Raw genomic sequence first — 70,969 nt, 5'->3', positions numbered from 1 at the left:
GCGGACAGCGGGCCCGGGAACCCGCCCCCACAGCTCCGCCTCCGCGTTGCCCATTGCGCCGTCTGCCCGTCACTCAGCTCAGCCTCTGCTGTAATTGGACAGCTTTCAACGAGTGGCTCTGTGGTAGCCGCCCATTCTCCGCCCCTGTCACCCGGCCACACGCGCACACATTCCGGGCCGTGATTGGTGTGGGTCTGATTGGTGCACTTTGGGATCAATCAACCACACCTCTTCGCTATCTCGTCGTGTCATTGGTAAAAGGAACAGAGGGCGGCAACTCCACGCGCCCTTTGATTTTATTGGTTGGTCTGTGGGGCTCAGACCCCAGTCGGGGGACAACTATTTTAGTCCAATCTCCGGTTTGAGAACGTGGGACGTACTGGCCACTGCCCGAATCCCGGGAGAACCTTCTGGAACCCGTGCAACGTCAAAGGCAGCCTTAAAGGAAAACTGCGCCCACCAGTTGGCGGTGACTCTGGGCATTCTTTCCTATCTTCATTTAGGAGGGTAGGGGAGAGAACAGTGCACTCTGGGAGGTGTGGTCCCTGGACCGGGGTGAAAAGGTTACCATTCTTACCTGTCTTCCATTGAACCGTGAACTGTCCTAGCCCTGACCTGATTTAGCGTTACCTTACCGTGACCCGGAGTTGACCTGATATGACCTAACTGAATCTCAAAACAGACCCCGGTAGATGAGCATAGTTTAAGTACCCTTCTGCCCTCTCCTTTGTAACCTAGCAGTTCTCCACGGTTTTAGCACCTCCAAGATTCCCTTTATGAGTCCCCTTTTCATCCTCTGTATAATCCCCTCATCCCTGCTCCCTCATGAGCAGCCCCTTCTCAACAATCCCCACAATCCTCATTAAAGTTCTCCCTATAATCTTTCATCCTACTTCCCTTTTGAGTTCCCACATTTTATCCCCCTTTTACTCCCCCCCATTCCTGGCCCCATATGATCTCCTGTCTTTCCCCCATGAGCTTCTGTCTTATCCTATTCTTAATCCTTATCTACACCCATGTGCTCCCCTATCCTAGCCCCCCGCCCCTTAACCCTTCGTCTCAGCTCCACATGATCTCCTTTCTTAACACCCTCAGAATCTCCCATTTCAGTACCCCCACCCCCACCCCCATTAATTCTCAGCCCCAGTGTCCCCGATGTTCAGAGCAGGCAGGGCTGCGTAGGCGGTTGCCAGCGGAAGCCGACGCTTGAGCAGACACGGTGCCTGGCGCCCACGTCACTGTCTCCCAGGCCCATCTGTGCTAGAGGGAGCGGGGGTAGGGAGGGGGTAATCCAGGGGTGAAGAGGGGGAAGGAGTTCTTGGGGGTTTTGAGGACAAAGGAAGGGCCAGAGCAGAAGCTCTCACTTCTCTTTCCTTGCAGTTTCCCTGAGGCAATGTATGGACACCCATGAGGTCATGCAAACTAGACAGAGCTGGAAACAGGCTTGGAGAGCATCAATACCTAGGCCACAGAGCAGAACAGGAGAGCAGTCTAGGGATCCTGAGGTTAAGTCTGCCTATTCTCCACTATATGCCTTCTTTCTGGTTATCACGATGGGGATCCCAGGTATAAAGGGGTGTGAGGTGTGAGGCAAGGAAAGGAAATGTGGTAAGAGGAGGCAGGGTGATGGGGATAAGGAGAGGAGGGAGGGAAGATGGGGTAAGGGAGATGGGGAGGGGAAGAGTGGTGAGGGGAGGGAGAGAGGGAGAGGAGAGAGGGAAGATGGGGTAAGGGAGTGGAGGGAGAGGAGATGGGGTGAGGGGGATAGGGAGGGGAGGGAGGGGAGATGGGATGAGTAGCAAAAGGATGGGACAGAGAGATGAGGTGAGAAGAAATGTGGAAGGGAGGGGAGGTGGGGTGATGAGGGAATGGAATAGTGTGACATGGAGATGGGAAAGGGAGGGTGAGGGGGCCCAGGAATGGTACTGGCTCCTTATATCTGAGGGCTCTCACTCCCCCGCCTCCAGATTCATGGGGGCCTGGGCTGTGGGCGGCTCTGCTTCTTCCTATGCCAGGTTTGTCTATTTTACCTCCTCCAGCCTTGCCTGTGCCAACACGGAGGCAGAGTTTAGTCACCGGCCTTTACCTGGTCCCTGCTAATGCTGAAGTGTAGGCTTAGACCTTCAAGGGTGCAGGGCTGTGCCTTCAGGTATTGGTGGCACAGATTCCGTTGTTTGCTGAGTTTTCAGTTGCTGTCCTGTGTCCCATTGCCCTGGGTATCAGGAATATGTGAGAGGAACCAGGGGTGCCTCAGGGTGTGGCATAGGGTATGAGAATGTAGGCTCTGAAGGCAGGCTATTGACCTTGTGAGGTTACTTGCCACATTGGTGCCTCATTTCCTCCTCTGTAAAATGGGGACAGCAGTACCTCATAGGGTCGTTGAGAGGGTTAATTAAGGTAACACATGTAATGCACTTAGTTCTGAGCTCGGCCTGTAGTTAGCGCTCAAGAAAGTTAACTTATGCTATATGTTCACGGATATCTCGGTATGTGAGTGCATCTGTAAATGTTTGAGCCTGGGAATTATTTGTCTTGTATCTATCATGCAATTTGTAAGTGAGTGTATCTGTGTAATTATTTTTGTGCGGTAGTGTGCCTGATTCTGTTATTTGCTGTAGGTATGTGATTTTGTGTTACTGTACATATGTGATTAAATGACTAAGTAGGCCTGTGTCTACATGACAAAGAGTGGATGAACTGTGGCTTCATGGCTGTTGATATGCTGACACCATGTCTGCCGGTGTATGCATGCATCTGTGATCATGTCAGTTCCAAACACCCCCACTCACCCTCCCTCCCTCTGGAGATGTCACAACCCTAGATGTCCCTCATTTCCTCACCCTGAGGGAACCAGAACTCGGGGGCAGGGGCGGGGGTGGGTGCCAGTGAGGAGGTGTTTAGACAGGAGCACATGTTCCCTCCCAGACTGTGTATGGGAGGGGGAGCCCTATCTTGCACGTATCCTGAAGCCTCCACAGGAAGTGCTCCCCCCCCCAACTTGTTCTCAGTTCCCTGTCTTGTCACCATGGCAACAGTTGCCAGGGGCTCCCAGGGTTGCTAAGATCTGGGTGTGGGAGGCTGCCAAGCCTTGTTGCCAGTAGACACAGAGAATCCTGGGGGAAAGGAAGACTACCCCCACAGTGCTGGCTTTCTGCAGTGACAGGACTGGTCCTTGGACCTCTCCTGTCCCCAAATTGTTCCTATAATTTGTATATGGCAGTACTAGGGTTAGTGGGGGGCTTTAACAGGAAGCTGGAACTAGAATACTGAGATTCACATTCTGAGAAGAAAGGGGCACTCTAGCTTGGCTATTTCTATCTTTAAGGTTGGGAGGTCCTTGGAAATTAGTGACTTGCTTATTCTGTCCCCCATCTCTTATACTTCTTCTCTGGCAATATGTCTGCTTGAGTTCTCCAATGGCTGGTGCTTATTATCTACCTGATGTTTCCACCTGGTATAGGAATACTGCATTGACCCCATTACCCTGGATGCAGACTGACTCCTTCCTGTGGTCAGACTCTTAGCATATCACCTGGATACACACTTCATGCTGACACTTGAGCCCAGAGTTCAGTCCCACAATGAGCCCTAACTTTGGCCTCAGCCTGAGACACTGACCTTGGTGTTAGTCCTAGACCAGAAAGTTCCCTACACCCAGCCTCAGTATAAGCCCTCCTCCTAGACACAGATGAGCCCTAATCTTGATACTGATACTTGAACCATCCACAGATTCAGTTATGATCCTGTACGTTGACTGAACACTGACCAGTGATCTTACTCCCTGGTACTTGCCTCGGGTCTCCCCGACTGTTCTGAACCTACACTGACTAGTACCATAAAGGTTCAAATGGGTTTTTTCTTTGGGGTGAGAGGACAGCACTGGGAATGACCAGCAGAGGGCGTGCAACATCAGGTTCTAAAGGCATGCTTCCCAGAGCCCACCTGGAAAGGGGATTAATAGCTATATTGGGATCTTGGATCTTTTCTGTCAGGTCAGGACTCAGAGCTGGAAGCACAGCAGTTGGTTTAAGAGGTTGAACTAAAAAAAGGTTCCCAACCCAGTGATGCTGATGCTTTGGGGTCACTTGGGTCTGTATAAGCATGGATTTCCCTACAGCTCAGCAGGCCTCAGGGCTGGGGATGCACCAGAAGGTGCTTAATCATATACTGGCATCGCAGGTCTCAAGAGGACTGGACACCTGGGAAGACATTTCACCCCCAACTCCACATTTCTGTCATATGCTCATACAGCTTCACTACCTTCCCTGGTATTCAGTTATCTTTTGGTCCTATTGAGCAGAAATCTGTCTCTCTTCCACCTTTGATCTTAGCTCTGTGCTTGAGGTCACATTGACTTCATTGGTCCCATCTACCAGACATCAGCCATCTGCATCCCTTGAGTCTGCTCCTTGACAGGGTGAACACCTCTCAGGCCTTCACGGGTTCTTCCTCTGCCTTGTATCAATTCCAGGCACTAAGACCATGTTCCCCTGGCTGGGTTTCAGTTTATGATGCCTGGCTCTGGTTAGGTTTTTCCAGGAGTGCTGGTGCAGCATACTAGCCAGCCCGCATCCCTCCTCTGACCCTGAACTTCTTTCCATGTAGCCTCAGGTTACATCAGCTTTTTAGTAGTTCACTCACACCAGGTGAAGACTGCATCCTCTGTTCTCCTTGACCTGCTAAATCACATCTTGCCCGTTTTGTACCTGTTATAATTTTGAAAGGAGTGTTATTATTTATTTATTATTATTTTTAAAGACAAAGATACTTGAAATTAGTGAAATAAAAAACATTTTGGCACTACTTTCTGAGCTTTAGGGCAATCCTTGGGCTTGGAAGTCTCTGTATTTGATGCTTATTTAGATGGGACAAGGAGGGACTCAAGTGCTCACTTCAGCAGCACATATACTAAAACTGGAACATTACAGAGAAGATTAGCATGGCCTCTGCGCAAGGATGACATGCAAATTCATGAAGTGTTCCATGTTTTTGTTTTTGATGAATATTAAAATGTAATAATGTAAAATGAATGTATATATGGATAAATTAGTATATTGCCAAAAAAAAAAAAAAAAAAGAGGGACTGAAGATCCCCAGCTGGCTTGGCTGTGACTTCAGCACTGTGGACAGAGGCCAATGGAAGTTCCCCCGGCTATGCCTGGGACTGTGGGTGGGTGGAAGATGATACACACACAGCCTTCAGGTGGGGCCAGAAATTCTTGCTGCTCACTCAGTGCCTTACAGTGTACCAAGCTCTTTCCTCTCACCAAACGTATTCTGTCCTCACTCAACTATCAGCCCAGGAAGCAGACAAAATGAACTGTTTTCCAGATTTTTACAGATGAGGAAACTGAAGTTTTGCAAGGCCAAACTCCAAGCAACCCTATGAGTGGGATGGGAGAGAGAACACTAATTACTCCATATTTAGCAAATTTAGCAACCACTGCCCTGCTCTGGCTCAAGTGCACTCCTCTTTATCTCTAGGGAAAGTCAGGGTCGGTGGAAGTTTTTGTGGAACTGAGGTTCCAGCCAACCCTGGGAACAAGTGGCAGTTGGTAGCAGGAACAGTGCTGGGAGGCTCTGAAGTTCCAGTCAGGACTGCCCAAATGAGGGTGGGGAAACCTTGCTTGTCATTAAGGTTCACATAGGTCCAGCTTTTATGCCTCTTCCTCTGTCCCAATGCTTGGCTTCACTGAGCCTGGAGATAAGGAAAAGGGATGTGTAGGATGTTATTAAGGTGTTTCTGAGCCTGATGGACCTTCGTGGGAAATTTCCAGGAAGGGTGTGGGAGTCTTTGTGAAGGGGGTGAGTTGTGCAGGTGGTAAGAAATCCTCTGACATGGGCTACAGGTCTGGCTGTGTATGCCTATTCCCTGGGTGTGGAAACGGGAGGTGCTGGACCACACAGCAGCTTTCTTTGAGGTGTACTTTGACAGGCAGCACAATAAAGTAGTTAAGAGCATGGGCACTGAAGCCAGACTACCTGGTTCCCCTGCTTCCTAGCTGTGTGACTTGGAACCTTGAGAAATTCTCAGCCTCTCGGTTCCTCACTTCCTCATCTGTAATACAAATCACATAGGGTTGTTCTGAAGATTAATTCGTTTATGCAAAGCACTTAGAATTGCCCAGTGCATAGTAAGTGCTCAAAAATGTTAGTAATTACAGTTGGCTGTTGAACAATGTGGGAATTAGGAGTGCCAATGCACCCGCTGCAAAAATCCTCTTGTAGCTTTATAGCTGGGTCGCCGTATCTACAGTTCCACATCTGTGGATTCAGCCAACTGAGGACTGTGTGGTACTGTTGTACCTATTTATTGAAAAAAATCTGCATGTAAGTGGACACATGCAACTGAATGGCCTCTGGTCCCTCAGGGGTTAACCATATTTGTATTTGGGGCTACTGTGGTTTTGAGGTAGAATATCTGCCTCTGATCCACAGTCTAGAGATGCTTTCCTGTCTACAAGTACTGGCTCTGTTCTTACCAGGCAAAAGGGATGAATGGAGATTTCATAGTCCTCTGAAAGCTTCTCCAGACCTTAGTTTACCCAGCCCTATCATATCACATTAAAACAATTTGCAAAGATGGGGAGGAAACTCAGACCAAGGAGAGCCCAGAAGACCCGGAGAAACCAGCCAACTAGCTTTCCTACTTTGTAGCTCAGCAGAAACTGGGAAGGGAAAAATGTCTAAAGCTGGCCCTTGGTGTGTGTTTGGGGGCAATACATAGCAGATAGGCTTGGAGGGCTTACCTTTTCCTTAATTTCTTCAAAAACTTTGGCTCTTCTCTTCAGTGCCCTCGTCTCCTCTGTGTCCATGGTGGAGACCCTGCCTCCTCCCACCCCCACCTATCTTATGGGTTCCCTGGAGGCCACAGCTGCTCCTGTTTTAGACTCAGGAATTGGCCGATGATAGGAAACCAAACAGAAACTTGGTAGGTGCCCCAAACAACAGGAAACAAGAAGCCAAAATAGCATCACAATCTTTTTATTATGATTCCCACTGTGCCCAGCCTCTGGGAACATCAGCTCCTTCTGGAGTGAAGGCTGAGCCATGGGGAGGAGCATGCAGCTGGAGTGATGGGAAGACAGGGCTTGAGGATGTTCCCCTCAGCTTACTGTCAAGTTACCTTCCGCAGAAAAGCACATAGGAAGGGCATAAGGGACCAGAGGCCATTGGATCCTCCATTGTTACTTGAGTGCTCTCAGAGCCCTTCTCACAAGCCTGTGTTTGGTGGGGAGACAGATTGGAGGCCATCTCTTATAGGAGGCTAGGCTTGATGGCCTTCGTTTCACCATGGATATGGAAAGGCCTTGTTCCTTACACATTGATGTTCTTATCTGTGGTCATGCCAACCCATGCTATACAAACCGGAATGTGATTGGGCTTCTTAGTCACTGGCCTGAGCAGACCTGACACCCTCTCCATGATCTGGGTCATCGGGGCATTTGGCCCAGAGGGAAGAAAGTTTTTCCTTAGTGCTAGTGGGGTCTATTGAAGATTCTGTAACCTGTTCATTTTCTTTCCTTTCAAGGTTGCTAAAAGCAGTGGCAGCAGAAAAGCAACAGCAGAGAAAATGCCCAGTCCCACCCCACTCCAGCGTGGGCTGTCAGAGCAGGTAGGATGCATTAATACCCCCCAATCAAGAACTCTGTTGTATGGGCTTTAGCTAAGGGCCCAGAGAGAGATTCTGGGCAATTCAAACTAAGTGGCATGGAGAAAGCAGCAATTTTATTCCACTGTAAATAGAGGGGTAAAAAGGGGTTACGGTTACAGGTGCTGCCTGGATGTCCTGAAATTCTGGCATCAATGTTGTTTTGCCTTTTAAACTCCAAGTATGTATCTGCCTTTACTCTGCTGGTTTAAAGGGGACACGCCTGCAGGATCACTAGAGCCTGCCACCAGTCCTTTCTGAAAGTTACTCTTGGCTCTGCGGTGGTCATGGCTGGCCTGTGACCCTGCCATACAGCTTCTTCTGAGCTTCCCTCTTGCCTTTAGGGTTTCTTGCACCAGCTTTCCTGAAGCCACGAGACATGCAGTGGTTGAGGTTGAGGCTTAGAGGCCTAGGCACAATCCTGAGCCCACCCCCCAGAGAGGTGCCCTCTTCCCAGGTGGTTTGATTCTGTGCTTCCCATACTGTTGATAGGAATGGGGGACCCCTATATTTGGCCACTCTAACAAGGCCAGGGTGACATCCCATAGGGAGCACCAGGGCCAGAAAGGCCAGGGTCTGGCCTGCAGCCACAGCTGCTTAGGCTGAGGACAGAAAGAGACAATGTGCTCATAGCTTCAGCCGTGGCTGTCCTCAGAGGAAGAGCTCTTGAAAGGGGTCAGTACCTAGGAGTAAGGAAACTGCTCCATCCCTGGGATCAAAGGGGCCCATTGCTCAAAAGCGCAGAGGCTGAATCTATTGGGGAAGGCTGCTCTCAGGAGAGGAAGCCACGGAGCAGACCTAAAGAGGCTACATGGCCACAGGTATTGCCTCAGCTGACCGTGTCCCTGAAGCTCCATCGTGTCATCAAATGCCCCTGTCTTTAAATCTGAGCATGGAAAAGAGGACTTCTGGGTGAAAAACAGACTTAGGGCAAGTAATCTTCAGAGGAGCATCTGTGTAACCTCAGCCTCCCTTGGATGGGGGGTGGGGCGGGTGGTGCTTGGGAAAAGAACTGATATCTGCAATTTGGGGCAGCCAAGAAGAAAAGACTGAAACATTTTCTCATACTCTTATCAGAGTCAGTCGCTAATTTCTGTACTTGGCAGAATTTCAGACAGTCACAATGATGAAAGGGCTTGAAAAGGAAAGGAAATTGGCTTCACTAGGTTTATACAAGTTTGAACATTTCCATATGTACTGGAGGGGGGCTCCGTGGATTAGGACACTGCAAAGGGAGATCTCAGACGGGGGCTTGGGGTAGAGCTTCTGCAACTCTTGACTGAGGGAGCAATGGAACCTCTCCTTTGGTAAAAAGCTAGATGCCTATGGAGAAGAGGCTGGTTGCTTCTGTGTGCTTTTCTGCTTCCTAGGATTCTTGTGACTGGGCACTCTGTTTTTTGCTGAGGGCAACGTCCCCCGGACCCTTTGCAGCACGCCCCCACTAAGGAAGCTTGCCGCCCTGGAATAGGGAGAGGGTGATCCCAAATGGGCCAGATCCTGTTGTGGAAGAACTCTGGGGTCTGCTTTGCCAGGCCCTGGGATACAGCTGGCCTGATCCAGTGGCCCCCAGTCTTTACCACTCACCCACAGAAAGCTAGAAGCTGCAGCTCCAGAGAGGTAGGCATCGCCTTGGTCTGTGAAGCATCAGGGAACAAGAAGATGGACTGCCAATCCTTTTGATTGATGACGAGGCAGGAGAAAAAGCTACCGAGCTCTCAAAGCCCAGACTTTGTTTTTACTCAAAATGCCCTGTCCATGAGATCAAGCAGCCCAAGGCCATTGACACAGAAGGTGATTTGCCTGAGAGTAAGCAAAAGCCCTTGTGCTTAATGTGCTTTAATCTCAGTGCAAAACCCCAGGGCTGGCTGCTTCGGATGCAGTCCTTGGGCCCAAAAGTCATATGCTTTCTCTTTCTTTCTTTGTTTTTTTTTCTTTTTTTGGCTGGACTGAATAATGGCCCCTCCTACTGATTAGTCTTAGGAGTATGGCTATGGAGTATTTACAAAGAACTGGGGGTTTTGAAATGTTCAGAGCCATACACATGAACCCAGTTCATCTTCTGTATGCTTCCTTTCAGTCCTAAATAATCCAACCTCAGAAGCCTCTTACCTGGCTTCTAGGACTGACTCTAAGGGAGGAGACCATATAGTGCTCTTACCATGCCCCAGGTTACAGCTCTGTGCCTTCCTCTGAGCAGCACTGAGCTGTATGCTGCTGCTTCTATAGAAATGCCTTGAGCAATGGGGTTGTGTTAACTTCTGCATGACTGAGCCAACCCCCTCTCAAATAACTCTTGGTCGTCAGAACTGGCTAACCTAAGCCATTAGCTTGGAAACAGAAACTTGAACTCCAGGGCCTGTGCTTACCTGTAACATACACTGACTGGGGAATTTAATGAGAACTTAGGAAGGACAGCTGGGGCTGGGAGGCCAGGCTTGGTGGCCTTCTGGCAGCCTCTCCTTGCCCCCAAAGTCTTCCCATGCCAGGGCCAGGCCCTAAGCTGGTAGGGAAGGACATGTAGTGAGCAATGGGGAAAAGCAGCAACTCAGGCCATATCTCAGTAACAGGGAGAAGGCAACACCTCTTCCTTCTGTGAGGCTTTGCTGGGACTTTCTCTGTTCAGGAGAGTTGAGATGCAAATCCTCTTCTTAGCTCCAGTGTCTTATCCTCATTGTCAGGTGGTTTGAAAGGAATCCCTTTTGAGGGCTTCTGTGGAGTTGCTCTTTCCTGGGCTATGAAAAAGGCTGGCTCTGTACTCCATACCATGGCACACTTTTCTAGGTCTGCAGTTGAGCTGAGCTGGAAGAATAGAAAAGCATGAGCCTTCTTCTCTCCTCTTCCATCCAGGCCTTGTCCTCACTGGAGCGCAGGCTTTGGGTCTCTGTGGTAGCTGACTTGGGTGAAGCACTTAACCCAGAGGGCTGAGACTCTTGCCATCATACCCGTTCCATTCAGGCCCCTGGGCTCTGGGCCATGAGCACCCACCTAAAAAACAGGGGCCAGGATGGCTCACCTTGGTTTTGGACTGTTCTGTTAAATAAAGACTTTTGGACTTGAAATGACCTGGTTGAGAGGTTCCTAGAATTCTGGGTCCCTGGGAGGGGCTGCCTTCCCTTTTCTAATTAGGACCCCACAGACTAGTTGCCTTCTCTGTCACCAGGAATTGAATTTAAATAAATAATAAATAAATAATAAGTTTAGTGGTGGTTTTCAACCATTTCCCCATCCCACCTGTGGGACATAGTACACACCTACCAGAACAGTGGCTCACCACAGAAGGGATTTGCAGTGTGGGAAGAGGGAGCCTGTCAGCATCTCTAGGAGAGTACGTGAGTCTGATATGCCCCCTTATTAAGAATCACTTGGCCAGAGACTGATCTATTGTGAATCAGAACTGGCCAATAGAAGGGCTGAGTAGAGACCCCCTCGTTTATACCAAGGGCTTCACGAAAGAACTTTGGTCCTTCTTCAACCAAAAAGAACCAGGTCTCTGCAGGCATGGCCAGCTAGGCATGTGTGTATGTGTGCATGTGTGTGCACACATATACGTGTGCAGTGGCAAGTCCAGTCTACGCTGTGAGGGCAGGGGGTGGTCCAGGAGCAGATACTGACACAGCTCCCAGGGCTTCTCCCTGTGGCAATGCATTTACTGTCTCTGTTGTGATGGGAATGGTGATTTCAGTGCCATAAAGTTTAGTGACAAACTGAGATGTGGCCAGTGCTCCATCCCCATAAGTCTCAGTACCAGAGGTTGGTGGGGGGAAGGGAGAAAGTAAAGGAGGGAGAGAACGCCACTGTCCCCAAACTGAGCTTTTCTGCTCCATGCTATCCTGGGGGTTTCAGGTGAATGGCTGCACTGTTGGGGCGAGCAGCCAAGATGTAGACGACATTCTCCTGCAGGAAGGTAGGCCAGTCCACAAATCTGGAGTGGAAGCAAAGAACAGGTTTGTGAGGCCGGTTGCTGAGCCTGGAGGCTCATGAGACCTGCTCCCAGTGGCAGCATGGCTTGAGGTGGGCAAAACTCAGGGAAGCCCTGGCTTGTGCGTGACATGGTGATGGCAGGCTGTGCTTCCAGGGTGACAGACCAGCTCACTGGCCCTATGGATCTGGGGTCAAATGTGTACTCTTGAAGTCTGGTTTCTGGGGTGGGCATTTGCTGTTTTGGGGTGATGGTGGGGGTGTGTTTGTGTGTTTGTAGGGGTCAGGGGTGTAGACAGCCCGGTGAGGAGGTGTCACTCACCTGGACTCAGGCTCTGTGGGCAGCGGGGCCTTGTCCTGACTCTTGCTGCTGCTGCTGGCTGGGCTGCTGTCTGCTATGGGACCCACATGGCTGACGCTGTTGGGCACAAGGACATGTGGTTAGGAGTGGGCCACTGAAAGTCCCGGCCCCTTCCACATTCTGGTGAACCCAAAGCTCTGGATGTGCTTGTCCAGGCTTTTCTGACATGGGGCGATGGAGTTTGGAGTAGAGGCTGCTCTATGCCGTGGCCAGTAGGAGTCACTGTCCACTGTCTAATGCACAGGAGGATCTTCTGGCTGTTTGAGGAAACTGGCAGGAGAAACAGGGAGGTAGGTACCTTTCATACCAAGGGCCATTTGGCATGGAAAAAGGAGGAGGGTATGTGAGTGGGGGCAGGGATTGGTAGGGAGCAGACCTGACACTGCAGGAAGAAGCATCTGGGGGGCGTTTGTAGAACCAAGAGTGCTGGGCACGGCGGCACTCTGCCTCACTGATAGTGCTCCCGCTGCCCCGGGCCAGGAAAGTGGCCCGGGCTCGCTCCCGCTCCTTGACTGTCAGAAGCCTTAACAGAGAGTTCTGGGGAAGAAGAGATATATTAAGACCTGGAGGTGAAAATATTTTGTAAACTGTCAAGCCACAGAGAATCCTACCTCCACCATCACCTCTGCACCCTCCCTTTGAAGCAGCCCAGAGCATTTCTGGTAACACCAACATTTGCAGTGGGGTCCAGCACTAACCAATCTTCCTTGGGTAGTTTCCCCAGCCTAGGCACTGGATCACCTGTCACTGGATAGAACCTGAGCCCTTTCCTGGTACTGGTTCCTGCTCAGAGAGTACCCAGTGCTCCTCCAACCTGCCTGGCATGTTTCCCTGGTCTCTCACCCAATACCCCACAGACGTTTACCCCCAGCTGTCCCTTACCTGGGGGCGTATTTGCTGTAGAAGTAGGAGGGACTCATGGGACAAGAATTCAGGCCACTCTATGTGTCCTCGGTGTTCAGGGTCCAGGGCTGCAAACTGGCGGGCTGCCTGCTCCTCTTGCTCCACACTTTGAGCCCTGTCACTGTCCCCTCGCTTCGCTGTTTGGTGGCGGTAGCGCAGGAAATCATCCAGCGTCAGGGAGCAGTCTGTGGGAAGGCACCCCGTGCTAGCCAGGCCCACCCTTTCCGCAGCCTCTGGTGTACCTGCACTCACCTCTAGGGTACCCTCCAGAGCCCCACCACCCACAGCTCTCATCCAGTCTTTGTCTCCATAGCCAGGATAACTCAGGCTGTGGCCAGTGGTGGGCCAGCAGCTTGCGAACACGATCCCATTTATGCCCTTGCCCCACAAATTCCGGAATACTCCTTTCATGGTTCATCCTAGAAAGTATGAAGAAGAAATCTGCCTGGCTCTCTCCATTGGCAGTACCATCCAGCCTTACCGGGGATAACTTTACACTGCTGAAAGGTCTCTGTGAGGCTGTACATTTCTTCCTCAGTTAGCAGCAAGTTGAGGTTGTTCTGAAAAAGAGGAAGAGCTAAGTCAGTGGCCATGTTGGCCAGTAAGAAAGAAAGGCCAAGGATCAAGAAGGATGGAAATAGTATACCAGCTGGAAGGCAATTATTGGATCATCTAATCCCAGCCTCTCATTCACAGTCAAGTAGACTGAGGCCCCAGAAAGGGGAAAGGACTTTCTCAGAGCTGTCCAGCTCTGGGCAGGATCTTTCCCAGAACCCAGATATCCTGGCTCCAGCCCTGAGTCCCTTTTACTAAAATAGTGGTTTTTGAATTATTCTCTGAGATAGCTTAGGGGTTCCCTGGAGGTGCCTTAGGAAGCTGTTGCAAGGGAGAAGGGGGCAAGTGGGCAGGGTTCTGAATCCCTAGCTCCATCAACCAGAGCAGCTCCATCTTTATCCATTTTATGTATCTGGCTTCTGTGTTAGGCTGTGTTCAAAGAGTGTTTTAGTTAAAAAAGTTTAATTCTAACTCCAGTTTCCATATTTCTAAAAATTATTTAATCCTAAAGTTGTATCACTTTAACTCCAGAATGGTTTTGAAAGAGATGCCATCATGAAAAAGTTCCTAAAACCAAGTGAATTTTTTTGTGGTGCCAGGGAAGTTTTAATTCCAAAAGAGCACTGATATGTTATTTTGTTAGCATTAATTTACAGTCTTACAGCCTTTAAACTACCAAATATTCTTTATAGTAGATCATTTTCTCTCTAAAGTACCAGTAAAGAACAGGAGCAGACATTTCATGACTATTCATTTGTGGATTTCATGAAGAACTCAAACCATTCTTTCAATAAACACTTTTTGAGCACCTAGTATATGCTTGGCACAATGGTGCTTAACACTGTGTGATGTTTAGTATGGCTGGAATGTAGAGAGTGTGTGTGTGTGTGTGTGTGTGTGTGTGTGTGTGTCTTGGGAGAGGGTAGGGAGGGGATAAAAGATAAGGGAGGGGAGGTAGGCAGAAGCCTGACTGTGAAGTGCTTCAAATGCCCTTTATTGAGCCCCTCAAATTGGGCCTTTTTTTCTGAGAGCAAATGGGAGTCACGGAAGGGTTTTTAAGTGTGGAGTGCCATAGTCAGCTCTTTGTCTGCTGTGTGGAGAATGGATTAGATGGGCAAAGTCTGGAGGCATGGAGGGCAGTTAAGTAATTGTTGCAATAAAGAAAAGATTAGTGGCTAAACTAAGACATGAGAATGAAGAAAAGGGGAGAGATTTGAGAGAGATTAGGAGGTAGAGTCTATAGGCCCTGCTGACTCACTGGACGTGAGGGGTGAGGGAGAGAAATGAGTTGGGATTGGTAACTGCGGGGTGGTGGTGGTATTACTATTCACAGAGACAAGGAAGGGAGGGAGAATGGGTTTGGGGAAAAAGATGAGTTCACTTGGGGGCATGTTGAAGTACCTGTGAGACATCAAGCTGGATATAAGTCCAAGAGACAGGAAATTTAGGTCTGGATCCACAGATTTGGGAATGATTGGTATTTAGATGGTGGAGTAGCCACCGAAGTGGATGAAGACCCAGAGAGAGAGAGTATAGTGGGAAAAGAACCCTGAGAAACACCAGCATTTAGGACTGGGACAAGAAACTAAGGGCACTTAGAAAGAATGGTCGGGACTTCCCTGGTGGTCCAGTGGTTAAGACTTTGTCTCCCATTGCAGGGGGTTGTGGGTTCCATCCCTGGTCGTGGAGCTAAGACCCCACATGCCTCGTGGCCAAAAAACCAAAACATAAAAAAGAAGCAGTATTGTAACAAATTTAATAAAGACTTTAAAAAATGGTCCACATCAAAAAAAAAAAAATCTAAAAAAAAAGAAAGAATGGTCAGAGAAGAACCTGGGAAGAGGATCAGTAGAGGGTACTGGAAGCCAAGAGAAGAGAGTTGTACAATGTAGGAGGTAATGTTAACAGTGGTTATACGAGTCAGGTGGAATTTTATTGATTTTCTATTTTCTCTGGTTTCTGTATTTTGTGTAATAATTCTCACAAAAATACTCATACCCTAAGAAAAGAGGGGGCAGTAAGGAAGTGCTAAATATATCAGAGAGATCAAGTAAAAGATTCCTGAGAAAAGGTCACCGGCCTTGACAGTTAGGTCACTGGCGACCTTAGAAGACCTAATTCAGCAAAATGATGGATGAAGAAGCCGAATTACAAGTGGTTGGGGAACCACAAGGAGATAATGAAGTCCTTTCAAGAAGCTTGGCTGTGAAGGGAAGGAAAGAAAAGCGAGGAGCTTGGAAGAAGTCTTTGTAAAAGGTCTCGTGGAGAGTGGTGGTAATGAAGGCAGGACTGTGACAGAAAGCCAGGAAGGGAGCCGTGTAATTCTGAGGGTTTAGGAAGGAGACACTCAGTCCTACATCAGCAGAACACTGCCAAGCAGAGTTGCTGTGAGTGAAAATGCTAGCATTTGGAGGAGTGGTGACTAGAGAAGATTGCCTGTAGAGCAGGCTGTGCTGTGGCATATTCCAGCTGGGGAGAAGGTATTTTAAGTGACTGGAAATAACTCTTCTATACTTCATTTTATGGACAAGCCATAGAGAAAGTGTTATTTGTTAGAAAGTGGCACATCTTTCCTTTCTCCTAGGCAGTAGGAAGAAGAGGGGATCAGCAGATACTCCTTACTCTGAAATCAGTGGATGAAGATATCTGCAGGGCAACAGATCAATAAAGCAAGACTTGAACTCTATTCAGGTGTGCTGAGAAAGGGATATGAATCTGGCTTTTAATCTTTTCAAAATTTGGAAGGCATTTATGTATAATTTGCAAAGTTCTGAATCAACAGGCCTTTGTTACTTAATTCACAAAATGATTGCTTCAGAGATGAAGAAAAATGCTCCTAAGACTTAGGTAGAAGACCAAGTGAGAATCTTAGGACTAAGATGTTTTCCTTGGATGGAATCCATCCCTATTGGAAGGAAGCCGGTTAGGATTTCAGGTTGGTTTTTCAGATGAATACAATGAATGACAACTATAGACTAACAGAGAGTAAGTACCGCTCCAAGCAGAATTAGTTGTGAATAATTAGGTCTCGTCCTACCCATTCAGTCCTCTAGCTCAGTGGTTCTCAACTGGAACGATTTCGTTCCCCCACAATACATTTGGTAATATCTGGAGATATTTTGGGTTGTCACAACTGGGGGTGGGTGTTACTAGCGTCTAATGGGTAGAGGCTAGGGATGCTGCTAAACATCCTACAGTGCACACAGCCCACTCAACAGAGAATTATCGTGCCCCAAACGTCAATAGTACTGAGGTAAGGAAAGTCTGTCCTAACTCTAGTGACCCGAATCTGAATACTCTTCAGGTTACTGCCTAGAAACCAGTGTTCTAAGACTGGGCCTCCAGGAAATGTGCCAAATCCCTGGCAGTGCAGGAGCCCACCATCCCTGCAGTCTAGGCTTACACAGTAGTGGCAGCTCCAGCCTGTTTCCGTGTTTGCTGTCTCAGTCACCTCCGCGGCACTGTCTCCTTGGATGTAGCCCACGCGGCGCAGGCAGCCATCATGGAAGACCCTGGTGCAGACCCTGCACGGAAAGAGGCTCTCGGCTGTCCAGACCTCACAGACATCACACATCTCATCATTAACAACCTGGGGAAAGATGGCAGGAATGTATAGGGATGTATAAACACAGCAGCAAGATCCTAGGCCACCAAGCACAGTGCTACTTGCCTGGGGCTGAGTGACCCTGGAGCAGCCTAAAGGAACAACTCCAACTGAAGCCAATGTTATGGCAATAGAGCTTTCTCTCTTGAAGACAAGAACCAGTAGGTTCTTCCAGCTGCTCAGGTCTCTGTGATCATGTTTCTGAGCAGGGATGCTACTAGCATTTTTGGAAAGAATAATCTGTTGTGAGAGATTGTCCCAGGCATTGCAGGACCCTTATCATCCCTGTTTTTCTTGGCACCAAATACCAGGAGCAACTCCCAGTTTTGTGACCTTCCTGAACTCCCCCTACCCCCACCCCAAATTTCCAAATGCCTCCTACAGGGGACAGTATTATCCCTTAGGTGGGAGGGCTGCCATGGTATAATTCCTTATCACCCATTTCCTCAAGTCTTTCACTAAGACAAATCCAGGATGTAACATTTTTACTCTTGGGGAAGAAATTCAAACACTCAGCTCCATCTTTCTGGTTTTGAGTCTCACTTCAACCATACCCAGGCCTCCCCGTCCTGCTCCCTGATCCCCAGAAGGTCTAAAACTGCGGGATTCTGCCCTTACTGGACACTCACAGGCTCTCTGGGCTCCAAGCGGATATCTGGAGGCTTGTCATCATCCAGCTTCCGGGTGGGGCGGATAAAGGCAGGGGGTGTGAAACGACTGGTCCTGTCAAACTCCTCCGGCTCCACTCCACGCCCATCCCGGAGCCTCTCCCAGGCGGCACGGTTGACACCGCTCTCTTCTTGGAGTGCTGGGGTGCTTGCCTCTGCTTCTTTCTCTTCCTCCACCTCCTGGACAGAGCCCTCTACCGTGCCACGGTGAGACCCCGAAAGTTCACCTGTGCGTCGGATGGAAGGCCTGTCCCGCAGCCCATCCTTGAAGGCAGACACAGCCAGGGTCACCTTCTGCACCTGCTCCACTGTCTGCCGCTTGGACATCAACACCCCCATGGCTCTGTGGACAGAAAGCAGAGGGGCTCAGACTCAGCCAATGGCTGACCATATTAGGGCAATTTGTTTCAACCATTCACCTAAGTGGCAAGCGCTATTAAATAGCTTCTCCCTTTTCTGGAACTCAGTAGCATGGCAGGGTGGACAGAGCACTTGTTAAGGAGTCAGAAGACCTTGGTTCTATTTCTGACTGGCCCTGTGACTTTGGTTTTCCTGTCTATAAAATGAGGGCGATCTGCTCAGCACACTTCACAGGGCTATCATGAGGATAACATCAGAAAAGGGGCTTAACAGTGCATGTAGACTAGAAAGCACTCTACAAATGTGAGATGGTATCTCTGTCTCCCTTCCTGTCCCAAAGCCAATTAGGTCTAGGGGTCCCAGGCCTCCGATACTTTGAGACAGTAGGAGACTCCAGAGCCCAAGTCTCTCCCAAAGATGACCCAAGGCATAAAGCAAGACTACAGCTACACATTTCAGAATTCTGACTGAAGGAATGCTCCTCTGACAAGTGCTGTGCACAAGAATCCATATCAAACGCCTACTTTTTGAGTCAGAGTGAATGAACTCCTATTTTTAGAGGACTCCTGAATTAGGCATCCAGGAAACTCTGCCGCCTCACCCATGTGGTCAAGGTCTCAAACACTTCTTTGCTCCTACTAAATAGTAGCTATGCCTGTTTATGGGTCTGTTTGTCTATCACAGACGACCTGCTCATCACAAGCTCTCAGGTGCTTCTCACACTTCTAAGGCTTCACTCATGTCACTGCCACATTTTCTGCTTTGATTCTCAGAACTGTTCAAGAAAGGTCCATATCCTTTACAAGTTAAAAAGGAATGTTATTCTTGCTCTTCTTCTGTAGTAGCAGGGCATTGGAAAGTGAGGGCATGACATGGCACACTGCAAAGCTGGTCTGCTATTTCCTAGCCTGAAGGGTCTTAGTGGAATTCAGTTGGGGAATGTTTGTTCTAAGTGGAGCAGAGAGTCCATTTTAGCCTTGCTATCAATCCATCATAATCAAGGCTTATTGAACAGTACTATATGCAAGGTACCGACTGCTCATCATTGGAAATAGAAGATGGGAGAACAGAGTCTCATCACTCAAGCTACTTAATATCAGAACTCAAAGAAGAGTAAGACAGAGTGCTGGAAGTGCCTAAAGGAAGGTGAGACCATATTACTGGGAGTCAGAATGGACCTTGAAGGATGGGTAGGAAGTTATCCTCAGTTTGTTTGGGGAAAAAGGTGACAGAGGGAAGGAGGAGAGATTCAGACCAACTAGAAGGCTACTATAATAGTCCAGGCAAGAGGTACAGGGTTTAAACTGAAATGGTGGCAGCAGGAATGATACTGAGTTGATTTGATACTATGGAAATAGAGAAATTTAGGAATAAATTGATAACTTGATTGGATCAAGTGCTACGTGGCTGCTTCCCACTAGCTATCTATTTCACATTTGGTAGTGTATATATGTCCATGCCACTCTCTCACTCCATCCCAGCTTACCCTTCCCCCTCCCCGTGTCCTCAAATCCATTCTCTAGTAGGTCTGCGTCTTTATTCCCGTCTTGCCCCTAGGTTCTTCATGACCATTTTTAAAAATTCCATATATACGTGTTAGCATATGGTATTTGTTTTCTCTTTCTGACTTACTTCACTCTGTATGACAGACTCTAGGTCCATCCACCTCACTACAAATAACTCAATTTCGTTTCTTTTTATGGCTGAGTAATATTCCGTGGTATATATGTGCCACATCTTCTTTATCCATTCATCTGTCGATGGTTGCTTCCATGTCCTGGCTACTGTAAACAGAGCTGCAATGAACACTGTGGTACATGACTCTTTTTGAATTACGATTTTCCCAGGGTATATGCCCAGTAGTGGGATGGCTGGGTCCTATGGTAGTTCTATTTTTAGCTTTTTAAGGAACCTCCATACTGTTCTCCATAGTGGCTGTATCAATTTATATTCCCACCAACAGTGCAAGAGGGTTTCCTTTTCTCCACACCCTCTCCATCATTTATTGTTTCTAGATTTTTTAATGATGGCCATTCTGACTGGTGTGAGGTGACACCTCACTGTAGTTGTGATTTGCATTTCTCTAATGATTAGTGATGTTGAGCATTCTTTCATGTGTTTGTTGGCAATCTGTATAACTCCTTTGGAGAACTGTCTATTTAGGACTTCTGCCCATTTTTGGATTGGGTTGTTTGTTTTTTTGATATTGAGCTGCATGAGCTGCTTATAAATTTTGGAGATTAATCCTTGGTCAGCTGCTTCATTTGCAAATATTTTCTCCTATTCTGAGGGTTGTCTTTATTCTTGTTTATGGTTTCCTTTGCTGCGCAAAAGCTTTTAAGTTTCATTGGGTCCCATTTGTTTATTTTTGTTTTTATTTCCATTTCTCTAGGAGGTGGGTCAAAAAGGATCTTGCTGTGATTTATGTCATAGAGTGTTCTGCCTATGTTTTCCTCTAAGAGTTTTATAGTGTCTGGCCTTACATTTAGGTCTTTAATCTATGTTGAGTTTATTTTTGTGTATGGTGTTAGGGAGTGTTCTAACTTCATTCTTTTACATGTAGCTGTCCAGTTTTCCCAGCACTACTTATTGAAGAGGCTGTCTTTTCTCCATTGTATATTCTTGCCTCCTTTATCAAAAATAAGGTGACCATATGTGCGTGGGTTTATCTCTGGGCTTTCTATCCTGTTCCATTGATCTATATTTCTGTTTTTGTGCCAGTACCATAGTGTCTTGATTACTGTGGCTTTGTAGTATAGTCTGAAGTCAGGGAGCCTGATTCCTCCAGCTCCGTTTTTCTTACTCAAGATTGCTTTGACTATTCGGGGTCTTTTGTGTTTCCATACAAATTGTGAAATTTTTTGTTCTAGTTCTGTAAAAAATTCCATTGGTAGTTTGATAGGGATTGCATTGAATCTGTAGATTGCTTTGGGTAGTACAGTCATTTTCACAATGTTGATTCTTCCAATCCAAGAACATGGTCTATCTCTCCATCAGTTTGTATCATCTTTAATTTCTTTCATCAGTGTCTTATAGTTTTCTGCATACAGGTCTTCTCTCTTCTTAGGTAGGTTTATTCCTAGGTATTTTATTCTTTTTGTTGCAATGGTAAATGGGAGTGTTTCCTTAATAATTTCTGTTTCAGCTTTTTCATCATTAGTGTATAGGAATGCAAGAGATTTCTGTGCATTAATTTTGTATCCTGCTACTTTACCAAATTCATTGATTAGCTCTAGTAGTTTTTTGGTAGCATCTTTAGGATTCTCTATGTATAGTATCATGTCATCTGCAAACAGTGACAGCTTTACTTCTTCTTTTCTGATTTGGACTCCTTTTATTTCTTTTTATTTCTTTTTCTCTGACTGTTGTGGCTAAAGCTTCCAAAACTATGTTGAATAATATTGGTGAGAGTGGACAACCTTATCTTGTTCCTGATCTTAGAGGAAATGGTTTCAGTTTTTCACCACTGAGAATGATGTTGGCTGTGGGTTTGTCATATATGGCCTTTATTATGCTGAGGTAAGTTCTCTCTATGCCTACTTTCTGGAGAGTTTTTTATCATAAATGGGTGTTGAATTTTGTCAAAAGCTTTTTCTGCATCTATTGAGACGATTATATGGTTTTTCTCCTTCAATTTGTTAACATGGTTTATCACATTGATTGATTTGTGTATATTGAAGAATCCTTGCATTCCTGGGATAAACCCCACTTGATCATGGTGTATGATTCTTTTAATGTGCTGTTGGATTCTGTTTGCTAGTATTTTGTTGAGGATTTTTGCATCTATGTTCATCAGTGATATTGGCCTGTAGTTTCCTTTCTTTGTGACATCTTTGTCTGGTTTTAGTATCAGGGTGATGGTGGCCTCGTAGAATGAGTTTGGGAGTGTTCCTCCCTCTGCTATATTTTGGAAGAGTTTGAGAAGGATAGGTGTTAGCTCTTCTCTAAATGTTTGATAGACTTCACCTGTGAAGCCATCCGGTCTTGGGCTCTTGTTTGTTGGAAGATTTTTAATCACAGTTTCAATTTCAGTGCTTGTGACTGGTCTGTTTATATTTTCTATTTCTTCATGGTTCAGTCTCAGAAGGTTGTGCTTTTCTAAGAATTTGTCCATTTCTTCCAGGTTTTCCATTTTATTGGCATATTGTTGCTTGTAGTAATCTCCAATGATTCTTTGTGTTTCTGCAGTGTCAGTTGTTACTTCTCCTTTTTCATTTCTAATTCTATTGATTTGAGTCTTCTCCCTTTTTTCTTGATGAGTCTGGCTAATGGTTTATCAATTTTGTTTATCTTCCAAAGAACCAACCTTTAGTTTTATTGATCTTTGCTATTGTTTCCTTCATTTATTTCTGATCTGATATTTATGATTTCTTTCCTTCTGCTAACTTTGGGGGTTTTTTGTTCTTCTTTCTCTAATTAGTTAGCACATCTTTTATCTCACACAATTACCATTTTGTTGTTGTTCTTATGGTGAGAACATTAAAGCTCTACTCTCACAGCATCTTTCTAGTACACAATATAGTATTTTTAACTATGGTCACATGCTGTACCTTAGATTCCTGGAAGTTTTTCATCTTATGAATGTTGGTACCCTTTGACCAACATCCCTCCATTTCCCTCACCCCTCAGCCTTTGGCAACCATCATTCTGCTCTCTGTTTCTGTGAGTTCAATGTTTTTAGATTTCACACACAAGTGAAGTCATACAGTATTTCATATTTCATACAGCCTATCTCCGCCTGACTTAGAGGGCAGTCTTAAATCGACTAACAAGAAGAAGGGTAGTACCATTTACAGAAATTGGGAAATAAGAAAGAGGAATAATGAAATTGGATTTTGTATGTATTGAATTAAAGATGTCTCTGGGACATTCAGCTGATATGTTATCTGCTGCTTAAAACATTTCAATGGCTTTCCAAAGCTTTCAGGATAAAGTCCTCCAAATTAGTTTCTTTATTATGGCCTGTGAGGCTCTCCTCGGTCTGGTGTCCCTTCTTTACTCTGTTCTAACCAAACTGGTCTTTCAGTCTTTGTTTGCCATGCTCCCTCTATTGTTACTATTATTATTATATTTTTTGCGGTACGCGGGCCTCTCACTGTTGTGGCCTCTCCCGTTGTGGAGCACAGGCTCCGGACGCGCAGGCTCAGCGCCCATGGCTCACGGGCCCAGCCGCTCTACGGCATGTGGGATCTTCCCAGACCGGGGCACGAACCTATGTCCCCTGCATCGGCAGGCGGACTCTCAACCACTGTGCCACCAGGGAAGCCCTATTTTTTATAAATTTATTTATTTTTGGTTGTGTTGGGTCTTTGTTGCTGCGTGCGTGCTTTCTCTAGTTGTGGCGAGTGGGGGCTACTCTTTGTTTTGGTGCACGGGCTTCTCATTGCGGTGGCTTCACTTGTTGCAGAGCACGGGCTCTAGGCGCATGGGCTTCAGTAGTTGTGGCAGTTGGGCTCAGTAGTTGTGGCTCGCGGGCTCTAGAGCACAGGCTCAGTAGTTGTGGTGCATGGGCTTAGTTGCTCTGTGGCATGTGGGATCTTCCCGGACCAGGTCTCAAACCTGTGTCCCCTGCATTGGCAGGCAGATTCTGTCCCCTGCGTCACAAGGGAAGTCTCCATGCTCCCTCTATTTTGGACCTGTGAACATTCCTTTCCCCTTATTAGAGCTCAGTTCAAATAGTGCTTCCTCATGGAAGTTACTGCTGTTTCCCCAAGCCAGGTAGGTGTGCTGACGGCACCATGCTCTTCTGCTCTAGAACACTCATCTTTGTTATTACATATTCAATAGGATGATTATCATCAGTGTCAGTTTCCTCTCTTAGATCATTTTACCATGTGTAGTACCTGTCTCCACTGCCTAGCAATATGTCTAAAATAGGAAAGGCATTTAATAATATTTCCCAATTAATTAATTGTGAATAAGTCTTTCTGATTTTTCAATAAAGTCTTAATACTCATAAAATCTGATGACAGCCACGTCTTCTTTCTAGAAACAACTATTTTCTGTGCCACAGTGGTGCAAATTCCTACACTGTCTGGGTGCTTGCCCTGCCATCACTTGTTATCAAATAAACCCAACCCATATTTTAAAATTTATAAACCTACTGATAAGAAAGGAAAGATCCCCTCTCCCCACTTGTAAAATTTGTTTGTAAAATTAAAATATATGACTAAAGAATATTTGCTTTGAATAAATGACTGTCATTTACAGGATGGTGGCAAAGGAGATTTATTGAGGAAAGATTTATTTATTTATTTACTTATTTATTTGGCTGCGTTGGGTCTTCATTGCTGTGTGTGGACTTTCTCTAGTTGCGGCGAGTGGGGGCTACTCTTCCTTGCGGTGTGCAGGCTTCTCATTGCAGTGGCTTCTCTTGGTGTGGGGCACGGGCTCTAGGCCCATGGGCTTCTGTAGTTGTGGCATGTGGGCTCAGTAGTTGTGGCTCGTGGGCTGTAGAGTGCAGGCTCAATAGCTGTGGTGCATGGGCTTAGTTGCTCTGCGGCATGTGGGATCTTCCCGGACCAGGGCTCAAACCCATGTTGCCTGCATTGGCAGGCGGATTCTTAACCACTGCGCCACCAGGGAAGTTCAAGGAAAGATTTACTGATCAAATTAGGAAACTGTTTAAGGTGATTAAAAACTCATTCTTTTCCTCAGTTGCAAACAAATATGGGACAATAGGGGAATGGTTAAATTATGGTACAATGGAAGAATGAACAATATGAAAAACATTAAGGTAAAAGTAAATTTATTAATGTGGAAAGATGTTCAAAATATATGAGCATATTTATGAAAAATGCAAGTTACAGAAATGCTCATGTTATGATCTAATTTTATAAGAATGCATGTTTTTTCATATTTTTGTTAATCTGTTTTTTTCTAATTTTCCTACCTTGTACATTAATTATATAATTTAAAAAGTCACAGAGGCAACCTGGTGACTTTAGTTCTGGATCTGCTGTGACCCAGGACACGTTATTTTACTGCTTTGGGCTTCAGTTCTCTATCTGTTAATGCGTATGCTTGGAATATGTAGTCAAGCATTTAGAATGCTTCTTTTCCATATTCTTTTAAAAGTCCATGTGACCTAATGAGGGTATCCAGCCTTGGGTGGCAATGGGGCTAGGGGTGGAGAAGGGAGTGTGTGTATGTTAGAGCTTTTGCTGAGGCTGTGGATCCAGGGGGTTCTTGAAGAGGCCAGGCCTGCGGTCTGCGGACACTGCCCACATGGCTTATGCATACTGGCTGTGCTCTACAGTTAGGTGGAAAAGCGGGTCCCCAACTTACAGCGAGAGGAACAGGCATACCACGTCAAGGAGAATGCAAAACTAACACCCAGCCCTTCACTGCAAACCTTCCTCATGATCAATTACTATTTCCAAGGCCACAGTGTTTTCCTCAGAAAACTTTCTGTGGTATGTTTTTCACATTTTTTGACTGTGACCCATAGTAAGAAGTATAGTTTATGATGTGACCCTGTACACACAAAATTATAAACACATGTTCATAGACCTATAACTGAACCCAAAGTTTTGTGAAAGAATCCTAATTTTACTACATGTGATGTTCCCAGATATTTTCTATCCTCTCTATCCTAGTTCATTAAAACAATCATGATAGTGACTCTCTAAAATGATTTGATGAGGGACTTCCCTGGTGGTCCATTTGTTAAGACTTTGCTTTCTAATGTGGGGGGTGTAGGTTTGATCCCTGGTTGGGGAGCTAAGATCCCACGTGTCACGGCCAAAAAACCAAAACATAAAACAGAAGCAATACTGTAACAAATTCAATAAAGACTTTAAAAATGGTCCACATCAGGGACTTCCCTGGTGGTCCACTGGTTAAGACTCTGCGCTCCCAAATGCAGGGAGCCCAGGTTTGATCCCTGGTCAGGGAACTAGATCCCACATGCCGCAACTAAGAGCCAGCATGCTGCAATGAAGATCTCACGTGCTGCAACTAAAAGATCCCACATGCAGCAACTAAGACCCAGTGCAGCCAAATAAATAAATATTAAAAAAAATCGTCCACATAAGAAAAAGATCATAAAAAAATGATTTGGTGACTTTGTAATGGGTCCGGACTGGCAATTTGAAAAACACAGCCTTAGAATCACTATACTTTTTTGATTAGAGAACTATGCTTTTGTCTTTTGATTTAAAGATAGTTACCTCTGAAAGACAAGGATAACACTGTGGGGTATAAGGTATGCTTTTCCCTTGACTGGAGTGACGCAAGAATTGAATTCTCAAGGCTGCCTTAAGAGTCTGTGTGGTTGGACGGTCTAGCAGATCTGGACTGATACAAATATACTTTTGAATGAAGAAAACCGTACTACATACAAGAGTTTGATCCTCTACCTGTGGGCATACTTAAAAGAATATTTATCAAAGCATTAAAAAAATTTTATTGTTTATTTATTTTTGGCTGAGTTGGGTCTTTGTTGCTGCATGCGGGCTTTCTCTAGTTGTGGCAAGTGGGGGCTACTCTTCGTTGCAGTGCGCAGACTTCTCATTGCAGTCGCTTCTCTTGTTGCAGAGCACGGGCTCTAGGCATGCAGGCTCAGTAGTTGTGGCTCGTGGGCTTAGTTGCTCCTCAGCATGTGGGATCTTCCTGGACCGGGGCTCGAACCCATGTCCCCTGCATTGGCAGACGGATTCTTAACCACTGCGCCACCAGGGAAGTCCCTATCAAAGCATTTTTCACAGTGATAAAAAGGTGGAAATAACCTTAGTAGGAGAATTATTGGATAACTTGTGATATATTCATGCTATAAAAATAAAGAGAAAAAACTGGTTTAATCCAGTACGAACATAAAGATCAGAGCAATGACTCACATTGGCTGGATCCTGGGGCATATAGGGGTTTATATATCAGAACTCCAGGAGGAGGGAAGAAATAGTGGATTGAAAAAGCATATAAATTATAATGTATTTGTATCTGGAAAGCAAATATCAAAAGCCATTACTTTTTTTTTCATAACATGGACAACAAAACAGCAGAGCTTGACAGTATCCTCCTGGTTCCTGGGGGAGATACAGAAGGTGCTAGCTTTCCAAATCGTTGGGGGCAGCCCCCTCCTAGAAGTTGTAGTAGAAGTTTTAGGGAGCAGTCATAAGACATTAATTAAAAAAAATGTTTTTAAATTTTATTTATTTTTTTGGCTGCTCTGGGCCTTTGTTGCTGCGCGCGGGCTCTCTCTAGCTGTGGCAAGTGGGGGCTACTCTTAGTCGCGGTGCGCGGGTTTCTCTTGTGCTCTAGGGCACGTGGGCTTCAGTAGTTGTGGCATGTGGGCTCAGTAGTTCTGGCTGGCGGGCTCCAGAGTGCAGGCTCAGCGGTTGTGGTGCACAGGCTTAGTTGCTCCGTGGCATGTGGGATCTTCGCGGGCCAGGGATTGGACCTGTGTCTCCTGCATTGGCAGGCGGATTCCTTACCACTGCACCACCAGGGAAGTCCCGACATTAATGTTTATCAGCTAGAAGGCATGGGTTAAAAAAAAGGTTGATAAACACTTATTTGGAGACCTGGAATAACCATACGAAATTCACTTTTTCAAGAATGATTCACTGGAGGAAAATCAATGGTATTCGTTTGGTTCTTATTGGCTTTTTCAGATAATGTAACAAGAGTTTTGAACAAAGGCCAGCCAATTAGGAGGGTTACTCTGTAAGTGACCTGACTCATTGTGTATTGGCAAACTAACCACAAGCATATCCCAACACACTGCAGTCCTGCACAACCACTACTCTCTGTAAGGATACCAAGAATCACTATTAAGCTACTCAACTGTTAATGATGTCACTGCAGTGGATTTGGAGTTTATCTTCAAAGGAATTTCAGTGAAGACTGAAGATAACATCCACCAGCAAAACAGACAAAAATAAAAAAACTACTTTCTAGCCCTGACCACAGGATCTTGGAGTACTGCTATTCCCCCTTCAGTTTTCTAGGCCATTTTATGCCCATAAGGGCAGCAAATGTAGAGCAGAGCCATTAAAAAGAAGGCATCAAAATCCAAACAAGACCCCAAGTCATTTTCATCACAAGGCTTTGATTTTGAGAGTAAATTGTGAGGACACAACAGAATTAGGCTTTAAGAGTGAGGCTAAAACCCCTTAATTCTTAATGGAGAGGATTGAAACTATATGCAAAAGACACCTTGATTAAAAGCAAGTATGCTGAAATATCCACGATGTGCACCTGGGGTGTTTGAAAAATTAACAAAATCAGTTCTAATTTCTAGAGAAACAAGTGGTCCTGATTAGTGAGGAGTTAAAAACAAATGCCTGATGAGAAAAACCTGGCCTCTGCTGTGCTGGAAGGAGTCCTAGGAAGAAGAGTGAGTTAAAAGGAAATCAAGTTGCAAAGATGCCACAAATTATATCTAATGATTACTCCTTTGGCTGATGGGTGGAACTGGGGTTTTCTGCCTCCCTAACAAGGATGAAAGAGGGATAAAAAGACATTGTCCCAAGAATGATGTGACTGTCAGAGGATTTGTAGAACCTAGGGAAGGCTTGGAAAAAAACCTCATGGGAGCAGGAGCAGGTGGTGGTGAATAAGAGGGACATGAGGTCGAACAGGGCTCTCTGACTCTACGATCTGGAGGAAATGAAAACAGATGACAACCAGAAACTTTCTTCAGGGAAGAGAAGTCTGTCTAGGTGAATCTGTCAGGCAGTAAGACATATGTGGGCAGCTTGAAATGTGTGCGTGCAAGACACACCCATTCTCTGCAGAGCACATGCTTACAACGCAGTGGGATGATTTATAAGGGCAAAGTGGTGGGAGTAAGAGGAGGAGGGGCTGCTCCACAGCAGGAGCTGGTGGCAAAATAAGGAAAAGGAAGGCAGCTAGGGAACCTCTTCCAAAGATCTCGATAAAGACTTCTGGCTGTGAGGAGCCTCTCAACAGGCAGGAGTCTCCTCACTGGGCATGCTAAATGTAAAGCACATTTACTTGCTTTCATCTGATTCTTGGAATGGCAGCTGTTTGAAAAAGGCTCAAAAGCAACTAAAAGTGATTGTTTGGAGGTTATGAAGGCTTCCCTAGGCAGGAACAAGGCAAAGAAAACCTCTGAGCTGGGAGACAGGGGAAAACAACCAGAGTGGGTTGAGCAGATGGAAAAAGGAATCCCAGTTTTTCACTGAGATTGAGAAGGAGAAAAGTCTAGATGGTTCCCACTGCCTTCCACAGAGTATGTGTTCTATAAATCTTGGTTCAACGAATGTTGCAGAGATAACTAGGCAACATAAAAAGTTTGAGATCATGGTGTCACTACCTTTTCTCTTCCTCAAAGTTGGCCAGAGAGACTGATCAGACCAAATCTTCAGAACACAATTCTAGAAACTATACAGTCACCTGCTCATCTCATCACATCTACTCTGCTTCCCCAGAGGGGACCCTATCTGCTGATTCAGGGCTAGCAGGGATAAGAACAGGTAACCATACAGTAGTTATGGGTGATTGACCACAGGAGAGAGCTACAGAATTTTAGAATTTGGCCAGTTTCCACAACCACAATTAGAAAAAAAGAGAGACTAATATTACCAAAGTCAACAGTCCCCTGCATTTATGCTGTGTCCTGGGGGCACTGTGAACTGGCCGACAGGAGGGCAGCTGCCCTGAGGGCACGTGCAGTAAACTTAAAAGTGTATCTCCTCCCTCCTGGGTTTGGGCTGGAGAAATTTAGCATGAGATGAGCAGCATCTGCAAATAAGGGTGAAAAATTTCAAGGTGGTTGACAATTGGCTCCAGGTATAGCATGTGCCTAAAAGGTTGTCTGAGAACCTCAAGAAAGCCATGTACCTAACACAGCAGGTGATTAGCCATAAGGGTATGGAAAACCAGCAGAACCAGGGTCTACAAAATACAGAATGCACAGCAGAGACCCTAAGTTCACTGTGCACATCAACATCAATCTAGAGACTTTAAACAAAAATTATCAAACAGTCTCCTTACCCTCTGCTCGTCTTTGAGGAATTCAAGCCCGAAATAGTCTGGCTGATTTCCAGTATCTTGGTCCTGCTTTAGGAATCCATTCCCTCACCACAGTGCTCCTGGAGCCTGTTTCTAGTCAGCCATTCTGTTGCCTGGCAGTAGCCTATGGGCTACTTTTAGTTTTCATGTCTAAAGGGGTCTAACTGATACCTCCCTGTCTTCTTCCAGTCTCCTCTGTTTATCCAGTGCAGTGGCACTGGCTTCAGTCAGCCCAGGAAGACACAGTCACCCCTGACTGCACAGGACTCTTCTGAGAATTCCAAGGAGCAGGAGGGCTGAAGACTGAGTAAAAATGTCTTCTTGGACTCAGCTCAAGAGAATGAGGCGTGAGGGAGGTGCTGTTGTTGTTTAATATTTACTGGAAGTCCAAAAGCTCTAATAAACATGAGGACAAAATTATGGCATGATCTTTAGCCTCTAGGGGCCTGGGATGGGTCTTCATGAGAAGCTACAGTGCAGGCTTCCCACAGAAGCAGAGCAACAGTTAAGGAATAGCACACCATCAGTGACTGGCTGGTGTGATTGCACTTAGCAAGCAGAGCTTTTCAGCAAGATGGAGGGACACTCCCTGTTCTCTGCTCTGGGGCCCTGAAGCACAGATTCAGCCCCATTTAATGCACTCATTACACCTTAATTATCATGACTTATTTGTTGATTCTACAAGTATTTGCTGAGTGCAGCCTACTATGTGTTGGGCACAAATTAGGCACTTAGTAACTGTTGGTAGATTGAACAAATGGAACCTCACTCAGCCTGTGAGAAAGCAGTGTGAGTATGTGCGTGTGTAGGGGGCATAAGTGTAGGATTAAAAAAAAAAAGTGTTGCTTGAGCTAAATTTTGAAATCTGAGTGGGAGTTACCCCAGTGGATAAGGAAAAAAAAAGGCATTCCAGGAAGAGATAAAAGCACATGCCAAGGCATGGAGCTATATGGAGACTCCATCATGGCTTAGATGGTATGAAGCCAGCCGGGTGTTAGATAGAAATAGGCAAAGAAACCTGCCTTCACATAAGAATTAGCCCAAAGAACTGGTTTGAGGTAGTATGCTTAAACTATTTGTCTAGAAGGGAATATGTATTTAGATTTCAGGGAGGAAAGAAAACACAGAGAATTGGATTTTCTAAGGCCAGGTAGCAGGACAGCCCTGATAAGTCCTAGGGTTGACCAGTGAGTGCATTGCTTGGCCTTTGGACCCAACAGGAAACTCCTCTTCATAGCCTAAGGGCTGGTAGGTAGAGGCTGTAGTAAATCATTGGGGCTTTCCCTCTGGAGACCCGTAACCCTGATTAGGAGGCTCAAAAAACAAAACAAAACAAAACAAAATGAAACAAAACAAAAAAAAGGAGAGAAAACCAGCCAGCCAACCAACAGGCTGTTGTTTTAGTAAGACCACAGTTAAGGTGAAACATTTCTGAAAACCAAATGAGATCATGTAAGAGGGCTTGTAAATTGTCACATATTATCCAAATATAAGGTACTGTCATTATTATCATAGAGAGCCAAGAGTGGCCAGTTCACTCAAAGTATATGGGCGGAAGTAATTCTGGCAGGGCATTGGCACGGGGGCTAAGGACGTGGCTGCCAGAGGAGGCACAGGACAGCAGTGGTGCTTCAGTGATGCCTGGGAAAAGGCATACTGTATGATGATTCCTACAGATACTCTGTAAAGCTGTACTTCTCTTTTTTCTTCTTACTTTTTATAGTAAATGATTAGAGAAATGCAGACTGATCCTATGTGAACACCTCAAGGACAAGGAACTCTCATATTTATCTAGCATAGTGCCCTGGCAAGTGGGTAGCACTTAGTAAATGTATATGGGTCTCTGGACCCCGCTGGAAGGGGAGGAAGGACCCCTTCTCCCGCTGGAAGGGGAGGAAGGACGAAGGGGGATGTTATAATAGAAAAAATAGTCATGTCTCCAGCTGGGCACTGATGGTCTTGGTTTCTTGGTCAAAAGCTGGTAAGCATTTCTGTCAGAACTTGGTCATTAAGATTGAGGGGTTGGAGTAGATAATGATATTCCCATTAGAAATGAATAAAGCAATTTGGGAAATGAAGATAGCAGAAACCAAGAGCACTGCTGGAGAAAAGCATGTGGGACTGGAAGATAATAGATTCTGTAGCTAAAAAGAAAGGAAACTTTTTGCATAAATATGATCCACTTAGGAACAGGTGTACTGGAAAAAATACAAGGAGTATGAGAAACGGGCAGGGGAAGGTCCTACTATTTATGTGTTTGAGGAAGAGGAAGCATTGTCTAAAGATGGCAAATGTAGGAGGAAGAAAACCATAAGAATGTGGTCAGAGATGATGAGGAAGATTAAAGGCTAAAAAATCCAGACTCATTTGTGTACACTCAAGTGAAATTGTGTGAGCCATGCTCTCCCCTTTTATTTCTCTTTAGAGAGAGCTTTTTTTAAAAAAGAAGATTAAGGCCACCTGGTGACATCCTTCATACCCACTGTGGAATGATTTGATTTGCAGACTCACGTTGTGATTAGAGGAGACAGTCAGTATTCTTAGGATTTTGTAACCTTAATGTTTACCCAATGCTGGACATCAAAGAAGTGATATCCAAGGTCCAATATTTGGGGAGCACCTGGAGCCATCTAGCAAGTTTTCCAGGGTCATGAGTGGGTGTGATACCAAGAGCCCTCAGTAAAAAAGACGAGTTTAGGAATAAAACCCAGTGACAAATCTCTGAATCGGTGCAAAGATCATATTTGCAGGCTTGCTCTGATTTTCTTTAAAAAGATATATATCCCAGTTTATTTTGGTGTGTTAAACTGATGAAAGGTGTTTGAACTGAAAGGGGATTATAAACAATTCTCTAATGGGCAGGTGCTTAACCAATATCAGCCTTTGTCAGAGTTTGTTCCACTGAGCTGTGCATGAGATGCCACACCCAGGTTGTTCTGTCTTCTCACAAGCCTGATCTCCCTTCTCACTATGTAACCCCAGGAGCCCAGGGAACCCACCTCTGTTAAAGGAGGATGTCACTAGGTTTGGCTATGTGGAAGGAGAAAGGAAGGGGAACAGGAAAACTCTTCCAGAATACTCTGGTGAATTCCACTGCTTAGCTCCCTCACCACTCCATTTTTGGACAAGAAACCAGAGTCTATCCTTGGCTCCAAATTCACACCCTTGGGATTCAGATGGAATGAAAGCTACTACAGCCCAGGGGGTGAGATGAGGGTGCATCGCTATGTCAGGCACAGACCCTTTGCATTCCCCAGACGATGGACTCCCAATAAACCTTTCTTGGCTCTGAGCCTTTCCTGCCCTCCTCCTCATCATGTAGAGGCACTGCTGGGCAAGTATCCTGAGTGGTATCTGTGGACCAATGTCTGCTAGTGCATGGAGTCAGACGGCCACAAAGACACTGTAGGTCATGCTTTCTAAAAGTGATCCTGTCTCTCTGTCCTCTCCCTCAAGGATTCTGCAAGCAGGGAGGGTAGTCTCAGAATACTCCATCCTCCGAAGGGTTCCACTAGATCCCCAGAGCAAGTCCTGTCAAAGACTACACCCAGAGGCCTCTCCCAGACCCAATTAAGTGCAGAGCCGCTCAGAGGCATAATTACAGTAGGGTTGCCAGTGAAGGAAGCCACACCCTGAAATTTGGGGATTCAGTGGAAATCAGTTCCTACAGCACACTCATCCCCAATTAAACTGTCTTCATCCACTTAATTAATCATCACATTTACTGAGCGTATACTATTGCAAAGCCCGGTGCTTGGTATCTTAATGCAATTTATTAACAAATAAACATTCTTGCTTCTGCCTCTCCTTGATACCCAAATAAACTTAGGAAAACAGATTTCATGATTCCATGCTTTGTGACCTTGGGCAAATTGCTAAACCTGAGTCTAAAGTGCCAAATGTTTAAAAGGGAATAATTTCATAAGGCTGTTGTAAGGATTCTATGAGATGTTAAACATCCCTGGTTTAGTATTTGGCACACTGGTGCTCAATAATCCTACATATCCTTTTTTCCTTCCGTCAAAGGATTTTCTTTACAGGACCTGGCTGAGTCAGTTATTCTACCTGATTTTACTGCTTTCTTCCTGAGGGTCAAGCCCAGGGGCTCAAATCTCCTTTCTTTGCTTCAGAGGCCTCACTGGTCCTCCCCTCTCTTGCACCCTGTGCTCTGAGAGAAGTTCCTGCCTTGAGCTCGGAGCCAACTGGGCTACCACGGAGAATACAAACTCTAATGGGGTGGAGGACGAACGGACAAAGGCGCAGCCCCACAGGACCCCTGCCTCTCAACCACGCTGGAGAGATACAAGTTAGGAAACAATGAGCCCTGAAGGAGGTCAAAGCCAAAGACCTTTGAGCATACGGGAAGTTACTCCTGGCCTGGATCCCATGGCAGGATCCTCTCCTTCCAGTCAGAGGTTTCTTCCAGGCAGTTCTAGGGCACAGTCTCGGGTCCTCCTATATACACGGGTCCTCTGTGGGGTCCGTCCCCACGGTGCAGGCTCCCTAAGGCTCCCCTATGTTCCCGAATGGTCTTCTACTGAGACAACACCAGAGACCACCCTTGCCCTCCCGTAGGTACACAGTCTCTCTGGGGATGGCGTCCTCGACACTGGGCCTCCCCGTGGCAGCAAATGCCGAGAGAGCCCTGGGAATCTCCACTCGCACAGGGGTCTTCCATGGGGGCGGCTCCGCACACCGCCTCCGGGACTCTCCCAACGGGTAGAGGCAGGGATACTCGGGGTTCATCCACTTACACAGGGAGACCCTCGGGACGGCTCCCACACAGCACCTCTGAGTCCACGGAGGGCCGCTGCCCGCAGACCCGCCCCTCACGGTGCCTGCCTGGTCCCCGCCGCCCCCGCCCCCGCTTACCGGGACTGTCAGCGTGAGGGATGCGGGTCCGGGGCTGGCGGACTCTACACCGCGGGCCCCGCGCAGCCCATGGCCGCTCCGGAGTCGGCGTGCTGCGGCCGAGCGCCGGGAGCAGGCTGCGCGAGCGGAACACCAGGCTGAAGCGACGGCGGCGCGCGCGCCCAGAGCATACCCACCCTCCCCGCCCCGCGCGGCTGCGGCGCGTGCGCCCGCGCGACACGACCTCCGCGGCCCGGGGGGCGCGCGCCCCGCCCCGCCCCCCGGCGCCTAGACGCGCGGCCTCCGCGCCTCAGCCGGCGACCGCACGCGGGAATGAAGCGCCGAGGGAGGGCGGGAGGGCGGCGGCTCCACATGGGCTCTGCGGCCCGCCCCGACGAGCTTGTGGGTCCGGGTGCCAGTGGGCGCCCCCCCACCAGCTCCGGGCTCTGCGGCGCTGGGACTGCGGCAGCCCGGACGCCTGCGGCAGGGTCAGTGCCCGCCCGGAGGAGGCGGTCCGGGGGAGGCCTTCGCGGGGAATGACGCCGCTCCCAGTCCCGCCCGCACCGTGGTGAAGCGGAACCATCCTGCCGCCCGCACCTGCCTAGAGAGGTGAGAATGATTCGTCCAGCGGCCTCGGCCGGGCTCTGTCTCTACTATCGAGGCCAGCTGCCCACTCAGGCCTCCGGGCCCGCGACCCTGGCATCAGGACACTCACCTTCATAGTACCCCACGGCGGAGGGTCTAAATGAGCCTTCACAAAGTGCTTGGCTGGCCCAACTCTTTCTGTGCGCTGTTTTCTGGGATTATTGGCCTTTCATCTCCAGCAGAAAAGTAATGTACTTTAACCCAGTTTTTGCTGCAGTAACCTCATCACTCAGACTAAATAGCCAGCTTGTCAGGAGGCCAGCAGTTCTGAGAGATATAACCTGTATTACACCAAACTACATGCTCTGAGAGGGCAAGAAAAAGATAAAGTCATAAAGCACCTAGCAACTTATTATAAAGCAATAACTGAAGGTATGCAAATGATATGCCAAGAACTCTTTTTATTTAAATTAATTGTGTTTACATTTTAACCTACATTCATTTTCTTGTGCATTCGATCTCTGTGTCTCAAATACAATTCACGTCGTAATTTTTTGAACGTCTAGTATTTGTTTCACTCTGCTAAGTGCTGTAGGAGATAAAAAGAAAAAAACAAACTCATTTTGTTCTTAACATCATGAAACTTGCCAATAGGGAATGTAAGGTAAATGTAGTGCTACGTATTGCAATCACTTTTAAACAAAGTGCCAGGTATACTATTCTAAACACTTTAAATATTCAATATATTAAATCATTAATTTTTCACACCATCCCTTAGAGGGACTGTACTGTTAAGTTTCTGCCTTTTACTGGTGATGAAAATGAGGCACAAAGATATTAGACAACTTGCCTAAGGTCCCATAGCTAATATGTGGTGGAGGTAAAATTGAAATCCAGGTAGTCTGACAGCAGACCCCAAGTTCCTAACCATGTTACTGTACTGCTACTGAGAAAGAACTGGCTGCTTGCTAATCATTAATATACGGAATGCTAAAATTAGCACTTATTTCTCAGGAACCACTATCTTTTTTTTTTTTTTTTGGCTTGGGAAAGTAACACAGAAGAGAAGACAGCTTTCTGTATAGTCGGGGGGCCCCAAACCTACTTTAGAATTACATTGTACCAACAATTTCACAGATACGGTTCTCTGAACTGTTTAAAGTGTTTTATTTCTAGGCTGTTCGACAGGCTTATATGGAAGATGAGACTGTAATAATATCACCATAGAAATCTCTGTTGGTTAATACCTTCCTTCATTTAAGAAAAAAGTGTGTTGTGCTGAGAACTAGAAGGGGTGCACATTAGAGTAAGACACAGATCTTAGCCTCAAGGAGCTGTAATCTCACAGAAGAAGCAGGTATTGACAGAGAACCATAATGCAAAACAGAAAACGACTTGTGCTCAGTAGAGGAATGAAATGTAATGGAAGTTCCAAGGAGTAGAGAGACAGATTACCTTATGAAGGGAGGTGCTTGCGTTAAGGAAAACACATAATTATCGTTTAACTTATTCTTGATACTAAAGTATTACAAATTGGATAAAAATTTATCCAATTCCTTAATTTTTGAAAAATTACATGCAAAGTTCTTCTCATACTCAGAAAAGACAGCTTTTTGTTATGTTACAAGAATTGTTCAGAGTATGGAGAGGTTAGTAAGCACAAATATTTTGAAGATGGTTACCGTATTTCCTCGAGTTGGGGGCACAGAATAGAGTGATGATGCACAAGATAAGATTTTCAAGGTCAAAGGAATAGCAAAAGAAAAGCAAGGTGGGCGTGAACAAGGTAGGCCTGGGGGCAGCCTGGATTCTGAACAGGGTCAAAGGTTGCTGGGCAGTAGCCTGTACCACACAGAACTACTCTTGCAAGATAGAGACTGTGTTTTCACCTTTTTTTTTGGTGTGTGTGATATCTTTTAATTATGGCAAACATGCCACAAATATTCTGGGATGGTCTCAGTTCAGATATTTGATTCCATTATGCCCATAAATTCTTGTCAATAAGATTGACAAATAAGGTCATCATATTCATGTTAGTGTCTAGAAAGTAGAGATCACTGTATGTTCAACAGATGTTTAATAAATGAGGAGTTGGAAAAGTCAGGGAGGGGCTATTTGATAAGGAACTCTAAATTCTCAGATGCTTTAATGTGGTAGGTAATAGGGAGCCCCTACAAGTTTTTGAGCAAGGTAGTAGCATGTTAAAGCTACTACTTAACATACCCTAAACATTTATTTATTTATTTTTATTTTTAAAATTAATTAATTTTTACTGGAGTATAGTTGCTTTATTTCACTGTTGTGTTAGTTTCTACTGTACAGCAAAGTACAGTGAAGCAGCTATACGTATACATATATCCCCTCTTTTTTGGATTTTCTTCCCATTTTGGTCACCACAGAGCATTGAGTAGAGTTCCTTGTATACAGTAGGTTCTCATTAGTTATCTATTTTTTACATAGTATCAATAGTGTATATATGTCATAACCTAAGCATTTAGAGGTATTATCTTTTAGATGAAGGACCGAGTGAGAATGCATATGATCTTTTGTCAGTAGTTTAAACAAAACTTTAAAATATAAACATGAGAATGAGGGTAATTTCTCCTAGGCTGTAGACAAAAACCTGTTGGGATATTAAAGAGACTGTGGGGGAAAAAGTAATGAGAATGCCACTGAACTCTTTTTGTCCTTTCCATATCCTGTTGGTGACCTCTAGTGGAAGAGGACTGGTGCATCCTTTTTGCTTATAATACACATTTCTTGGGGCACCTACCTAGCACACAGTTCCCCTTTGCTGTGAGTGGCTCCAGTGCACAGGGACAAGTCCCAGCGACTTTCTCAGACTTAGGTAACTTGCCCACTGCCTACTGCCAATTTTGTCCAGAGGTAGACATCCAGCTTAAAGCGGTGCAATCATAGTCTCTCCCAGGAATCTGAAACTCAGAACCAAGCAGCAAAGAGCTTGGGAATTGCTAGATCTGAGTTAGTGAGAATGTGTTCTAAAGAGAACTTCCCACTGCTGCTGCTTAGACCCCAGATCTGTCTCAGTCGCTGCTCTTCCTGCATCTTGGATCTTCTCTTCCTTCCGTCCCTTTTCCTTATGCTTTGGCCATCCAGTTGAGGGACATTAGGTCTGTTTCTAATTTTTGGTGATTATGAATAAAGTCACTAGAAACATTTACATATAGGTTTCTCTGTGATAAGTTTTCATTTCACTTCGGTAAACACCTACAAGTATGATGGCTGGGTGGTATGGTTTGACTTTATAAGGAAACTGTTTTTCAAAATGGGTGTGTCATTTTGCATTCCCATCAGCAATGTATGGGTGTTCTAGGTGCTCCACATCCTCTCCAGTACTTGGTATTATCAGTTTTTTTGTTTTTAGACATTTTAATAAGTATGTATTGGTAGCTGACTGAGCTTTGTTGGATTTTTGTAGTGACTAATGATGTTGAACTTCTCTTTTCCTGTGCTTGTTTGGCATTCATTTAACATTTTTGGTGAAGTGTCTGTTCAAATCTTTTGCCCGTTTTTTTAAAAAATTGGCTTGTTTGTCTTCTTATTGAGTTTTGAGAGTTCTTTGTATATTCTTTTTTTAAAAAATTAATTTATTTTATTTATTTTTATTTTTGGCTGTGGTGGGTCTTTGTTGCTGCACACGGGCTTTCTCTAGCTGTGGAAAGTGGGGGCTACTCTTCATCGTGGCGTGCCGGCTTCTCATTGGGGTGCCTTCTCTTGTAGAACACGGACTCTAGGTGCGTGGGCTTCAGTAGTTGCAGCATGTGGCCTCAGTAGTTGTGGCTTCTGGATCTAAAGCACAAGCTCAGTAATTGTGGCGCACGGGCTTAGTTGCTCCGTGGCATGTGGGATCTTCCTGGACCAGGGCTCGAACCCGTGTCCCCTGCATTGGCAGGCGGACTCTGAACCACTACACCACCAGGGAAGCCCCTTCTTTATATATTCTGATACAAGTCCCCCTTTTTTTTTTCATGTTTATTGGAGTATAATTGCTTTACAATGTCGTGTTCGTTTCTGCTGTATAACAAAGTGAATCAGCTATATGCATACGTTATCCCCATATCCCCTCCCTCTTGCGTCTCCCTCCCACCCTCCTTATCCCACCCCTCTAGATGGTCGCAAAGCACAGAGCTGATCTCCCGGTGCTATGCAGCTGCTTCCCACTATTCCCACTAGCTATCTATTTTACATTTGATAGTGTATGTATGTACATGCCACTCTCTCACTTCGTCCCAGCTTACCCTTCCGCCTCCCTGTGTCCTCAAGTCCATTCCCTACGTCTGTGTCTTTATTCCTGTCCTGCCACTAGGTTCATCGGAACCATTTTTTTTTTTTTTAGATTCCATATATATGTGTTAGCATACAGTATTTGTTTTTCTCTTTCTGACTTACTTCACTCTGTATGACAGATTCTAGGTCCATCCACCTCACTACAAATAACTCAATTTCGTTTCTTTCTATGGCTGAGTAATATTCCATTGTATATATGTGCCACATCTTCTTTATCCATTCATCTGTCGATGGACACTTCGGTCGCTTCCATGTCCTGGCTATTGTAAATAGAGCTGCAGTGAACATTGTGGTACATGACTCTTTTTGAATTATGGTTTTCTCAGGGTATATGCCCAGTAGTGGGATTGATGAGTCATATGGTAGTTCTAGTTTTAGTTTTTTAAGGAACCTCCATACTGTTCTGCAAAGTGGCTGTATCAATTTATATACCCACCAACAGTGCAAGAGGGTTCCGTTTTCTCCACACTCTTTCCAGTGTTTATTGTTTCTAGATTTTTTGATGATGGCCATTCTGACTGGTGTGAGGTGATACCTCATTGTAGTTTTGATTTGCATTTCTCTATTGATTAGTGATGTTGAGCATCCTTTCATGTGTTTTGGCAATCTGTATATCTTCTTTGGAGAAATGTATATTTAGGTCTTCTGCCCATTTTTGGATTGGGTTTTTTTTTTTTATTGAGCTGCATGAGCTGCTTGTTAATTTTGGAAATTAATTCTTTGTCAGTTGCTTTATTTGCAAATATTTTCTCCTATTCTGAGGGTTGTCTTTTGGTCTTGTTTATGGTTTCCTTTGCTGTGCAAAAGCTTTGAAGTTTCATTAGGTCCCATTTGTTTATTTTTGTTTTTATTTCCATTTCTCTAGGAGGTGGGTCAAAAAGGTTCTTGCTGTGATTTATGTCATAGAGTGTTCTGCCTATGTTTTCCTCTAAGAGTTTGATAGTTTCTGGCCTTACATTTAGGTCTTTAATCAATTTTGAGCTTATTTTTGTGTATGGTGTTAGGGAGTGACCTAATCTCATACTTTTACATGTAGCTGTCCAGTTTTCCCAGCACCACTTATTGAAGAGGCTGTCCTTTCTCCACTGTATATTCCTACCTCCTTTATCAAAGATAAGGTGACCATATGTGCGTAGGTTTATCTCTGGGCTTTCTATCCTGTTCCATTGATCTATCTTTCTGTTTTTGTGCCAGTACCATACTGTCTTGATTACGGTAGCTTTGTAGTATAGTCTGAAGTCAGGGAGCCTGATTCCTCCAGCTCCGTTTTTCTTTCTCAAGATTGCATTGGCTTTTCGGGGTCTTTTGTGTTTCCATACAAATTGTGAAATTTTTGGTTCTAGATCGGTGAAAAATTCCATTGGTAGTTTGATAGGGATTGCATTGAATCTGTAGATTGCTTTGGGTAGTATAGTCATTTTCACAATGTTGATTCTTCCAATCCAAGAACATGGTCTGTCTCTCCATCTGTTTGTATCATCTTTAATTTCTTTCATCAGTGTCTTACAGTTTTCTGCATACAGGTCTTTTCTCTCCTTCGGTAGGTTTATTCCTAGGTATTTTATTATTTTTGTTGCAATGGTAATTGGAGTGTTTCCTTAATTTCTGTTTCAGATTTTTCATCATTAGTGTATAGGAATGCAAGAGATTTCTATGCATTAATTTTGTATCCTGCTACTCTACCAAATTCATTGATTAGCTCTAGTGGTTTTCTGGTAGCATCTTTAGGATTATGTATAGTATCATGTCATCTGCAAACAGTGACAGTTTTACTTCTTCTTTTCTGATATGGATTCCTTTTCTTTTTCTTCTCTGATTGCTGTGGCTAAAACTTCCAAAACTGTACCAAATAAGAGTGGTGAGAGTGGACAACCTTATCTTGTTCCTGATCTTAGAGGAAATGGTTTCAGTTTTTCACCCTTGAGAACGATGTTGGCTGTGGGTTTGTCATATATGGCCTTTATTATGTTGAGGTAGGTTCCCTCTATGCCTACATTCTGGAGAGTGTTTATCATAAATGGGTGTTGAATTTTGTCGAACGCTTTTTCTGCATCTATTGAAATGATCATATGTTTTTTCTCCTTCAATTTGTTAACATGGTTTATCACATTGTTTGATTTGTGTATACTGAAGAATCCTTGTGTTCCTGGGATAAACCCCACTTGATCATAGTGTATGATCCTTTTAATGTGCTGTTGGATTCTGTTTGCTAGTATTTTGTTGAGGATTTTTGCATCTATGTTCATCAGTGATGTTGGCCTGTAGTTTTCTTTCTTTGTGACATCTTTGTCTGGTTTTCCTATCAGGGTGACAGTGGCCTCGTAGAATGAGTTTGGGAGTGTTCCTCTGCTATATTTTGGAAGAGTTTGAGAAGGATAGGTGTTACCTCTTCTCTAAATGTTTGGTAGACTTCACCTGTGAAGCCATCTGGTCCTGGGCTTTTGTTTGTTGGAAGATTTTTAATCACAGTCTCAATTTCAGTGCTTGTGATTGGTCTGTTTATATTTTCTAGTTCTTCCTGATTCAGTCTTGGCAAGTTATGCATTTCTAAGAATTTGTCCATTTCTTCCAGATTGTCCATTTTATTGGCATAGAGTTACTTGTAGTAATCTCTCATGATCTTTTGTATTTCTGCAGTGTCAGTTGTTACTTCTCCTTTTTCATTTCTAATTCTATTGATTTGAGTCTTCTCCCGTTTTTTCAGGTGTAAGAGTAGGTTGTTTGAGATGTTTCTTGTTTTTTGAGGTGAGATTGTATGGCTATAAACTTCCCTCTTAGAACTGCTTTTGCTGCATCCCATAGGTTTTGGTTCATCGTGTCTCCATTGTCATTTGTTTCTAGGTATTTTTTTATTTCCTCTTTGATTTCTTCAGTGATCACTTCATTATTAAGTAGTGTATTGTTTAGCCTCCATGTGTTTGTATTTTTTACAGATCTTTTCCTGTATTTCATATCTAGTCTCATAGCGTTGTGGTCAGAAAAGATACTTGATACAATTTCAGTTTTCTTAAATTTACCAAGGCTTGATTTGTGACCCAAGATATGATCTGTCCTGAAGAATGTTCCATGAGCACTTGAGAAAAATTGTATTCTGTTGTTTTTGAGTGGAATGTCATAAATATCAATTAAGTCCAGCTTGTTTAATATATCATTTAAAGCTTGTGTTTCCTTATTTAATTTCGTTTTGGATGATCTGTCCATTGGTGAAAGTGGGGTGTTAAAGTCCCCTACTATGAATGTGTTACTGTTGATTTCCCCTTTTATGGCTGTTAGTATTTGCCTTATGTATTGAGGTGCTTCTATGTTGGGTGCATAAATATTTACAATTGTTATATCTTCTTCTTGGATCGATCTCTTGATCATTATGTAGTGTCCTTCCTTGTCTCTTCTAATAGTCTTTATTTTAAAGTCTATTTTGTCTGATATGAGAATTGCTACTCCAGCTTTCTTTTGGTTCCCATTTGCATGGAATATCTTTTTCTATCCCCTTACTTTCAGTCTGTATGTGTCTGTAGGTCTGAAGTGGGTTTCTTGTAGACAGCATATATATGGGTCTTGTTTTTGTATCCATTCAGCCAGTCTGTGACTTTTAGTGGCATTTTCATCCATTTACATTTAAGGTAATTATCGATATGTATGTTCCCATTCCCATTTTCTTAATTGTTTTGGGTTTGTTATTGTAGGTCTTTTCCTTCTCTTGTGTTTCTTGCCTAGAGAAGTTCCTTTAGCATTTGTTGTAAAGCTGGTTTGGTGGTGCTGAACTCTCTCAGCTTTTGCTTGTCTGTGAAGGTTTTAATTTCTTCATCAAATCTGAATGAGATCGTTGCTGGGTAGAGTAATCTTGGTTGTAGGTTTTTCTCCTTCATCACTTTAAATATGTCCTGCCAGTCCCTTCTGGCTTGCAGAGTTTCTGCTGAAAGATCAGCTGTTAACCTTATGGGGATTCCCTTGTGTGTTAGTTGTTTTTCCCTTGCTGTTTTTAATATGTTTTCTTTGTATTTAGTTTTTGACAGTTTGATTAATATGTGTCTTGGCGTGTTTCTCCTTGGATTTATCCTGTATGGGACTCTCTGTGCTTCCTGGACTTGATTAACTATTTCCTTTCCCATATTAGGGAAGTTTACAACTATAATCTCTTCAAATATTTTCTCAGTCCCTTTCTTTTTCTCTTCTTCTTCTGGAACCCCTATAATTCAAATGTTGGTGTGTTCAATGTTGTCCCAGAGGTCTCTGAGACTGTCCTCAGTTCTTTTCATTCTTTTTTCTTTATTCTTCTCTGCAGTAGTTATTTCCACTATTTTATCTTCCAGGTCACTTATCCGTTCTTCTGCCTCAGTTATTCTGCTATTGATTCCCATCTAGAGTATTTTTAATTTCATTTATTGTGTTGTTCATCGTTGCTTGTTTCATCTTTAGTTCTTCTAGGTCCTTGTTAAATGTTTCTTGCATTTTCTCTGTTCTAGTTCCAAGATTTTGGATCATCTTTACTATCATTATTCTGAATTCTTTTTCAGGTAGACTGCCTATTTCCTCTTCATTTGTTAGGTCTGGTGGGTTTTTATCTTGCTCCTTCATCTGCTGTGTGTTTTTCTGTCTTCTCATTTTGCTTATCTTACTGTTTGGGGTCTCCTTTTTGCAGGCTGCAGGTTCGTAGTTCCCGTTGTTTTTGATGTCTGTCCCCAGTGGCTAAAGTTGGTTCAGTGGGTTGTGTAGGCTTCCTGGTGGAAGGGACTCTTGCCTGTGTTCTGGTGGCTGAGGCTGGATCTTGTCTTTCTGGTGGGGAGGTCAACGTCTGGTGGTGTGTTTTGGGGTGTCTGTGGACTTATTATGATTTTAGGCAGCCTCTCTGCTAATGGGTGGTGTTGTGTTCCTGTCTTGCTAGTTGTTTGGCATAGGGTGTCCAGCACTGTTGATTTCTGGTCGTTGAGTGGAGCTGGGTCTTAGCGTTGAGACAGATATCTCTGGAAGAGCTTTCACCATTTGATATTATGTGGAGCTAGTAGGTCTCTGGTGGACCAATGTCCTGAACTCGGCTCTCCCATCTCAGAGGCACAGGCCTGATACCTGGGGAGCACCAAGACCCTGTTAGCCACACGGCTTAGAAGGAAAGGGAGGAAGGAAGGGAGGGAGGGAGGGAGGGAGCAAGGAAATAAAAAGAAAGTTATTAGAATAAAGAATAAAAATAATTATTAATAATAAACAATTTAAAAAGTAGTAAAAAAATAAGAAAGAAAGAAGAGAGCAACCAAACCAAAAAACAAATCTACAAATGATAACAAGCACTAAAAACTGTACTAAAACAAACAAAAAAAACGGACAGACAGAACCCTAGGACAAATGGTAACAACTATACAGACAAAATCACACAAAGAAGCATACACATACACACTCACAAAAAGAGAAAAAGGGAAAATATATATATCTCTATATAAAAAGAAAAAGGAAGAGAGCAACCAAATCAGTAAACAAATCTACCAATGAAAATAAATGCTAAATACTAAACTAAGATAAAAATTAAAACCAGAAACCTGTCAGTCGCATACAGCAAATCCCAAGTCTACAGTTGCTCCCAAAGTCTGCCTTCTCAATTTGGGATGATTCGTTGTCTATTCAGGTATTCCAGTGATGCAGGGTACATCAAGTTGATTGTGGAGCGTTAATCCTCTGCTCCTGAGGCTGCTGGGAGAGATTTCCCTTTCTCTTCTTTGTTTGCGCAGCTCCTGGGGTTCAGCTTTGTATTTGGCCTCGCCTCTGCGTGTAGGTCACCTGAGGGCGTCTGTTCTTTGCTCAGAAGGGGGTTAAAGGAGCTGCTGATTTGGGGGCTCTGGCTCACTCAGGCCGGGGGAGGGAGGGGTACAGAAAGTAGGGCGAGCCTGCGGCCGCAGAGGCCGGTGTGATGTTGCACCAGCCTGAGGCGCGCCGTGCGTTCTCCCGGGGTAGTTGTCCCTGGATCACGGGACCCTGGCAGTGGCGGGCTGCACAGGCTCCCCGGAAGGGAGGTGTGGATAGTGACCTGTGCTTACACACAGGTTTCTTGGTGGCAGCAGCAGCAGCCTTAGTGTCTCATGCCCGTCTCTGGGGTCCGCGCTGATAGCTGCGGCTCGCGCGCGTCTCTGGAGCTCGTTTAGGTGGTGCTCTGAATCCCCTCTCCTCGCACTCCCGAAACAGTGGTCTCTTGCGTGTTAGGCAGTTACAGACTTTTTCCCGGACTCCCTCCTGGCTAGCTGTGGTGCACTAGCCCACACAGCTGTGTTCGCTCAGCCAACCTCAGTCCTCTCCCTGGGATCCCGAGCCTCAGCTCCCAGCCCCCACTCGCCCCGGCGGGTAAGCAGACAAGCCTCTCGGGCTGGTGAGTGCCGGTCGGCACCCATCCTCTGTGTGGGAATCTCTCCGCTTTGCCCTCTGCACCCCTGTTGCTGTGCTCTCCTCCGTGGCTCCGAAGCTTCCCCTCTGCCACCCCCATCTCTGCCCGTGAAGGGGCTTCTAGTGTGTGGAAACTTTTCCTCCTTCACAGCTCCCTCCGTGAGGTGCAGGTCCTGTTCCTATTCTTTTGTCTGTTTTTTCTTTTGCCCTACCCAGGTACTTGGGGGAGTTTCTTGCCTTTTGGGAAGTCTGAGGTCTTCTGCCAGCGTTCAGTAGGAGTTGTTCCACATGTAGATGTATTTCTGATGTATTTGTGGGGAGGAAGGTGAACCCCACATCTTACTCCTCTGCCATCTTGAAGGTCCGAGCTATAAAGAACTCTTAAAACTAAATAGTAAAAAAAAAAAAAAGAAAGAAAGTGATGCCCAATGTTGAGTGAAGTAGAAATGCTTGAGCTATCTTGGCAGATAGTAGAAGGCTGAGGAAAGTGGCCAAGGACGAATGACTACATTATGTGAGGATACAAAACATATCCATTGATTGTATTCCATGAGAGAGCTCAGGAAACACACCATTCACCAAGGCCATCAGGAAAGCACTGGTGAGAGTAGCACTAGCATCACAGTGGTGGCTCTTCTCTACAGGTCAGGGCTCATTGTAGGAGAGGTGGTCGCAGAGCTGAGTTCATACATATCCGTGGGGATGAGGCGCTTCATTGTAATAGAGACCATAATAATTGAAATGACCTTCAGGGTCTGAGGGAACAGCCAAGGGACTTGAGCTGCATGGAGTTGCGGAGATGGTAATAGAGCATGATGTCCCCAGGAGAAAAATAGGTAGCAAAGCATGGCAGGTATATACTATGATGATTTCCCTAGTTCTTTTCCCAAAGGGACCTATGGACGTTTACTTGGGTGATTGTATATTGGGAAAGGCAAAATACCCAGACATTTTTAGACCCACAGTCTGAGTTGACATTGATACCTGGAGACCCAAAGCATCAGCATAGTTCTAATAGAGTGGACCTCTAATAGGCCTACAGGGACCACATAATAAATGAAGTCCTTGCTCACATCTGGCTCCAAGTGGGCCTGCTGGGTTTGTGGATACACTCAGTGGTCATTTCTCCTGTTCCTGATTGCATTGATATAGTTGCATGTTAGGGTAGCCCTCATGTTGGGTTCTTAGTCTGTGGGGTAAAAGATATAATGAGGAAGGCCAAGTGGGAAGCTTTGAAATTGTTCCTTCCTCTCCCAGCCACGATAATAAATCGGAAACAATATCACATCCCTGGAGCACGACTGAAGACTATTGCTGGCTTAAACAAGCAATAGCCTTCATCATAGCTACTGTGCCAGATATGATGTAATTGCTAGAGTAGATCAGTAAGACTTCAGGTACATGGTATATGGCCATTAATCTGACAAAAGCATTCTTTTCAGTTCCAATCAGAAAAGAGGGTCATAACAGTTTGTATTCACGAGGGATGGCCAACAATATTCTTTACATTTTGGCCTCAGGGCTATGTCAGCTTTCCTGCCCAGTCATAATATAGCTTGATGAGATCTGGACAGCTTGGGCATTCCACAGACCATCACACTGATCCATTTCATTGATGGCATGCTGATGTGCTCTAGAGGATGGGAGAAAAACCCTACAAAGATTCAGGAACCTGCCATTTCAGTGAAGTTTTTAGGATTCCAATGGTCAGGAGTATGTTGGGATAGCTCTCCAAAGTAAAAAACAAATCACTGCATCTTGTGTCCCCTACCACAAAGATGGAAGCACAGCACCAGTAGTCCTCTTTGGGTTTGAAAAGCAATATTTTCTACAGCTAGGTTTATTGCTCTGGCTCACATAGAGTGACCGAAGGCTGCCAGCTTTGAGTGAGACCTAGAAAAGGAAAGTCTCTGCCAATAGGATCTGGAGGATCCTATGGTGTTGGAAGTGTCAGTGGTAGGAAATGATGCGGTATGGGCATATGTTAAGCTCCAGTGGGACAATCACTTTGCAGGCCCTTGGAATTCTGGCTCCTGCTGCCTCTGAATATTCAACCTGTCAGCAATAGAGACCAATGCTGAGCGCTTGATAGGGCACTTTTCCTTGAGGAGACTAACCAGCTACTTGGTGGCAAGTCAACTGCTTTGGGCCTCTCCCACAATGGCTGGGCCAGTGGTTCATCCTCACAGGAATATATGACTTATTTGGGGTATGGGTTTGCATTTCCTACCTGTAATGGCTCAGCCAGCATCACTATTTAGGGGCTTATGGAATCCCTGATCTACAGGCAGGGATTCTCACACAGCTTAGCATCCAAACATGGGAGCCTCTTCATAGTGAAGGAAGTGTGGAGTGGGCCCATGATCATAGGTCCACTGGTCATATCACATACTATACCAGCCAGGGGCAGCTGGTCTCAGAAAATGTTGAATAGCCTTTTAAAGGCACAGCTAAAGTGCCAGTGTGTGTATGGGAAGAATACATGGCTCTGGGAAGCAAGGGGTACAAGCAGAAGTAACCCCACTTAGCATTACTCACAATGACCCAGTGCGGTATTTTGTACTTCCTATCCCTGCACCTCTGAGCTTTGTAGAGTTGGAGGTTCTGATCTCTAAAGAAGGTGTACTCTTGCCAGGGGACACAGCAAGGATCCTATTGAACTATAAGCGATGGCTGCCACCAGGGCATTTTGGACTCCTGTGTCCAGGGACCAGCCTGAGAGAAGAGCCACCATATTGGCAGAAGTAATTGACCCTGATCAGCAGGAGAAGGTAAGGGTGTTTTTACCCAATGGGGACAGGGAGGGAATATGTGTGGAATCTCTGTGATGCAGTTGGGCATTTCCTGGTATTTCCTTGCCCTCTTGAATGGACACATGCAGCAACTCTAGTCTGAGAAGGATGTGGTTACCCACAGCATGATTACCTACTTCAGGAATGAAGGCTTAGGTCACACTACCAGGTGAATCAACAAGACCAGCCAAGGTGACAGATGACAGTGAGAGGAATTTAGAAAGGAGGAGGCAGAGTATGAGTACCAGTTGCAGGCCTGAGATCAGCAGCAGTGATGAGGGCTGTAGTTTTTTCCACTCAGTGGGCCCTTGCTTAGGAAGAGAGGCCCCATGGAACCATGGAGGAGCTGCTCCCCAGTCCCCTGTGGAGAAGGAGATGTGTGCGACCATGGGAATGTGTCTCTCAGATCTCCTACTGTGGGCAGCGTAGTTGATGCCCCGCCTGCTCTGATCTACCTACACCACCACATTTGCTCCGAGGCCACGTTTCCTGTGGTCTTTTTCCAGACAGTGGTGGTACGCAGCAGGCCCATTCCTGTGAGACAGAGGACGCCTCTGACAGATGATTTTGGCCTGAGGATTCTACATCAGCTTTCAGATACTCTCTGAAAGCTTCATGGCATTCTAAGGCCCCTCCTACCTTCCTTCTTTGCCTCGCTCCTTCTCACAGGTTAGATGTGTGTCACTGTCTGGCAGATCTCAGCCTTCTCTAGCTTTCTCCCCATTTTTTTCCACAGGCATTTCCCCCAGTTTCTTCCAAGTCTAGTCTGATCTTGGTGTCTACTTCTTGGACTTGAACTGACACAGGTAGGTAGAAATTTACTCACTTTATAGATGAAGAAACTGTGCTTCAGGGAGGTTGAGTAACCTGCTCAAGGTTGTATAACCAATAAGTGGCAGAGCCATGATTTAAATCCAGGATCATCTGGCTTCAAAGCCCATGTGCCTAGATTTCATATTTCTGTTTTCTTGCTTCTGCAGTTTCTGTTAGCTTCATTCTCCCCCAGTCTCCTGGAAAGGCTTTTGAATGTTCTAGTCTGTCTCTACCCTGCAAAGGCAGGAGGACTTTTGAGTACTACACTTGTAACAGAATGTGAAAGAAAGAACATTGTACTCTTGGGGTCAGTTACAGTTCTTGGGTTTAAAGAACCCACCTGGGAAGGAGAAATTAAGGGGACAGGGTTGCTGAACTTCCCCTCCCTTCCTGGAGAGTCTTTCTGGAGAGTTAAACCATGAAAGTTCAGAGTTTTGTTTTATAAGAGAAACTGTATGCCTTTATACCCATGATCTTACTAGTACTTGTCCCTCCTTTATGCCCCTCATCTTCTATGAATTTGTGAGTTTTCCTCTTAATTAAATATGACACAAAATTTTTAAGGAGTGAAAATCAAGGGCTTTGTGGACTTTGTGGCTAGGCATCACCTGTGGAATTCATTCACCCTTTCCTGATCACAGTTTCCCTCACTGCCCTGGCTGGCCTCAAGGAGATTGTGCTCTTTTACCATGCGGATTCTCACGTGAACATACGGTTTTTGTGAGATTCTCTATCGAAAGCTGGAATATCTGAATGAGATGTTAGTAAAGGATAACAAAAGGAAAACCAACCTAGGGAGTGCTGTCCTATTGCAGGCAACATGGCTTTCAAGTCAGGTTTGTTTTCAGAGTCTGCAGGATGCTTTCCATCCCTGGACAGCTCAGCCAAGGTCTTCCCTTCCTGGCCCTTTCCATTAGGTGAAAACCACTACCTTTTACAGGAGTGAGGCCAGCTAGCTGTCTGCCTCAGGGCCCACCTTAATTGTTCTGTTTCAAATAAATTGTTCCCTTTCTTTTTTGAGGACCCTTGCTTACCCTAGATGTTTGACACAGGGAGTCTCTTCACCCAACTGCTGAAACTCTATCCCTTTCCAGTAAGGATGCAGTTGCCACAGCGTATCATAATTTAACCTCTTCTCCTTGCCCATCTTCATCATCATTCTCATCTCTACTGGTTCGTTCCCATGTTCTCATCAGCACACAAGCATGCTGTAATATACCATCTTAACAAAAAACAAACCACAGAACTGCAAATCACAGAGCTACAAACCACAAACAGTACAGAAATGTACTCTATTCTACAACCATTTTCAATTTATGGCTCTTTTCTCTGTTTTCCTTTCTAGCATAACTCTTATCTGTTTCCAGTGCCTCTCTCCCCATTTTTTCCTGAACCTACCACGTCAATTAGACTTTCATTCCTACCATTCCACTGAGAATGCTCTTGTGAAGGCCACCAGTGGCCTGCAGTTTATGAAACTCAGCATTTAATTCTAAGTCCCCATCTTGCTTATCCACTAGGCAATATTAACATAGTCGATCACTCCTTGGGACCTTCAAAACGATGTTCACTTGACTTTGGAGACACCACACTCCTCTGGTTTCCTGCCTATATCATGAACTGCTCCTCCTCATATTTTTTATCTCATATTTCTTATCATATCGGAGCGCCCTAGGACTCCGGCCTCAGACCTTTTCTCTACATATATTCATACCCTATTAAAGGTTGACAAACCACTTTTATAAAGGACCAGATAGTAAATATTTTTGGTTTTGTGGGCCATATGGTCTTTTACAACTACTCAAGAAGCCATAGACAGTACAAACATAAATGTTGAATTGATCAGTGTCATGATTGCTATAGGTATTCAGTGTTTTTTATGAGCCTTACATTGCTAAATAAACAATTTGTCAACCTGGTATTTTAGCATAGTTACCTGAGCATTACTGGAACTCAGAGGGAGGAAAAGTTCCCTACCTGTGTAGGGGAGGAGGGGGAGTTCTATTTTGAAATGTCTGTATATTTCTCCAGGACCTTGTGCCCAATTTTGTTTAAAATTCAAGGGTTTTAAAAGGCTCAATCTGAACTCTTTTTTCTTATTAATGTCAGCATTCAGCCTTTGCTCATCATGTGGGAGAAGGATGTGTGTAGGAGGTGGAGGGTGGCTTGGGCATGGCTGTGGGGAGGAATGAGGGACAGCTTCTTAGTAGGGTCTGAGAAAGAGGGAGGTTACTTTATTTGTTGAGATGGGGTGATTAAACTCCCAAAGTGAATTCTGAGAGACAGCTGCACACAGAAAAGAGATGGTGATTAGAACTAATTATTGTTGTTGTAGATGTTTTGCATTTCTATAGCACTTTGTATTTACAAAGAATTTTGTAATCGCTTATTAACTTTCCCCCACCAGAACCTTGTGACATAGGCAACAGTACCACAGATGTTTGTATTTTGTCTTCTGGGAAGAAATTTGAGCTGCTTTGGCCATATACTAGAATTAAGGAATCAAAATCCTTATTGCACCTCTTTTACTTCCTTTGTGACTTTGAGAATCCGAATAAGAACTTGAACACTGTTTTATTCTATAATTTTATTATGAAGAGTAACTCATGAAGATGGTTTAGTACTTTGCTAAATTAAAAAAGATATTATATGTAGGTACATAATAATACTAACTTCTCAAAAATTGTTTTCTTCAGATTTTTTAAAAATAAAATTAATAATAGTGTCTACATCATATTTTTACATATCAAGTGTTTAGCATAGTGCCTAGCGTATTTACCTAATGAGTGCTTAATAAATGTTATCCATTATTAATACTGTAACAAGACCCAAGTAACATAGGCATTCTTATTGCCTCCACTTGATTTCTTTCTTTAGTGTTCCTGTCTTTGGGTAAAGATGCATGCAGATGTACATTCACTTATTCAGCCATATTTATTGAGTGACTACTGTTTATCAAGCATTGTTCTTGGAGCTAGGTATAGAGCGGTGAACAAAAAAGGAGTACCTGCTCGCATGAAGCTTATATTCTGGCAGGATGGGGAGGACTCACATCATTGTGGAGGAGGGACTTACATTCTAGTGGGAGTTAGGCTGGGATAGAGAGGATAGAAGCATGATTAGGGTATATTTAGAATATGTGTGGAAAAACTTTTTCCTGAAATTTTTATATAAAAATAGTATTTTGTTATAGCAGTAGGTTAAGTGTTTATGTTTAACCTATTCATTTTTATAAAAGTATTTAAATATATACTTGTTTATTTTATTTTAGAAAAAATATACTTAGGAATTTATAAAATATTTAAAGAAAATATTGTTTTATTTATTATAATATAAATAATAATACCACCATACTGAAATTTTTTAAGATAGGAAAAGTATCTATAATTTCATTACAATATTATTCCTTTTAAGTCGCCTGCTTCAACGTAGGAAAAATGGGCTCAGTTTCCTGACACTTGGGCATGGCTTGTAGCAGCAGACAGCTCAGTGGTATGGCAGCCGTGGGAAAGGATATCACATAAAGCCATCCTGAACTCCCTTAGCCCAGAGCCTGCTTTGAAGGGATGAGGTAAAGGGAGAGGAATATTGGCCATGCTGAAAAAGATCAGGTAAAGATGAGTAGACTGGATAAGGATTAAATCCCTGGGACATGCCAGGTGCCAGAAGACCAGAGAGAAGGTTCTGGAGGTCGAGAGGAGCCCCAGGTTCTCACTGTTGCCTTCTCAACCTCAGGTGATTTCTGGGGAAACAGTTGCCCCTACCCCCCCAACGTAAAGACTTAACACTTTTCTTTCTGTTAGGGTATTAGGGCTGTGGATTGACATGCAAGCCAGAGTCCTTGCTAAGATGACCCTGAAACAAGTTAATTTGGAGTTCCACAATCTGTGATTTTGGCCTCTTGCCCTCTTTTCCAGCTTCAACCAATGTCTTCTCAGTCTGGGTTCTTGCCTGGATACATCTAAATTGTGATGCAGTTTCCCAATTTATTCCTCACTCTTCGGACACTGAAATGAGTTGATGAACAACTTGTAGATTTTTAAGGTCAGAATTAGAGTTATGGAATTGAAAAATATGCCCAAAAAGGTCATCTGGGAAGTTTCTCTCCATGTTCCTGACCCTGTCTGAAAGTTTCTTTGTTTCTTTGTCCTGCTTAAAACTTTAGTTCTCTGACAGCAAGATTTCATAAAATGAGACCAGCAGTCACACAAGCAGTCACCAACAGTCATACCAGAAATCTTCTTGAATATCAGGAGTAAATGTCCCCGATCTTGATGGAAATGTGTTGGGGGCTCTTCTGCTTCTTCTAGGCCCCTTCCTGAGACACTCCCTGGATTCTGCTCTGGGTGTGAGCACTAGCTGCAAAGCCCTTAAGCTTTCTTTATTCTGGACACTAGGCCCACTGGCTTCCTGGCACCTCCTTTAAGGGTGCAGCCTCCATGCTTTGTCATTTTGTTGGAAAATCCTATAAGGGTTAGGAACAAGAGATGTTGTTTTAGGAGAAAACTCCCAAATGGTGTCTCTGATCTCGGGTTCCTTCTGTTTTACCAAAGGAAAAGTCAGCCAGGTCATCCGCTGACATGAAGAGACCCAGGCGGGAGTCCACAGCAGCACTTCAGTGCACCGAGAAACCTGCATAAACAGATGCCTTGTCCCAGGTGCTGAGAATTTAAACTTCAGGCTTGGATGAAGCCCCCAGATACGTTAGGGAGACAACCAGCAGTTTTTCTATTTTACATGGAAATGCTAATCTCACTTGCAGAAGAGAAGTACCAAAATAGTATTATGATTATAACAGTAGAAATGTAGGAGTGTGGAATTTGTAATGTTATAGACAAATTAAGCACGAAATGCAAATACCACATCAGAGTGGGCTGTGTATCCAGATCTCAGCTGAAATTCTCGGAAAGGGTTACAATGGCTAACTAGTGCAGCTGAATAAAGGGCTGCGGTGTGAGGAGATGGAGGGGGTAAAAATAGGTGATGTAGAAAGAGGAGGAGGCAGTCTTAGGTTTGTGACATCTCCTCAGCTCTTCTGGGGAAGTTGTTCATAGATTTGAATATCTACAGTAATGAATTCTCCCACTGAAATACGTACACTTGAGAATTAATTTAATAACTGTTACTTGGGAGGATAATACAGACTGCTGCTTATGATGACGTGACAACTTGAAGACTTAGTACGTTTGGGCTGCTATAACAATACCATAGACTGGATGGCTTATAAATAGCAGGAATTATTTCTTTTGGCTGTGGAGGCTGGGAAGTCCAAATCAAGGTGCCAGTCAGTAGATTCAGTGTTTGGTGAGGACCCAGTTCCTGGTTCCTAGATGGCCATCTTTTTGTTGAAATCTCAGATGGTGGAAAACAGAGGGGGAAGCAAGCTCTATCATGACCCTTATAAGGGTACAATCCCATTCATGAGGGCTCCACCTCCATGACCTCATCTAATCCTAATTACCTCCCAAAGGCCCCACTTCCTAATACCATCACATTGGGGTTAGGGTTTCAACATGTGAATTTGTAAGGGGGGTCATAAACATTTAGTCCATACAGAGACATTTGATAACCTGCAAATCTGATTGCTTCAATCCTCTGCTCAGAGTGCTCCAACGGATCCTAGTGCCAATAGCACAAGTCACTCATTATTTATTGGTTTGCTCATATTATTTTTTTCATTCTTTCCATAAATATTTGTTGAGTAGCAGTCTGTGCTAGGTGCTGGAGATGTAGCAGTAAAGAAGACAGATAAGGGAGACCCACCCCTCTTGGAGCTTGTATCTTGTGGAGACAGACAATAAACAAATCATTTAAATGGAGGTGGTATTTTAATAATAAACTAATGTGGATTTGTTTCACAGACATCCTAACCCCAATCATGTTTCCCAAATCCAATCGTATTCCCTTGTAGCCGTCCCACCAGTATGTTCTCCACCATAAAGAAGAACCATATGATAGAGGGGAAACTCCCTCCAGAGAAAATGATGAAGTAAAAGAAAGCACTTTCATTGAGAGTAGGGGTATGGAGGTGGGAGGATGTTACAGAAATATTCAGATAGTGCGAAGGTGATCTGAGACCCTTTGAGCCTGATGGCAGGTACAAACCTTGGAGAAGCTCTATGTTTGATGTGGAGGTGGGGAAGGGGAGAGTAGGCAACGAAGGAGCATCTGTGAAGGCAAGCGTCTGGGTAAAACTCCTCCCAAAATGCTGCTTGTTCTCAGTGGTCTGTATTTAGAATGTAGAGATTCAACAGTCCCTGTGTAGCCCTAGAGTACTGTGAGGACAGCAAGACCAAGGGACACCGGAGCCACTGAGATGATGGCCGTAATGGAGGTTGGTGGTGGTGCTTGTTGATCCCAAGTGGATTCCAGAAGGACAGAAACTGTCAGGGGCGGATTAGAGATAAACAGGGTGAAACAGCTCAATTGAAGACCAGCAGAAAAAGAGTACGGAGGGCTTCCCTGGTGGCGCAGTGGTTGAGAGTCCACCTGCCGATGCAGGGGACACGGGTTCGTGCCCCGGTCCGGGAAGATCCCACATGCCGCGGCTGGGCCCGTGAGCCATGGCTGCTGAGCTTGCGCGTCCGGAGCCTGTGCTCCGCAGCGGGAGAGGCCACAACAATCAGAGTCCCGCATACTGCAGGAAAACACACAGGAAAACACACACACAAAAAAACCAAAGAAAAGAAACAAAAAAAGAGTACAGAGACCAGCTGTACTCCCATGTTTCCAGGGAAGAGTAGTAGACACTGTGTATGAGAAGCGGGAGGGGGAAGGGAAGAACACTTATGAGGGCTGAACTTCGAATTGGCTTAATACTTACCAGAAAGTGACTATCACATGTGAAAAGATCAAGGGGCAGAGGAGAGAATGAAAAGAAGCCTGGACTGATAGGAAAAGTTTAGCTCATGAGAGTCTTTTTTTTTTTTTTTGCCACGAAGCAGAAGCATAATATTTGTCAGTTGATTAATGTTTTAAAACTCAAGGTTCATGATGCCATGCCCCTACTTAAAATCCTTCAATAATTTTCCGTTACATTTAGAATGAATCCTAAATCTTTAATAGGGCCTAAAAACCTCTATGATATTGTGGCCCTCCAACATGTTGTAGTACTGCTTCATTTTAATCTCACCAGTCAGAATAGTAATAAGCTAATATTTACTGAACAATTACAAACACCCTAGGTGAGGAAACCAAGGTCCAGAGAGGTTATGTAACTTTTCCAAGGTCACACAGCAAGTTGGGGGCATAGCTGGGATTCAAACCCAGGCCATTTGACTTTGGAACCTGGGCACTTCATCACCACACTGTACTGTCTGTTTCAGTTCCTCATAGTGCAAGTGCTTTCCCACTTCAACCCCCTTGTGTACATTATTCCCTGTCTAAAACGTTCTTCTTCAAATAAACTCACTCTTTCAGTTTCACCCTAAATGTCACTTCCTCTGCAAAGCTTTCCCTGATAGCCATATCCCAAAGGTTAGGTTACATGTCAGTCCTATACACAATCAGGATACCCTTCTTATTCCTAAGTAGCACGTTTTGTAATTTTATATTTATTTTGTGTGATAATATAGTGCTGGTGGGAGGTTGGGTCAAAAATTTTAAACTTGAACACATACACCAAAAAAAGTAGCTTTAAAAAAAAAACCTGACCTCAATTCCCTGGTGGTCCAGTGGTTAGGACTCTGCACTTTCATTGCTGAGGGCCCGGGTTCCATCCCTAGTCAGGCAACTAAGATTCCACAGGCTGCGGTGCTGCCAAAAAAAAAAAAAAAAAAAGCTGATCTAATCTTACTTTTGAGCCCCAGCCCCCTTGTTTGTATTTCTGACTTGTTTTAAAGAGCATTAGGAAAGTCCTTATATGTATAGATAAGTAGTTGTAAAATGTAACAATTTATTTTTACGTACTGTCTTTCAGTCTCAGGATTTTCTTCAGTTAAATAGAGCCATTAGAGAAGTTTTATTCCAATTTTTGTAAGACTTCATAGTTTGGTATAGTTTCCAGTGTGTTAAAAATTAGTAGAGGGCTTCCCTGGTGGCGCAGTGGTTGAGAGTCCCCCTGCCAATGCAGGGGACACGGGTTTGTGCCCCAGTCCGGGAAGATCCCACATGCTGCGGAGCGGCTGGGCCCGTGAGCCATGGCCGCTGAGCCTGTGCGTCCGGAGCCTGTGCTCCACAATGGGATAGGCCACAACAGTGAGAGGCCTGCGTATCGAAAAAAAAATAAAAAATTAGTAGAGGGCCCATTAGAGAGTGCATGCTATTGTGTATTTATTTTAAAAAAGTAAAATGTTTATGGATAAAACAGAGCAATGGGCTTGCATGACATCATGCTTATAATTGAAACTAGTAGTCCCAGGTAGAGTATTTGCTGGTGCTAGGGGTTAGGTTCCAGGGGCTGATGCTAAGATGCGTAACTTACTGAAGCAGCAAAGAACAGGATGATTAGGAAGAGTTATAAAGAAAGTTTGTAAGAAAAACTGAGAGTCAAGCTGAGAAGCCAAAAGCAGTTGAGACATCTGGTGGCAGGATCAAGGCTGAAAATGAGAGAAAAATGAGAAAAATGCACATACAGGTTTTTGTGTCATCAGAGGCTTTCATTTCACTTAGGTAAATACCTGGGACTGGGATAACTGGGCTGTATGGTAAGTCTGTTAAATTTATAAGAAACTGCTAAAATATTTTCCAAAGTAGCTATACCATTTTGCATTTCCACCAGCAGTGTATGAGAATGAGAGTTCCAATTGTTCTACATCCTGATTGGCACTTGATAACATCAGTTTTTTGTTGTTGTTTTGGTTTGGATTTTAGGCATTCTATTAGGTTTATAATAGTATCTCATTGTGGCTTTAATTTGCATTTCCCTAATGACTAATAATATTGAACATCTTTTTACGTGCTGATTTGTCATCTGTGTATCTTTCTTTGGTTAACTGTCTGTTCAAGGCTTTTGTCCATTACAAAACATTACAGATTATTTCCTGTTCCTCTACATCCTTGCTAGCATTTGGTGTTGTCAATGTTCTGGATTTTGGCCATTTTAATAGGTGTTTAGTGGTATCTCATTGTTTTTTGTTTTTGTTTTTAAATTTAACATCTTTATTGGAGTATAATTGCTTTACAGTGTTGTGTTAATTTCTGCTGTATAACAAAGTAAATCAGCTATATGTACACATATATCCCCATATCCCCTCCCTCTTGTGTCTCCCTCCCACCCTCCCTATCCCACCTCTCTAGGTGGACACAAAGCACCGAGCTGATCTCCCTGGGCTATGCAGCTGCTTCCCACTAGCTATCTGTTTTACATTTGGTAGTGTAAAATAGGGGCTACTTTTTGTTACAGTGCACGGGCTTCTCATTGCGGTGGCTTCTATTTGTTGTGGAGCACGGGCTCTAGGTGTGTGGCTTCAGAAGTTGTGGCACGTGGGCTTTAGAGTGCAGGCTCAGTAGTTGTGGTGCATGGGCTTAGTTGCTCCGTGACATGTGGGATCTTCCCGGACCAGGGCTCAAACCCATGTCGCCTGCATTGGCAGGCAGATTCTTAACCACTGCACCACCAGGGAAGTCCTTGTTTTGATACATAATAGTTTGTACTTCTTAATCTGCTATCCCTATCTTGCCCCTCCCCACTTCCCTCTCCCCACTGGTAACCACTAGTTTGCTCTCTATATTGTGAGTCTCTTTCCTTTTTGTTATATTCACTGGTTTGTTTTATTTTTTAGATTCCACATATAAGTGATACCATACAGTATTTGCCTTTCTCTGTCTGACTTATTTCACTTAGCATAAGTACCCTCTAAGTCCATCCATGTTGCAAATGGCAAAATTTCATTCTTTTTTATGGCTGAGTAGTATTCCATTGTATATATATACCACATCTTTATCTAGTCATGTGTTGATTGACACGTTGCTTCCATATCTTGGCAGTTTGAACACTTGGGTGCATGTTAGTTCATCTTCATTTTTGAAGGACATTTTAGCTGGCTATAACATTGTGGAATTTTAACACTTTAAAGATGTTGTTACACTGTCTTCTGGCATATATATATATGTTTTTTTTTTTGTGGTACTTGGGCCTCTCACTGTTGTGGCCTCTCCTGTTGCGGAGCACAGGCTCCGGACGCGCAGGCTCAGTGGCCATGGCTCACGGGCCTAGCCGCTCTGCGGCATGTGGGATCTTCTCGGACCTGGGCACGAACCCGTGTCCCCTGCGTCAGCAGGTGGACTCTCAACCACTGGGCCAACAGGGAAGCCCCCTATATGGTTTTTGATGAGAAATTCAGTCATTCAAACTGTAACGTAGTATTTTTCATTTTTTTTTTTAGTTAATTTTTATTGGAGTATAGCTGTTTTGCAATGTTGTGTTAGCTTCTGTTGCACAGCAAAATGAATCAGCCATACATGTACATATATCCCCTCCCTTTTGGATTTCCCTCCCATTTAAGACACCATAGTGCATTAAGTAGAGTTCCCTGTGCTATACAGTATGTTCCCCTCAGTTGTCTATTTTATGCATAGTATCAATAGTGTATATGTGTCAGTCCCAATCTCCCAATTCCTCCCACCCCACCCCTTTCCCCCTTGATATCCAAACATTTGTCTCTATGTCTGTGTCTCTATTTCTGCATTGCAAATAAGGTCACCTGTACAATTTTTCTAGATTCCACGTATACATGTTACTATATGATATTTGTTTTTCTCTTTCTGACTTACTTCACTCTGTATGACTCTGTAGGTCCATCCACGTCTCTACAAATGACCCAATTTTGTTCCTTTTTATGGCTGAGTAATATTCCATTGTATATATGTACCACATCTTCTTTATCCATTCATCTGTTGATGGACATTTAGGTTGCTTCCATGTCCTGGCTATTGTAAATGGTGCTGCAGTGAACACTGGGGTGCACGTGTCTTTTTGAATTATGGTTTTCTCAGGGTATATGCCCAGTAGTGGGATTGCTGGGTCACATGGTAGTTCTACTTTTAGTTTTTTAAGGAACCTCCATACTGTTTTCCATAGTGGCTGTATCAGTTTACATTCCCACCAACAGTGTAAGAGGGTTCCCTTTTCTCCACACCCTCTCCAGCATTTATTGTTTCTAGATTTTTTGGTGATGGCCATTCTGACCAGGGTGAGGTGATATCTCATTGTAGTTTTGATTTGCATTTCTCTAATAATTAGTGATGTTGAGCATCCTTTCATATGTTTGTTGGCCATCTATATGTCTTCTTTGGAGAAATGTCTATTTAGGTCTTCTGCCCATTTTTGGATTGGGTTGTTTGTTTTTTTGATATTGAGCTGCATGAGCTGCTTGTATATTTTGGAGATTAATCCTTTGTCAGTTGCTTCATTTGCAAACACTTTCTCCCATTCTGAGGGTTGTCTTTTTGTCTTGTTTATGGTTTCCTTTGCTGTGCAAAAGCTTTTAAGTTTCATTAGGTCCCATCTGTTTATTTTTGTTTTAATTTTCATTATTCTAGGAGGTGGGTCAGAAAAGATCTTGCTGCGATTTATGTCAGAGTGTTCTGTCTATGTTTTCCTCTTAAGAGTTTTATAGTGTTTGGTCTTAAATTTAGGTCTTTAATCCATTTTGAGTTTATTTTTGTGTCTGGTGTTAGGGAGTGTTCTAATTTCGTTCTTTTACCTATAGGTGTCCAGTTTTCCCAGCACCACTTATTGAAGAGGCTGTCTTTTCTCCATTGTATATTCTTTCCTCCTTTATCAAAGATAAGGTGACCGTATGTGTGTGGGTTTATCTCTGGGCTTTCTATCCTGTTCCATTGGTCTATATTTCTGTTTTTATGCCAGTACCATACTGTTTTGATTACTGTAGCTTTGTAGTATAGTCTGAAGTCAGGGAGCCTGATTCCTCTAGCTCTGTTTTTCTTTCTCAAGATCGCTTTGGCTATTTGGGTTCTTTTGTGTTTCCATATAAATTGTAAAAATTTCTGATCTAGTTCTGTGAAAAATGCCATTGGTAATTTGATAGGGATTGCACTGAATCTGTAGATTGCTTTGGGTAGTATAGTCATTTTCACAGTATTGATTCTTCCAATCCAAGAACATGGTATGTCTCTCCATCTGTTTGTGTCATCTTTGATTTCTTTCATAAGTATCTTATAGTTTTCTGTGTACAGGTCTTTTGCCTCCTTAGGTAGGTTTATTCCTAGGTATTTTATCTTTTTTTGTTGCAATGGTAAATGGGATTGTTTCCTTAATTTCGCTTTTTAATCTTTCGTTGTTAGTGTATAGGAACGCAAGAGATTTCTCTGTATTAATTTTGTATCCTGCAACTTTACTTAATTCATTGATTAGTTCTAGTAGTTTTCTGGTGGCATCTTCAGGATTTTCTTTTTTTTTTAACTTATTTTTTGGCTGCATTGGGTCTTCATTTTTGTGTGCAGGTTTTCTCTAGCTGCTGCGAGTGGGGGCTACTCTTTTTTTTTTTTTTAAAGAAGATGTTGGGGGTAGGAGCTTATTAATTAATTTATTTTTGCTGTGTTGGGTCTTCGTTTCTGTGCAAGGGCTTTCTCTAGTTGTGGCAAGCGGGGGCCACTCTTCATCGCAGTGCGCGGGCCTCTCACTATCACGGCCTCTCTTTTTGCGGAGCACAGGCTCCAGACGCACAGGCTGAGTAGTTGTGGCTCACGGGCCTAGTTGCTCCGCGGCATGTGGGATCCTCCCAGACCATGGCTCGAACCCGTGTCCCCTGCATTAGCAGGCAGATTCTCAACTACTGCGCCACCAGGGAAGCCCGGGGGCTACTCTTCATTGCGGTGAGCAGGCTTATCACTGTGGTGGCTTCTCTTGTTGCGGAGCATAGGCTCTAGGTGCTCAGGCTTCAGTAGTTGCAGCATGCGGGCCCTAGAGCACACAGGCTTCAGTAGCTGTGGCATGCAGGCTTCAGTAGTTGTGACACGGGCACAGTAGTTGTGGCTTGTGGGCTCTAGAGCTCAGGCTCAGTAGTTGTGGCACACGGGCTTTGTTGCTCCATGGTATGTGGGATCTTCCCGGACCAGGGATCGAACCTATGTCCCCTGCATTGGCAGGTGGGTTCTTAACCACTGTGCCGCCAGGGAAGTCCCTTTAGGATTTTCTTTGTATAGTATCATGTCATCTGCAAACAGTGACAGTTTTACTTCTTTTTTTCCAATTTATATTCCTTTTATTTCATTTTCTTCTCTGATCGCCATGGCTAGGACTTCCAAAACTATGTTGCATAATAGTGGCGAGAGTGGACACCCTTGTCTTGTTCCTCATCTTAGAGGAAATACTTTCAGTTTTTCACCATTGAGAATAATGTTTCCCGTGGGTTTGTCATATATGGCCTTTATTATGTTGAGGTAGTTTTCCCTCTGTGCCCACTTTCTGGAGTTTTTATCATAAACGGGTGTTGAATTTTGTCAAAAGCTTTTTCTGCATCTATTGAGATGATCATATGGTTTTTATTCTTCAGTTTGTTAATATGGTGTATCACACTGATTGATTTGCATATACTGAAGAATACTTGCATCCCTGGGATAAATCCCACTTGATCATAGTGCATGATCCTTTTAATGTATTGTTGGATTCGGTTTGCTAGTATTTTGTTGAGGATTTTTGCGTCTATGTTCATCAGTGGTATTGGCCTGTAATTTTCTTTCTTTGTGATATCTTTGTCTGGTTTTGGTATCGGGGTGATGGTGGCCTCCTAGAATCAGTTTGGGAGTATTCAATCCTCTGTGATTTTTTGGAAGAGTTTGAGAAGGATAGGTGTTAGCTCCTCCCTAATCTTTGATACAATTCACCTGTGAAGACATCTGGTCCTGGATTTTTGTTTGTTGGAAGATTTTTAATCACAGTTTCAATTTCATTACTTGTGATTTGTCTGTTCATATTTTCTATTTCTTCCTGGTTCAGTCTTGGAAGGTTGTACTTTTCTAAGAATTTGTCCATTTCTTCCAGGTTGTCCATTTTATTGGCATATTGGCTTGTAGTACTCCCTTATGATCCTTTGTATTTCTGTGATGTCAGTTGTAACTTCTCCTTTTTTATTTCTAATTTTATTGATTTGAGTCCTCTGTGTAATGTAGTATTTTTCTCTTGTTGTTTTCAAGATTTCTTTATCTTTGGTTTTAAGAAACTTGATTATGATGTGTCTGGGCATGGTTTTCTTTTAATTTGCCCTGTTTGGAGCTCACTGAACATTTTGAATTTGTAAATTTATGACTTTTATTAGGTTTGAGCAATTTTCAAGTCATTTTTCTGAAATTATTATGAAATCCTTACAATTCTAGAACTCATAAGGATATATTAGCTAAAATTATATTTCCAGATCTTTAACCTTAAGAGCTTAATCATTAAACAAATGATTAAGTTAATTAAAAAACCATCTTTGGATTCCTGAACTATTTCTAAGAAACAGATGCAAACATACTGCTCACTAAATATAATTTTGATTTACTCTCATTTCTTGGAATGGCAGTATATTAACAAATATGTAAAAATATGCAAATTCACTGGATGATTATTTGCTACCTCAGTTTTCTTAAGATGATATGTAGTAGATGCCCATGGAAATACTAGCTAAATCACTCTTGCTTTTCTGTCTTCTAGTTTTCTCCTATGTCTGGAGAAAAGAAAAGCTTGTTACTTTAGTTAAAGATGATCATTAATATAATTGGTTGACTATTCTAGGCATTTTTCTCTGTTTCTTCAGTAACTAGAACAATGCCTTTAACATACACCAAAGCACCCAATTAAAATCTGTTGAATCCACCATGGCAGTGAAGATAAACGCCTAAGTTGAGCCTAAAATATCTTTACAACAAGAAGTACCCCTTTCGCAATTTAAAAACATTTGTTTTCTGGGGTATGGGTGGGGTATGGTATTAGCTCCATAAGTGAGAAGAGAAAGGAAAAACTTACAGAAAGACAAAATTCCAATAAAGAAATTAATAGGTCTAGGAGGATAAGAAAATAAGACACCAAACGGGAAAAAAAAATCCAAAAAGAGGACTAAATTGGGTGAAAGGAAGGACAAATGAAAAGACATAGAATGTGATGGATAAAACATAGCAGTTTGAAACACTAGCCTTTTACCAATGAATGTTTTATTATTAGAAAAAGAACTTCCAAGGTCAATAGGACAATCAGTTATCAACTACTTAAAATACTAATGATGTGTAGGAGTTTCACATTTGGGCTTTGGACAGAGGTTCAGCTCAACAGCTTCTCACTCCCTTTCCTCTCTTTCTTCTCCTTCTCACCTCTACTCCTTCCTCTCTCTTTCCTTCCCATTCCCTCAGGACTGCATGTGCACACACCCACAAAGATCAAAAAGTCTGTAGAGAAATGCACCCACGCAGAATTTATACCTAGAAACACATATGGTCAGATTCAGGAGACCCATCTACACAGTTCATGTCCACATGATGCAGAAAAACACACCCACAAGGAGATATCCACTACCTCAGTTTTCACACAAAGACAAAAAGAAATCTAAACCTCACTTCATTGAGATCGAATATATACAAAATAAAATGTACCCATAGTAAAATAAATATTTCAGGAATCCTTCTGTTATTTCCACATATCATTACACAGAGGCACCAGCCGCTTTATCCATGCTGACTCCTGCATGTGGATCACTCTCTTCCAATTCCACGTATTAAAATCCTCTGTCTGCTTCAAGCACCAGTTTAAATGCCATTTTCTACAACATGGAGCTTTCCCAGATCACTTCAGCCAAAAATAACCTCTCTCCTCTTTAGAGGAGATTTATATAGTAGTTTACTGTACCAGGCACATTCTGAGATATTTTGAGTGTTGTATAACTAACTGTTATTTCCTACTTTTAAGTTATTGGGATTCACTTATGGATAACATTTATTACTCTCCCCCCCCCACCCAAATGCTTTATTCAATAAATAGCCTTTGATAGATACTACTCTGTACTAATGGGAAAAAACTGAGGCAGAGGAAGGTAGCTCAGACTGAGAAATAGTGGTGCTGCTCTCCTCTGCGGGAGGCCGGGGATTGTGGTCTTTGCAGCAGCCTCGTGTTTAGAATTGCCCTCCCTGCCTCTGCAACTGGTCAGGAGAGTGGAGACTAACTAGGAGGAACGGAAAGGAGGGAGAACTAGGAGTCAGTGTTCCTCAGCTGTGTAAGTAGAAAGACTACATGTTGTCAAGGTTCTCTGAGCCAGTTGGTTTCCTGAAGAAACCAACTGTATTTAAACTGAATTACCAACTGAAATTAAACTGAAAGGAGGCTGAGTCATAAAATCATCATGCTAATTTACGAATTTATATTGAGAAATACAATCCCGAGGGACCTGGAATACTCCTACATGCTAGTCAGGTCATTCTCTTCGTATAGGTCCATTTACACTGTAAGTTACATTCTAGTCAGAAGGCACTTGATGAGCCTGTAATCAAGCCAGGCGTGTGAATGGGACAGTCTCAGATGCTAATGTCACTGGGCTGTTGCCCCTGGGGGACATACCTGATGAGAAGTAGGTATGACCTGGACGACATTGGACACCTTTGGACCCAGCCTTGCTCTTTCGCTCCTGTTTTAGAGTCCTTTTATTACTGTGGCCCTTCTTTTCAAAAACAACTGGACATGTGAGTGGTCTGCAGTTTCAAACATCTTATAATCATATGTTATGTCCATTTCCTCTCAACTTGATTGAATTGAAGGTTGCAAGGCTTAGTGGAGTTTAGAAACAAACTTTTTATCCATCACTAAGTTGCTACGTGACCTCAGGCTAGTGTTACTTCACTTACAGGTGATTCAGTTTCCTCCTATATAACATGGGATAACAGCACCTGGGTCTGGTTGAGGGTAAGGGCTGAATGAGGTGATGTGTGTAAAGGGCCTGGCACATAGTACTTTTTCTCAGTCAGGGTCAATTCTCCTTTCTTCCGTGTGTTCCTGAATTCTTAACTTGCATTTACAGATCACTGTCTAAGTTAGGTCATTGCCAGAGATGGCCAAACTTACCTATTATAGGAGAATTTTTTTTTCATAACATCACCCTCAGATAGTTGTTTCAAATTTCATCCAGCAATCCCACTTCTGGTTATATATCTGAAGGAAGTGATATCACTCTCTCCAAGAGATATCTGTACACGCATGCTCATTGCAGCATTATTTATAATAGCTAAGACATGGAAACAACCTAAGCGTCCATTGACAGATGAATGGATAAAGAAGATGATATCATGGAATATTTTTCAGTCATAAAAAAGAAGGAAATCCTGCCATTTGCAACAACACGGATGGCCCTTGACAGCATTATGCTAAGTGAAGTAAGTCAGACAGAGAAAGACAAATGTTATGTGATCTCACTTATATATGGAATCTAAAATAAACACCAAACTCATTCAGACAGAGAACAGATTGGTGGTTGCCAGTGTCAGGGAGTGGGGATGGGAGAAATGGATGAAGGTGATCAAAAGGGACAAAATGCCAGTTATAAGATTAATAAGTTCTGGGGGTCTAATGTATAGCCTGGTGACTGTAGTTAATATGTTTGAAAGTTGCTGAAAGAGTAGATCTTAAAAGTTCTTATTATAAGAAAAAAATTATAACTCTAAGGTGATGGATGTTAACTAAAGTTATTGTGGTAACCATTTCACAATACCTACATACATCAAATTATTATGTTGTTCCCCTTAAACTAATACAATGTTATGTGCCAATTATATCTCAGTAAAACTTGGGTGGGAGGAAGAATTGTTGCTCTTTGGAGGCCATTTGCTCCCCAATACACACCCCAAAGCCCAGTGCTCTATTGCTTGAGGATTATTTTTGACACTTATTTAATTCATAGATTGAAAGACTGTGCCCCTAGAGATTCTGATTCATTAAGTCTGGGGTGAGGCCGGGAAATGTGTATTTTCACAAGCTTCCCAGTGATTCTGATGTAAGGCCAGGATTGAGAGCCACTGGAACAGATGGCCTTTTAAAGTTCCTGAAACGGAGTCCTCGGGACTCATTGGGTGGGCAAGTGCTGCCCTCTAGTGCCTCTAGATGCTTGCTACACTTCTGTGTAGCGTAGTAACCTGCTGTGAAGCGCTGGTGGTCTTGCAGATACTACTCTGGGGTGTGTCCAGCTCTTCCTGTCCAACTCTTGGGCATTAATAAAAATGCTAGCAAATAAAAAATGTTGCTTCTGAATGGAAGCAGCTATACCTCTGTCCCCTCTGTCCCTGAGACATCTAAGGTATTCACTAGTGTTTTCTGAGAATGAGACACAGCAAAACTCCTAAGTAAGGCTTGTGTGGAGGGACAAAATCACATCAGTGTCCTGTCAGGATTTTTCTTTATCGGGCTGTGATATGACCCATGGTGCATATGAATCAGTAATCATGAACAGTTTCCTGAAGAAATTCTACTATTACAGTAATTGTGGCACTGTAGCATTATCATGCAAGCAGGGTCCAGCTTTAGCAAGTTTTCTAGAAACAGACGAATCTGAATCCTTTACAGTTGTGTAGCCCTCCAGAGTCCACAGAGACCTTTGATGTACTTCATCTCCCTTGTTTGCCGTTCACGATAAACCATGAGGCAGGAAGGGCAAAGCTGAAGGTCCATGCCCACATCATTAAAAGCAACAGTGGCCATCATCAAAAAATCTACAAACAGTAGATGCTGGAGAGGGTGTGGAGAAAAGGGAACCCTCTTGCACTGTTGGTGGGAATGTAAATTGATACAGCCACTATGGAGAACAGTATGGAGGTTCCTTAAAAAACTAAAAATAGAACTACCATACGGCCCAGCAATCCCACTACTGGGCGTATACCCTGAGAAAACCATAATTCAAAAAGAGTCATGTACCACAATGTTCACTGCAGCTCTGTTTACAATAGCCAGGTCATGGAAGCAACCTAAAGTGTCCATCGACAGATGAATGGATAAAGAAGATGTGGCACATATATACAATGGAATATTACTCATCCATAAAAAGAAACTAAATTGAGTTATTTGTAGTGAGGTGGATGGACCTAGAGTCTGTCATACAGAGTGAAGTAAGTCAGAAAGAGAAAAACAAATACTGTATGCTAACACATATATATGGAATCTAAAAAAACAAAACAAAACAAAACTGGTTCTGAAGAACCTAGGGGCAGGACAGGAATAAAGATGCAGACATAGAGAATGGACTTGAGGACACGGGGAGAGGGAAGGGTAAGCTGGGACGGAGAGGGAAGGGTAAGCTGGGACGAAGTGAGAGAGCGGCATGGACATATATATACACTACCAAATGTAAAATAGCTAGTGGGAAGCAGCCGCATAGCACAGGGAGATCAGCTCGGTGCTTTGTGTCCACCTAGAGGGGAGGGATAAGGAGGGTGGGAGGGAGATTCAAGAGGGAGGGGATATGGGGATATATGTATACGTATAGCTGATTCACTTTGTTATACAGCAGAAACTAACACACCATTGTAAAGCAATTATACTCCAATAAAGATGTTTAAAAAAAAAAAAAAGACAGCGTGTGGACTTCCCTGGTGGTGTAGTGGTTAAGAATCCGCCTGCCAGTGCAGGGGACACAGGTTCAATCCCTGGTCCGGGAAGATCCCACATGCCACAGAGCAACTAAGCCCGTGTGCAACAGCTACTGAGACTGTGCTCTAGAGCCCACGAGCCACAACTACTGAGCCCGCATGCCACAACTACTGAAGCCCGCGCGTCTAGAGCCCGTGCTCCGCAACAAGAGAAGCCACCGCAATGAGGGGCCTGCTCACTGCAACGAAGACCCAACGCAGCCAAAAATAAATAGATTAAATAAATAAATTAAAGAAAAAAGAAATCCATTAAAAAAAGAAAAACGATAGTGTGTTCATTACACGAATGTGCCCTTGTTTAGGAAGACGCTGATCCCACTGTCGTATCCACACAAGTACCCTCCGTCAGTGGGTACCAAATCAATAAGTAAACCAGTACTAAAAGTCTGCTCTGCAGAAAGGCATAAGATTGTCATTTGACTCTACCTCGGCTCTGAGACAGAGGAGCAAGGGTGGGTAAGTTGCTATAGAGCAGTTTGCAGCATATGGTTTTAACAGTTTAGTGGGATGACAGTGGCTGTGGATTATCTGTTAAGTAAATAGTATACTCGTTGGAGCTGGTGCCAATGTTGCCAAATTTGGTGATTTTGTCTGGGGCAAAGAGGTCAGGCTAATGGGAGACTAAGCAGTGTTGCAGCAGTAGCTGCAGGAAGCAGGAGCTGGTTGTGTAGGAGATATAGAGTCCTATGCACCTCCTCTTCATCCCATTGGTAACCCTGGGGTTCTGGGGATGGCCGAACGAGCAACATCTGACACTGGACCTATAAGACTGAATGAAGCTTCTTAATTACCTACATTCATAGTCCAGGGAAGGAGGACCCCAAGTACCACGCAGTGCCATACCGGGTCAGATTAACGGGAGACTGAGAACCTTTGCAGCAGCATAGAGGCCGGCAGCAGCTGCAGGAAGCCGGAGCTTGGTTTGGCAGGAATAACACCAGTAATAAAAGATTCAAGCCACTTTGCACGTATCTTGATCTACTGCTAAAAAGCTGATGCAAGATGCTTTTTCACTGATTATTGTTAACCTGTCATTCAGTGCTCTTTAGTTGGAAAAGTCTTCTCATTCCTGTATTATGGAATTTACAAGTTCAGGAAAGATGTTGAAATGGCTCAAATTCATCCCGTCTTCACGGTGAGACTCTTCTTAAATTATCTTAAATGTAAGAATCTATTTTGTATTTATTTTGTTCTGTAAAAAAGGACATTTAAGAAAAACATTCACTAATCCATTATTTTGCCAAATTATTTTCAGAATATTCTTCCTTATAGGTAGCAAAAAACCCCCTCATGCTAACAATTGGGTTTTCTTGGCCTTTTGTTTTTTAAATTGTGGTAAAATATACTCAATATAAACTTTACTATTTTAACCACTTTTAAGTGTACTTGTCACTGACATTAAGGACATTCACAGTGCTGTGCAACCATCACCACCATCCATTTTCAGAACTTTTTCATCATCCCATACAGAAACTTTGTACCCATTAAATAACTCCCTATACCTCTTTCCCAACTCCTAGTAAGGCTGGTTCTTGATTCAACTCTTAATAAGGTGGGTTCTTGATTGTGAATTAATCTTGTCTTTGAAACTAGGTTTTTAAGTGTCTTGAGAGCAGGCAGGTAACATAACTCAAATGTTTTTGTACCTTTGACACTGTCCAGCTTAGGGATGAGACTGGGAGGACTCCTTCTTTAACTCTT

The 70,969-nt window shown here is 43.9% G+C and overlaps 2 protein-coding genes and 1 non-coding gene across 6 annotated transcripts in view; 1 reads left to right on the top strand and 2 right to left on the bottom strand.

The window, feature by feature from the left end:
- The window catches only part of DNAJB5 (DnaJ heat shock protein family (Hsp40) member B5), a 9,025-nt gene extending 8,943 nt beyond the window's left edge, over positions 1 to 82 (bottom strand). For 2 of the 3 annotated variants that reach the window (XM_029203044.1, XM_029203045.1), the window contains exon 1: positions 1 to 54. This exon is cut by the window's left edge and continues 109 nt beyond it. In XM_029203044.1, coding sequence (XP_029058877.1) covers positions 1 to 54 — 54 coding nt within the window. The other variant, XM_029203046.1, reaches the window with a different exon arrangement.
- Positions 83 to 4,884: 4,802 nt separating this feature from the next.
- On the top strand, positions 4,885 to 4,991 carry LOC114884890. Its single transcript, XR_003790951.1, has one exon. It is a non-coding gene; the product is annotated as a U6 spliceosomal RNA (small nuclear RNA).
- Positions 4,992 to 11,103: 6,112 nt separating this feature from the next.
- PHF24 (PHD finger protein 24) lies at positions 11,104 to 35,764 on the bottom strand. 2 transcript variants are annotated; one of them, XM_029203417.1, is made up of 8 exons: positions 35,566 to 35,764; positions 17,622 to 18,003; positions 16,792 to 16,977; positions 13,315 to 13,393; positions 12,813 to 13,018; positions 12,307 to 12,467; positions 11,892 to 11,987; positions 11,104 to 11,573 (listed from the first exon to the last, which is right to left on the bottom strand). In XM_029203417.1, the coding sequence occupies exons 2-8, from the start codon at positions 17,997 to 17,999 to the stop codon at positions 11,477 to 11,479; spliced, it is 1,203 nt and encodes a 400-aa protein (XP_029059250.1). In that variant the 5' UTR covers positions 18,000 to 18,003; positions 35,566 to 35,764; the 3' UTR covers positions 11,104 to 11,476. The 2 variants fall into 2 exon arrangements, with proteins under 2 accessions (XP_029059250.1, XP_029059251.1); XM_029203418.1 differs by lacking the exon at positions 35,566 to 35,764 and adding an exon at positions 34,872 to 34,944.
- Between the last annotated feature and the right edge of the window lie 35,205 nt (positions 35,765 to 70,969).

This window comes from Monodon monoceros, unplaced genomic scaffold (genome assembly GCF_005190385.1).
Source record: "Monodon monoceros isolate NGI ecotype Baffin Bay Population unplaced genomic scaffold, NGI_Narwhal_1 Super_Scaffold_5, whole genome shotgun sequence".
Classification (NCBI taxonomy): Eukaryota; Metazoa; Chordata; class Mammalia; order Artiodactyla; family Monodontidae; genus Monodon; species Monodon monoceros.
The sequence above is the reverse complement of the archived record's forward strand: the minus strand, read 5'-3'. Positions and strand labels throughout refer to the sequence as shown.

Bases quoted from the DNA above. Each gene is read 5' to 3' on its own strand.
- PHF24 (XM_029203417.1), bottom strand. From the start codon at position 17,999: ATGGGGGTGTTGATGTCCAAGCGGCAGACAGTGGAGCAGGTGCAGAAG. The intron at 13,394-16,791 runs GTAAGCCTAGAC...CCTCTTTTTCAG, and splicing joins GCTGGAGCTGCCACTACTGT to AACAACCTCAACTTGCTGCT. The intron at 13,019-13,314 runs GTAAGGCTGGAT...GCCTTCCCACAG, and splicing joins GCAGTGTAAAGTTATCCCCG to ACTGCTCCCTGACGCTGGAT.